The following is a 69,441-nucleotide window of genomic DNA, read 5'->3' on the forward strand; positions in this document are numbered from 1 at the left end:
TATCACAGTATTCAGAAGCAGACAGAATGCAGTAGCCCTGTGTGGGGAATCAGTGTAATCCATCGCACACTTACCTAAGCTTCCTACGTTTTCTCTTCTTCCTCCCTCTCATCTTCGGTGTCTGTTCTGGAGAGAGCTGTGCATCCCAGCCGACTGATACTGTATTATCAGACAATGGGCAGGGAAGGGGGGTGGGGGTGGGGGGGGGGGGGTTTAACCAGCCATAGAGAGGCGGAGGGAAGGAGAGAGGGAGGAAAGGAAAGAGGGAGGAGGAGAGGGAGGGGAAAGAGTGAAAGAATAAGAGAGAAAGAGACCAGGTGAGAGAGAGAGAGAAATTGGTCTAAAAACCTTGATTATGATTCATGAAAATCCCGAGTGGAAAAACTTGAAGCATTCTTTGGGAATAGCATAACGCGAAAATGAGAAGGAGAATAGGCCCTGGCTTAAACCAAGCCTCTTTCTTACTTTTTCAATGAGTCCTTGTACTTGAAGCTTGGCAGCGTGCCCTTGCTTCTTGGATGGAGAAAGTGACAAAGGGGGAGGGGGGGGGTCCAATTATGCCTCTCCCCTTCCTTTCAACCCCTGCTCTTCAGCTGATCTTTTACTGGATGCCATTCTCTCGGTAGTTCACCGTTTCTTTCTTTAAAATTTGTAATATAAAAGCAGAAAAATGGAGCACTTTCACATCAGCTAATTCTTCAGCTTGAAAACTGACAAGACATCATGTCACTCTTCATAAAGATGTTCTTCTTAATAAACAAAGAAAAAAAAGCTTGACCGTCCTCCAGAGTTTACTGAGTTTATTGTTCAAAAAGAGGCTAATTTTCATCAAGATAAAAATGTTTTTGGACATAATACATTCAAAAATCTTATGTAACGAACCCAAGTGCACATCAGGGTGCTGTACTAAGGACACAGCGATTTTCCAAATATTTTTGGGTTCAAAATCTTGATAAGTTCTGAGTCACCAGAATCCCTGAAGTCCTCTTGCTGAGTAATTTTCTTAATATTCTGACTTTTAAAAGGAGCGTCAGTGAGAAAAAGAGAGAAAGGCAGAGAGTAAAAAAAAAAACAAACCTCTGTTATTCTAAGATGCTAAGACATATCAAAAGAAAGTGTGATATCAAAGAACAGAAAGAAACTCTGACTCTGGAAAACGTCAGTATCCTGTAAGGTTTGTCAATTTCTCTGTCCGTTTTTTTTTTTTTTTTACTTTATCTCTCTTAGTTCTCTCCTCAATGATAATCCATCTTTCATGTGGCAAGAGAGAGAGAGAGAGAGAGAGAGCTTTGATACACAGATGCAGTCAGCAGGTGTTCATCCATCCTCTGGGCTACATTCACTTTCAGAGTTTCCCTCTTTCACTCTTTAGTCTTCCTCCATTAAATATCTCCTCTGCAGAGACATTCTGCAGGACGACAGCAAAAGGAATGGGAGGAGGGAAAATTCATAAAAGAAAAATGAAATAAAGAACACTCGATAATAGATGGCAGGATTCCATAGCCATTCCCTTTTTTTTTAAGGACTAACAGCATGCAAAAAAAAAAAAAAAAACGCAAGAAAAAGAAAGGAGTGAAAGAATGTAAAGATGTGTAAAGATGCTGGGGATTGTTGGACTGTCTTCTTTCTCTGCATCCATCTTCTGCTCTGTGCACACTTCTCTCTGAATCAGTAGCTAAAGAAAAGCACCGTCTCTCTCTCTCTCTCTCTCCTTCACACACATACGCACACATACACACACACACACACACACATCCCCCATCCCTGTACCCCACTCTCCTTCTCTTTCTCCCTCTCCCACTGTCAAATAGACACACAAGCTTAGTTCATTACTATTCACTAGGTCTCCCTGAGACATGCATCGCTACCCTGCTGCATGACAGGGTGGGAGGGGGGGGGGGGCTGCGGGGGGAGGAGGGAGGATGGAGGAATAAAGGCTAAATCTTCTACTATTAACATCTGATTTCATCGAAGCAAACAATAAAGAAGAAAAGAAACGATAAGAAACAGTCGTCTTGTAACATGCAAGAAGTTCTACTGTAGCATTAAGGAAAAAACAGAGCTTGTTTTATTGACAACTGCAAAAGGCATGTTCACCACTGAAGACAAATGAATTTTTTTTGCAGAGGCTTGTAGAAAGGTTCTTAAGATTCATCAGGCCATACATTATAACCTATTAAGGCAATAAAACCAATGCACTGAAAAATGAATTCAATGAATCATAAAAATTGCCATTGTCCTTAATCAAATCACATGTTGGCAAGGCACTCTGTGGTACCCAAATATAACTGAAGCTGAATTTTAGCTTTACAACACAAATTATAATCAATCTTGTTATGTACTGTCATTCTTATTTCTCGTTGCTGTTAGTTATACTGCATAATTCAGCGAGTATTATGAGCGTATGTTAGTGTGAGCTGTTATTTGCTCAAATAGAAGATGATGCTTGAGTGCTTGGAGCTCAGGTGAAGCTTTGCATTTGTGTCTACGTTAACCTCTTCCAGAAAGCAATCTGAAAACACTGTCATATCCTATTTAGCAAATCCGTCTCCCACACGGCAACTAATCCCCTGTGTTATCCTGTTATTCGTTTTCTTTTTTTTTTTACTCATTCTCTCCCACAGTTTTTCTTTAGAATGCCCTGTCTTGCATGGCTGGAGCAGTGGCAGCAGGGGAGAAGGGGAAGCTTGGGTTTCTGGGTTCCTGTTCCCCAGTCAAAGCCGAATCTCTCAAATTAAAGTGCACTGGAGTCACCCATGTGAGTCCACCCTCAGTCACTTACAGCCAGTGAACTGTACCGTAGCCTTCCTGTGAAGATCTCACAGTCACTGGTGACTCATGTGAACAAACTTCCTCTGGCAAACTTATTTTTGTTAACCTGAAAGTGTAACATTTTGTGTGTGTGTGTGTGTGTGTGTGTGTGTGTGTGTGTGTGTGTGTGTGTATGAAGTTATATGTTTCCTGTGAGAAGCGGACATAATAAAAAGATTCTGAGGGGGGAAAAAAATTGTTGCGACTGAGCAGTGCCACACATGCCACAATGATTTTAGAAGAATTTGGTGGTCTGGATATTGATATTTTAGGGCTTTCCTTGTTTTTTTTCACCCTTTCATCGTGCAGTTCTCAGCAATTTATACAGAAAGAATAAACAAATACAATTTTTCCTGCATATTCCTGGCAGCATCTCAATTTTGAGACGCTAAACTCTTGATGCACTGTTTTTTGTTCACAGCATATGTACCTGGAAATCCTAACTGCAGCCCCACCCCCTCCCCCCTGCACACACACACACACACACACACAAACACACACGCACACAGCTTCCCAAACTTCAAGATATGGTTCGTTGAGGGCAGAGAGGTGAAACTGGAAATGGTTAAGTACCTCTGCTGGCTTCTTAAATGCACTTGGAGTACAGCCCTTCCTGCTCAAACTCTGTGAAGATCTGGCTGTCATGCAGTATTTGCTTCAGTGCCGTCCAGACAATGTGCAATACTTGACTGGAGGAACACTCCTCTGTCCCAAAATGCCACTGTTGAGTGAGCAGGGTGAGCTTTGCAGAACTTTAATTTAAACCCACAAAATGACACTATTCCAACCTCTTTGGATTGTGGAATTTTTTGTTTTGGTCCAAACCATTCCACATGGAGCATTAGTGCCAATGACAGAGCCCTAATTAATGCTGCAACACAGCACGTTTGGCTAATTAATCAAAATGAAACACTGAGTTTCTTCAGCCCTGGTCGTCTAGAGTGAAATTCAGTCTCTAAAACAAGGCTGAACACTGCTGTATGCAGTAATCACTGTGAGCTGTAACTGAAGTATTCTCATGACATAAACTCACTCACTACTTGTTAGATCATTGAAATGTTGATCTGCTGTAATCAGTGTTCACACAGTTCTTGTGAAACACGGTGTACACATGCATAATGAACCATGGTATTGATTAGGGTTTAATCGAACAACTTCCAGTTTTCTGATGACCTTATTATAGTTAAATATGATGAAGGAAATCCATCATGAGAGCACAGAACAGGACCCCACGTGAAAAAAAAACACAAGCTTTTGATAATTCCAGACCCAGTTCCAATCACAGTCATCTTAATCGGCCCAGTGCACATTTCTGTCTGTTATCTGATTCTGTTTCAGTGCAGAGGTGTCTGCTATCCCAGCAGTGTGATGAGAACCATCAAAGAGTGTCTCTTGGTGCCATCAGTCTGGAATGGTTTAAGAATAGAATATATTTGTGTAATTAACTGATCCCAAAATCCATCTTTTTTTCAAGATGGAACCCATTTATTGGACATTCTGTGAAATATATTAACATTCACCATTACACAACTATCAAAATGATTGCTGGTGACGCGGTAAATGAAGAACATTTTTGGACAGGTTACATCCAGCCTACTGTATAAGAACACATGCCAAGTGTAGGTATGAGTTTGTCTTGTCAAACACACACACACACACACACATACACACACGATGTGCACTGGAGGCAGAGCCTAATGTGCAGTATATTTCTGCAGACGGCAGGCTGAGCTGCCAGACTACCCCATACCAGGCACACTCCAGATCTTTTTTTGGCTGGGGGTCTGAACGGGGTCACAACAAAAGGCTTGTGGGTAATGGGTGTGTCCTACCCAGACACTCTGAGCTGAAAAGAGATTGCGTGAGGGCACTCTGCATAGGCTGAATTACATACCTTGTGTCCTTGTATTTTCAAACAGGTGTGGCTTTCATGTCTATATGTACAGGTTTGATTTATTCTGTGATTCTTTAGTGCATTACAGAATAAATCAGTACCTCTGATTAGTGCCACATACGAATGCAACCAATTCAGTCTCAACTCAGCTTGGGAAATTTCAAAATTGTTCAGACGTTTGTGCCATGCATTCAAAATGAATTACAGCCTGTAGAATTCATAAAAGATGAGGGAATTTTCTCTGTGTGAAACATTAATAGAAATGGAGAGCGCTGGCGTGGACCCTCAGGGACAAGTGATGAGGCAGACATCAGGAAAAATACCCTCGGGAATAATCTCTTCGAGACGCTGATAAAAAAGTATTAAAGTTTATAACAGCTTGGCCGGGCTACTTATTATGTTTATTAGGATTCTCCTTGTTTTGAGTCTTTTCAATGATGGCTGTTTGTTGATGTTCTCCTGGCTTTGAACCTCATCTTCAATCCTTCTTTTCTCATCGTGTACTCAAAAGGAAAGACCAAAAAAAAAAAAAGGAAAAGAAAAAAAAAAAAAAAGAAACTGCTGTCGCACAAGCATTAGAACCATCTTATCTGCTCTCTGCCAGGCAGGCTGCTGTGTGTGGATGTGGTCTGGCTCCATCTCCACACAATCCCCAGCCATTTGAGCGTCCCTCTGCAAGTCAATATGGCCTCCGTTAACGTTTATGCTAGCCTGATCAAGAGACTGCTCTTTTTTGTTATAAAAGCACCGCTGCCCGTGTCCCTCCCATCTCCAAACAGACGGCTTTTCAATACTTTAAACCTCTGCCTGAAAATCTGGCAGTGCCACAAGGAGAATTTCTTCTTCTTCTTTTATTGAATTTTTTCTTTCCTCCATAGTCCCAACATCAAACGTAGATACGTCTCAATGCAGTGATGCAGTGAGTGAGAGAGAGTGACTTCAACTAAGAGTGAATTCATTACAGGGCATCTAAGTTCACAGCTACTTTCGAAAGCAAGTCTTCCAAAAAAAATTGCCATCCTGATTTTGTTTTCGCCTTCAAAAATAGGATATGTTGAAAAAATGATACATTGGTAACCAGTTTAGACTTTTATATGACAATTATCTCAAGCAAAAGAAGTGAATTTCTGTCACATCGCTCCGGTATAACCAAATGAGCTGAACAGTGGCAGTGCACGATAAGTGATTTTGGAGGACACTGATTATGACAGAGAGAGTGGCTCTCTGTACTCAGCCTGGAAAAGCTCCCTTCCTTAAGGTTCACACGGAGTGATTTATCTTGGTTTGTGAGGGGAAATTGGGTTTCAGATTAAGTAGAGGATATACTTTTGCTCTAGCCTTGAGGCTCAGAGATAGTGTACCTTGGCGTGTCGTTTAAATGGATTGATTTGTTATGGTGGTCTGAGCAATGTATCACTCTAGATACTTGGTGATACAGTGCGCTTATTTTCTTTAAGCCCTGTGGGATGTCTCTTGACATCTAGGGGGTGGGTTAGGGGGGGCTAACAGATAAAATTTTCAAAAATATAGTTATATAGTGTTTCATGAGAAATATGATCATTTTCTGTCACATTTCAAATTCATTTTTTTTGTCAGTTACTCAAAAACTCTTAATCAGTCTGGATCACTATGAACTGCTGATCTCGGGGAAAAAAAAAAAACAGGAGAGTGGATACAATTGGAGAATGTAATTTAAATTACAAAAGAATGAATCGACTGACATCTTTGGAAACACATAGTAAATCTTTGCTTTTTATTTCTGACATCAGTCAACTAAATCTTTGCAGACATACAGAATCACCGCCTATCAGCTGTTGACATTAATGATCTTAATGCTGGGCTCTATTTCAGAAAATTATGGTTACTGCTTTGAACATTGTGCAAAATAAAACTATCTGTCCTACTTTGCATACATATGTTGTAAATGGCATTTTAATTTTGCATGAACAGTCCCTTTTAACTGCACGTTAAACTGCAGTCATTGGTTGACAGAGCTCCAGGGTTGTGTGAGCCAATCACCATTAAGAGCACATCTGGCAGTGAGTCCCACACAGTAACAGAATACTGTGGAGCAGGACGACTGATCCCTGTGGATGGCTATGGTGCGGTGTGAAAACTAACCTGCATGATGTAAGGAACAAACTGCCTGCGTCTCTCCCACTGATATCTTTAATTACAAAACGGCGGGTCCTCATCCAGGGCTCCCGCTCCTCACACAAGTGGAGAGGCAGGGGAAAGGACATTGAAGAGAGCATGCCTGAAAGACACAATGGGGAAGAAAGAGACTGGGGGATAAATTGGGACTCTAACAGATTAAAATTCCTTTCACTGGGTGACCTGGCAGTGTCTCCAGCCCCTGATTGAAAGTGTTGGCTAAATGTCAAGCTATTGAGATGAGACAGAGGAGAGGGGGGGGTTTTCTTCCCCCCTCCTTTATGCCCAGCTGCGGTTGCCACGGCATTGACGTGGCTGCCATACCAAATGTCAGCAGGCTTCTACAGATAAACTGAAGACAGGGTGAGCGTGTGTGTGTGTGTGCGTGTGTGTGTGTGCGTGTGTGTGTGTGCATGTGTGTGTGTGCGTGTGTGTCTGTATGACTGTGTGTCTGTGTGTTTGACAAGCAAGATGGGTGGGAGATAGGATAGGAGAAAAGAGAATGTGTCATCTCAGTGTCTCTGGAGGATCAGTCTCTGAGAGAAGAACAATCTCCAGTGTAATTTGTTTTCTACCACAGTAATCATTCACTTAAGTGGATAATATTTACAACAACAATACCAACCTCCTCTCTTGTCAATTTTGTAAGTGCGTGTCTTTTTGTGCTGCATGACACTGTGAACTGATTGAAGTAATTTTCATTGCTTGGCCCAGAATAATTATGAAACCACTAAGTGACTATGTATCTGTGTGACATAAATTACTTTCATCCAGCTGTCTGTGGGGTATGAAGCTGTCTTTTGAAAAATGATCAGAACAAGAATTCCCACTTTTTATGGCAATCAGTTTACAACCCAGGCCTGACATCTACTGTTCACTCTAAAAACAGCTTTGCCTTACCTCTGTCTTGTTAGCTTAGCTCAATTAAATACATTCAAATGAAGATTAATAGCACCTGGTACTATGACACTTGTCTCATTTTGACACACACCTGAAACTGCCAATATGTAGCTGTAACAAGCATCTGACAATGAAAGTCAAAAACACAAAAAAACAAATAAAAGCACTTTTACATTTAAAATACAAATACAACAAATACATTTTCAATTCATTGGCTGTAATTTTAAAAATAACACATGAAATCATATGTTATTTTAAGGCTATGACAAGTGTAAGTACAGTACACACAAATGAGACCTGGGTTCATTCACCCACCGGATGAACCTCTCCTGTGAGCAGAGTGACCCTAACCATACGTGGTACGTACAGAGTTTTCTTAGTAACTTTTTAAACAAGAAGATTCATGTTCGAGTGAGTGTTGGATTGGGTACCGATTATCATTGCAAAAGTCTATTCTCAGTTATGCATTACAAGACAACGCTGGGGCAAATCATGCTGTCCTCGTCACTGTCAGAGAACATTTCAGTTTCCCCAAATGAATAACTGATTGTAGGTCGCAGGCTTTTCTAATTAAAAAAAAAAGGTGGGGGGAGAGATCAGTGGGCGATGACAAAAGATGACTTCTTTACTGCCTGCATTGTCATCTGGTCATCTGTACTGGCTTGATTGATAACAACATCCATTCAGCGGTTTCTGGGAGACGGTACAGTTTCTCAAAGAAAAGTCACTGGAGAAACCATGGAGTTTATTCATTTTTCTCAAGTGAGAAGAAAAAAAATCTTGTAAGTCTAATGATAATTTCAGCATTATGATTCAGAATTTCAAATCTGTGTTCAACTGAAAGGCAAACGTGAGGACGTCTCGCATAATTGCATATTCATGCATAATTCATTTTGGTGTGCAGATACACCCTACATAGTCTGACCAATTGTGGAAAAAAAACTACATCCTGGGACTTACACAGTAAAAGAACCGTTGAAATTTAACGCGTCCACTATGAATCGGTCTGAAATGTTCAAGTTCTCAGTCTACAATTACCTAACAATAAGTCACTTGCATGTCAATGTAAGTCAGGCAGAGGAAGTGTGAACAGACCAATGACTGTTAATCAATGTCCATTATAAAAACACACCTTTGAAGGGGTTTCTCCCTTTACAGAGACCTGAACAGTTTTCTCTCCAGTACATTTCCTCTGCTCACGTACAATGAATAGCCTTGCACTTATTACAGAACCAAAGCCGACCAAGGTTAAATTTGTGAATATCAATATTAGGTGCTGACAAGAAAGGAATTAATTGTAATTAGTGATGTAGCACTACTCATCATCACCTGATAAATGTTCTTTGTAAATATGTCTTAATGAGTTTCAAATTGGCTGTAGGCTGTTTGCTTTAAAAGCACTGTCAATGTGGCAAATTTTTATTCTGTTCAAAGGGATCTTGGATGAAACCAAACTCCACTTGAAAGGGGACATTAGGAGTCATAGACAAAGCCTGTATTTCTGACAAATCCTGCATACACAGCACAGGCCTTTGGCAACATCCTCTTATATACTGTAAAAAAGAAACCTCTGCACAGTTTTTGAGATTTTTCTCATATTTTAGGCTCAGTCACCTCTAAACTCACGAGCTTAATCTGGACCAATGACTTATATCAGTTTAAAACAGAAATCACATTCTACTGCTCTTGTCTCTGTACGGTCCAGCCCTCAGATCCCTCCGATTACTCATTAAAAGTAACTATAGCTCAGGGCAGCTGGCAAAATAAAACAATTCACAGGTCTTGACCTACTTTTACCTAAAACCCACCCTACCATCCAAATCTCACAGTTTTACTCACACATGTGTGACACTGCTTAACTGAGTTTAGGATTTATGTTTCTTATTGTGGATGTGGAAATGGTAAATCATTTTCTCATCTGCACTTGACTTTTCAGTGTCATAATCTCACACAAAGCGTTTTGTCTGATACTAAAACAAAGTGTAGAATAGTGACTTAGGATCATGCATATTCTCACATTAGTGAAACTACTATTAATGTGTTATAAGTGTGAGATATAACTTTTTTTCAGATATTTTCTGAGAATGGTTAATAAAAAAAACTCTCTGAGAAGAAAAGATGCTTTAACAACACAGCTAAAGAAACATGATTAATAAATCACACTCAATCGTGAAGGAAGGTCGAGTAGTGGGGACAGCACGTGATTGTACAAGTGAACGTCCTGTACTTGCTGATGGATGTATGGCACAATTTAAGAGCAAAAAACGGAACTTCAAACATTATTTCAACACAATTTTGACTTGGAAAATCATTGACAGGTTAAAAATGACTTCCCAGTGATGAGTCAATGCTCTGTTTTATTGATTAACCACAACATCCTACTGGGAGGAGACAGGGATGCTCATGGCTTTATAAATTGCTGGTTATATACGCATCTTGATATTTCCGTCTTATGCAGGAGCATACGCATCAGGGTGCACGTTATACAGGTCAAGACCCTCAAGAGGACTTAACAGGCAGATCATTTTTGATTTTGCATTTCCAGAGGACCATAGGCTGCACTGAGGACATCAGAGCGATATGTTTATTGAGGAACGTATATTAACGCTGTTTAAACAGAACTGGCAACACACCTTAACATACTGGAGCGTCTTCTTTAGTTTTGGACTATGCATAGCCTTCTTAGGCCCCACAATTTTGGATCTGAAATGCCAGACACAATCAACACTGCAGGAAATTACATGGGTGTTTTTCTCGCAGCAGTTTTGTCTGCTCATTGGTAGCTCAATTGGAGGAGTTTTCAAAAAAACGTGAGTAGACTAGCCTGGTCCGAACAACTGTATCTAAGCCATAGGGCTCTGGTGGACCCCCATAGTTCTACAGTGGGCATCATGTACAGTACCTGTATAAAATGATCTGAAACATGTAAAATCCACAAGGAACATCAAGTTGTAATTTAATTTAATTTATTCTTGTTTTTTTTTTTTAATGTGTAAACACCTTGAGCAAAATGATTAATGGCACTAGACTGATTTTGATTGCTTGGAATGCCCTTTAAGTTGTCATTAAATAATTTTATATGGCGGAAGATATACAGTTAATTAAATATAATTCTAAAATGTTATGTACATATTATTACATGGTAATTAACTTGTAGTGTTACAGAATGTCAGTCATTCTCTAAATACATGCCAAGAGTATAAATGTATTGTGCATTACTCATTTTACAACTACACAGATTTTACATCTCTCTCTCTCTCTCTCTCTCTCTCTCTCTCTCTGATCTAAAGGCTGTTCAGTGCTCTGGCTGCATTGTTCCTGTCTTCGTTAATCATCTCTGTTGTTTTTGCCATCATTCCTTTTTGCTACAATGTGCTGTTGCTGGCTGTGGCCATGGCAGTGTCTGGCCTGGCTATGGGGATTATTGACACCATAGCAAATATTCAATTGGTATCTATTTACCAAAAAGATTCTGCGGTCTTCCTCCAGGTGTGATTTTACTGTTTGATTTTTCATGCCATCTACCCATTCACACATTCATAACGTCAGTGCAGTGTTGATGGTGAAAGCATGAAAATACATGAAAATTGTATTACCCAGTGACATTTCACAGTTTGATTCTGCACATATCAGTTTATGGTGTTATGCTACATTACACAACTAAAGGCTAACATTTTACATGTCTAGTGTTATCTTCCAAATACATCCCACACCTCTGGTGAGACTAATCTATTTGGATCTCGCCAATGTTCCATGTTAAATTGTGAATTCTTTTTCACAATCAGTTCTTCTTTCCTCTCTTCAGGCCTTGCACTTTTTCATTGGGTTTGGTGCACTTGTCAGCCCTCTGATTGCAGACCCCTTCCTGTCAGAGCACTGCATGGGTAGCAACAGCACTGAGAATATCACTGAGTTCATGCACCATCTGAGAAATAGTCTGGCTGGTAGTCCAATGAACAACATTTCCCAGTATCACATTCCTGCAAAGCCAGATGAAGAGGATGACACCAGTGTGGCCTACGCCTTCTGGATAATGGCTTTCATTAATGTGAGAAAGTGTCAATCGTTTCTTCTCATTTTTGGGGTTATAAAGTACCTCATGGCTTCTTAGGGTCTAGTTAATTGTTTAAAAGCGCTTTGCAGAACTGTAAAACTTTCATTCAGCCATTTCATGAACTTCATTGGTAATTTGGGAATAGATCGTATTCAGGGCAATGATTATGTGTCTAACAAGTGCTCAGCTAAAGCAATTCATGAAAGCAGTAACTGTGGTTTATGACCAGAGAGTGGCTAGACTGTGTTTGTTGACGATGTAATAATTAGTATAACTGAAATGACTTTGTCTTATGTTTCATGTACAGAAAGAACAGCCCATCATTGGATGTTTTTTGACTGAAGAACGAGTTAGTGGAGTATATCTTAAAAGGCACCTCTATCTAAATCTAAATGTTTTCTCCTGTTCTTTCACAGTTGCCAGTGCCCATAGCTGTGTTTCTGCTTATGTACAAGGAGAAACTGATACCTTGTTGCCCAAATAGCACCCCTCGTTTGCTGGACAAGGACGAACTGGCCATGGAAACCCAAGGGGCAGAGGGACAGGAGACTGCAGAGGTAGAAGCAGGAGGTAATGACACATTGTCCTGTAAATTGTCTCAGCATGATCAATTTGAACAGTCTTTTAACATAATACAAACAGTGAAATGTAAATCTGTGTGATCGCGCACACACACACACTGTGAACAGTGAGCGGTGAATTTGTCCTCCGCATTTAACCCATCCAACACACCGGTAAGTGAGCGCACACAACAGACGCAGGAGCAGAGGGCAGCATTCCTTGCGCCCGGGAGGCATTGGGGTTAAGTGCCTTGTCCAAGGGGGCATAGCCATGGATGTCGGTCCTGGGAATCGAATTGGCAACCCTAGACCACGGCTGCACAAGAAAGTATTTGTATCTGCTACCAGATGTGTTTAAGCATTGATACCTCTGCAAAGAAACATGAGATTTCAGAAATCACTGGCCCACTGGATGAAATTGTTTCAATTCCCTAATTGCAAGAATATAAGTGAAGATACTGATAAGAGGGGCAGAATGGATTTGGTCATTACAGATTCTTTTGTGTGTGTGTTTATGTGTGTGTGTGTGTGTGTGTGTGTTTGTTTTTAAAAGGTCATGGAGATCTCTTTAGCTGTTGTCAGAATGATAACCTGCGGGGTCTGCCTCCGTCTTTTTTCCTCATCCACATCCTAGGTGGAATGGTCTTGTTTATGACTGATGGGATCGTGGTGAGTTGGGTGAATTTTAATAGAAAATCTGAATATCCTAAATATTAAATGTCAATCACAGCAAGGTATTCATACATTAAAAGCCTATGTAAGTATAATACAGCATGTTGGTAGATTTACAATGTTATGATATATCTTAATAACGCATATGTTAAGGAGATATGATTGTTTACAGAACCACTTATTTAGAATAAATGTGAGTAGCCACGGTATATTACTGGGGACAGTGCACAGATACACAGTGTTTAGGACCATCTGATGTCAACTGAACAATAATTATGATTATAGAATATAAGTTACTCATCCCAGTCCATCTTGTTTTTTTTTTTGTTGTTTTTTTTTCTCCAGGGTGCTTATGCTGGTTTTGTGTACACTTACGCAGTGTCTTCCCCGATGTCTCTGCCCCATAAGACTGCAGGCTACCTGGCCAGTATTTTCTGGGCAGCCATAACAGCGGGCCGTCTGGTGTCCATTCCGCTAGCGTACCGTTTTAAACCCGTCAGGTTACTCATGATCAATCTGGTAAAGGACACTGTCAACTGCTTAAATTCATAATTATACTTCAGATTAATGACAAACTGGGAAATACTGGCTTGATTCATAAACTATCACTTGCAATAAAAGAATTTAAATCTGCCAGTATTAGCAGTGTTTCCTATTCCCAGTTGGTTTCCCTTCCCTGAATTCCCCTCCTCACTGGGAGTTTATTGCTGACATTTGTAAGCAAGATGTCGTTTTTCTTGTGTTTGATGGTGCTGTCTGGCAGACAGTAGTTTTATCCTTCATGTCCCGACCTGTCTCTCCCTGTTTGCTTTTCTCCAGGCTGGAGTCATTGTCACCGTACTCTTGCTGCTTATCCTCTACACCAGCAATGTTTTCTTGTTTGTCGGGACTTGTTTACTGGGACTATTCCTCAGCAGTATTTTCCCTTGTATGCTGGCTTACACTGAGGACATTTTAGATTATCAAGGTAGGCCATTCTGGAGCGCACTGCAGCACTGACGCTACGGTTTCTCCGGCTGTCAGCAGACCTGAACCCCAGCGTCATTTTTCTCCATTGCTTCCTTTTCAGGATGTGCTACAACAGTGCTCGTCACAAGTGCTGGGATGGGTGAAATGGTGTTGCAAGTACTAGTTGGATCGGTAAGAGACATGAGAGGAAACAGAGAGAGAGAGAGAGAGAGAGAGAGAGACTGATCCACATTAACACTGCGGTACACTTTATTACAGATTATCCAAACTGCTGGCAGCTATAGCTTTCTCCTTTGTGGAATGATAATTGGCTGCATTGGCTTTGGCCTCTTCATTGCTCTTCTGCTTTGCCAACGTGTCCACCGCAACTATCTCACAGGTACAAGCCTCAAAGCACCACGAAAACAGAAAGACCATGGTCATAAATGCCAGGCCACCCTTGCTTTGTTCTTCCTGGTTTGGTAAAATAGAAAACAGAAAATAGAAAACCTTCACGCTGGTTGCTCACTAAAAAAAAAACAAAAAAAAACAAAAAAAAACTTTCTTTATCTCCACAGGGACCTCAAAAAAGTCTCCCATGGAAGAGGAGCCAGCACCAGAGAAAACTGAGGAAAAACAGTGATTCTGGTGGTAGTTTGGATTACCAACATTTCACTGAAAGAGGCTAGTAACATAGCCTTCAGTCTGGGCCATTTTCTAGTTTCTCTGCTAGTGTAACAGCTTGTTGTAGATACACATAGATATTGTATAATATATTTGCAAAATGCAAAACATTGACAAACTTGGTGACATCAGCTATACAATTAATTGTCATGAACTTAAAACAATGGAAAAATTAGTTGTTTTTTTAAATACCATATTTTTTCAATTATTCATTAATTATTTTATTAATTTTACAATACCATATATTTTTTAGAAATTTCAAGTAACCAACTGTCAGTGATATGTGTTGTGTGTTTATCCATAGTTGAAACTTGTGACTGTATTTGTAACTCTGCATATTAAAAACTGATAGATCAGGGAAATGGAAAATACTACAAACACAGGAACACCAGATACATGACTCATAACATTTCATAACAAAATATTAAATGGTGTTTTTCCACAAACTGTATACATGTATAGGTATGTACTTTGTCAACATTACAGTAATGAACATATAACTACTGAAAAAAAACAAAACAAAAACAATTCTTTCAATCTTAACATTTGGGAAAAAAAGCAGTCGTCCAGTCTTGCTGGTTTTTGTCATTCCTATATAACATCCTTATCAATCCTTCACTACATTGCAATAATCACGCCTAATATTTTATAAACCTGTTTATTATACTGATATAAAGAATTAGTGAGCGTGTAAAAAATCCTTCATAAGTTTTATGTCCCTGAACGTAGCATAATTACAGGTGAAGTCAACAATCCAGTTTTCAGAGTGAGATTACATGCCTACTAAGCGTAATGTTACCTTACTCACAAGACCAAAGGCTCATATTAAGTGGAGATCTTCTTAATCTTACTGTGAGGATTCTTAAACTCTTCAACACTGTCAGGCAACTGAATCCTCATTCATAGGACACAACAATTCACAGGTGACAGGCAGGACTCAGGAAGTTCTTTAAAGTCAAGATACATTTTATTTTTTTCCTTGTAAAACAAATATTACAAAATCGGAATAGCGAAATTAAAACAAAAAATAGGATAAATTATGATAGAGAATGAAAGGCTCAAGATTTAGATTAAAGATAAAGCCATAAAAATAGACAAAAGAAGCAGAGGGGGGGGGGGGGGGGCTGTTGCTTGAGCTCTGAATGGTGTGCACTGAATTCAGGTCCATGATACTGCTCTGCCACCTCCACAGATAAACTGGTTTCAAAAAAAGGCATCTACAAGCATCAGAATATTCTGGAATACACAGATGAAGCATTTGCAGAAGTCAATATAGTGTCAGTACTAGCTTGCACCTGACAACACTCATAGCCAGAAAGTTTCATATTCTCATTGTAGACAGTAGTTGCCCCAGGTCAGCATGTACTCCTCACACTCTCTCATATCTCAATGACCAAGACTGACATGCTGAACATTGCTGAACATATATAAAAGCATGCCATCAGTGAAAGAAAAACAAAACAAAACAAAAAAACAAACAAAAAACGATTCAGAACAGCTATATAAAATTGTAATCAAAGTTCAAATGCTCAAGGAGGATGAGAGTTAAACTGATAAAAAGATTTTTAACAGAAAAATGAACACGCGTTGAAAAGGCAAAACAATGCCATGTGGATATCTGACTTTAAACTGCGTCAGCATGGTGGAAAATCTCAGCATGAATTATGACTGGATCAAACAAAACTGATAACATGATTGGATATTAACGTCAGGCTGTTTTGTGGCCACACAGATATTTCTATTAATCTTTCTTTTTTTTCTTTTTTCTTTTTTTTTTAAAGAGCGTAATGAATCTTGACCATAATATTTCTCCCTCATACACAGAGTCTGTTTCTACACTGCACTTCACACTTTAGCCCTGTTCACACTGAAGTAGTGGAATTTGTCCTATCGCGAGATAGATTTCACCATGAAACGCTTGAATTTACACAACATTTATGCGTTCTGAAAAACTGCAGTCTCATCTCATCCAAGTTTGATTTATACTGAACATACTGAAAAAAAAAAGGGACAGCCAATTCAAATTCTGGAAAAAATAAGATCTATCACTGCGATAAAGTAAAAAGTACCTTAAGTCTCGGAACTGAATGTAATTCTTTGTTGTCGTTATAAGCATAAACAACATATAGGTTGATAGTTCAGAAATGCAATGAGCGTAATTAACATTTACACGGTTTCCTATCATACCCGTGGTGAGGCAACCAAGTTATAATCGTTCTTGGAACTGGAACAAACTGTTTCATGATGGTGTGAACAGGACTTTAGGGAGAGTACATTGTGATATGGTATTTACAAGTCAGAGAAATAAAACAAAAACATCCAAAACACTGAATCAGGCAGATGTGAAAACAAAAAACTATTTTCACTGCGCCTCATAAGGAAACAAAACAGGTAAAACACATTTTCACAATCAGGTTGGAAACCATCAGTCTTCCCCCGAAGGCGCCTCCTCCTCCGATTCATCGTCCTTTTCCTCTTTCTCCTTTTCTCTCTCTCTGTCTTCTTTTTCTTCCGCGTCGTCGCCCTCCCGAGCGGCCTCTTCTTTCTTCGGGGAAGGGGAATCTGTCTTGTCTGCTTCATATGCCTTCTCGTCTTCCTTTGGGCTGTCGCCGTCCTCCTCCTCTGCCTCCAGCGAGACCTTCTTAGACACTACCCTTCTCACTTTTGTCTGTCTTCTCCCCTTCCTCTTCTTGGGACCTCGAGTCACTGCAGGCAGAGAGAGAGAGAGAGAGGGAGAGAGACAGACAGAGAGAGAGGGAGAGGGAGAGAGAGGGAGGGGGAGAGGGAGAGAGGAAGAGAGGGAGAGAGCGAGAGAGAGAGAGAGAGAGAGAAACAGCAGTTAATCACATTCCCAAGAGGACGACTAGAGGTATTATGCAATTACATGTAGACTAACCAACAGCTGAATGGATGGTCATAATAAATGTACAGCACTTCTTTCACTGCGATACCTGAGGCCCTTATCCTCGGTTTGGGGGATTTCTTCTCTTGCTTGCTTCTCCTGCTAGACTTTGAACTTCTCCTTCTGGGACGACCATAGTCACTGTCATCATCATCGTCCTCCACCATGAAGTCTTCATCACTGCCCGAGTCTTCTTTAATAAGAGAACAGAATAAGGGCAGAGGAAACATTACACATACATATTATACACATACAGTATGTATAAACATTTTTTTAAATTTGACTCAACTTTGATTTTAATGGATTGCTACAATCTAGTGTCAGGAAATAGTCAATACAAATTTCTTTTTTTAACATATATATAGCTACACACACGCAGGCATGCACACAAACACACACACAAAACTTTTTTTGAGCTCTTTTTCTTTACTTCACTTTCCCTATTGGACTTGGCTGTTTATTTCACTCCACCCCTCACTGGGAACTGAAGTGGAAAGTAGGTGAGGAAATCGGATATGCAATTGGAGGGGCTTGGAAAGTGGTTTTATGAGGAGAGGGCTGGTTACGCATTTTAACAGCAGCCTTCTGCCTCAAACATCCCCCCCTTTCTAACATACATACTAGGTTAGAGCACATACCTCTCTTGAGCCTACAGATTTTTTCCCTATTTTTCATTGCAGGGAGGTAGTATTAGCTTATTCATTAGAGGTGTAAAAGACATTTGCTGTGATCTTAGGCAGTAAAATGATGGCTTTACCCCCAGTGTAGACATCGCTATCATCCTCATCCTCATCTTCTTCGTCCTCTTCATCCTCGCTGCCTCCATCACCAAGAAGCATCTCCCGCTGTTTGGACACAGCTTTGGTGGCAGCCTGGCGCACTTGCCGCCCCTTCTTCCGCACCACTTTATCATCGTCGCTGTCTTCTGGAGAGAGCACGGTAAGATTTAGCTGATTGTCACAACAGCATAGGGATCTGCACTGGGCCAGATTTACTAAGGATGCCAACTACAGCACCTAATTTGCTTGTGCAGAGAAATACAATGCAATTTCCTATCAGCAGGTGATCCACTATGGGTGACTACACAATCAAAATCAGAAGCAAGCACTCTTATTTAAATAACCGATAGCCTGTTTAAATGACACATTTGTGTGCAATATGGTGTCTTTCACCATGTCACAACTGAGTGAAGACAATCCACATGAGCAGAAAACTCAAATTCCTTCCAAAAGAACCTTCAAGGTCCTGTACAGGAAGGTTGGGCAGTAAACTTTCAAATTGCAGCACAAACACATTAGTACTGCACAAACTTTGTGCCATCTGGCAAAAGATATCGCTTCGTAAATTATGACACTCTAGGTCTCTTCAAAAGACTCAAAGCTGCAGGGCTGGAGAAAAGTTACGATTTAACAACATTAGCCTCTTGCATCTGAAAACAACAAAAAAGCGTTGGAAGACTCAGTCGACTGTGCCAAACTCTTTGATTAGAGTAATGTTGCCTTCTTGCTACTGTAATAGGGGCCATTACAATAGACTTGCCTTTCCAACACGTTCAATAGTCCAAGTGACCACACCTCTAATATGTATGACTAAACTTTGTCACATTAAACATGCAAATTCACACATGCATGCGACACCTTCCCTCAATTTTGTACCTTCCACCCCTTATTTTGGGTTTCTCTCTCTTCATAAATAATACTCCAAAAGGAATGTCCAAATGGCATATTAAAGTACTCACCAAAAATCCACAACTGCCAATTAAAGACCAGCAATCCTTTCTGTATCAATATAACAAAGCAGCTCCTGCGACTCTTTCTGTATTCTGTTCACATCTTTACACACACTACAACAACAGCAAACCATGAGCAAATTCAGCATTGTGTTGACAGTCATTCTCATGCAGAGTGACACAGAGAATGGTATGATACATGCTGAGAAGATGTTCTCTACTGGCTTTTTTTTTTTTTATCTCTTCTGCATCAATGCTAAGGATGCAACAGTACAGTTGGCCCATAGTTCGGTATGTATCATGGTTTTCGGGCCACGGTAACGGTACAGTTTCGGTATCTTTATTTTTAAAGAAAAAATAAAAACTCATCACCCTTTAAACTATGGACTCTTTATTTTGCCTATAGACAAATAAAATTTTGCATTCAGAAAAATGGCAGCATGACTGACTAGGCTGACAGTGGCAAAGCAATGCTTGCAGACTGTACTGTGTTTGTTGACAGTCTTCTTGCCCTTGTCATCGTATTGAACACTGAATCCAAAATGTTCCCACACAGTGGATTTGTATGACGGAGTATTAGGGCCACACTTAGGAAAAAACAATTCTGAGATTTCAAGAATAGGGTCGCAATATTACGAGAATAAAGTCTTAATATTACAAGAACAAAGTTGTAATTTTACATTAAAAAAGTCATAATATTTCAAGAACAAAGTCATAAGTTTAAGAGAAAAAGTCATAATATTACAAGAATAAAGATGTAATTTTAGGCTAGGTGTTATTTTAGAGGGGAAATATCAGAAGAGCAGCCTGCCACATGCGTTAAAACGAGGAACGCTGAGCATCTTCTGAAGTTATACTTTAGTATATGTTTCACAAATAACGACGCCTGAGACAAACAGCAGTTGCTAGAAGCATTGGTTGCTGGTAATATATTTTCCTAAAATAGTTTTTTTCCCTCAAAATTTTGCGATTTTATTCTCATAACAGTATGATTTTTTCTCGTAAAATTACAACTTCATTCTCGTAATATTACAACGTTTTTGCTGAAACATTATGACTTTATTCTCATTAAACTACGACTTTATTCTCGTAATATTATTGCCTTACTCTAAAATCTCTGAATTTTTTTCCCCTCAATGTGGCCCTGATACTCTGCAGTAGATCTGAAAGATGCCAGTGCCTCTTCAAATTTACTTCTCTCTGTCTCACTAGTGCTCGCCATTGTCACGTTGGAGCTGAGAGAATCTTTGGTTTTAGTCTCTCCTCTCCTCTCCAGCTCGTATACAGAGCGCTGATAGGCTCCAGGGAAATTCTGATAGGCTCCAGAGATGTTCATTGGATCTAAATGTACAATGTGCATGTCATCTGCAGCACGATAAGCGAGTTTTGGAAATTATGGGAAAATGATAGGCATATTGTAATACCGCAGGCCACGTGTGCACATTGAGCTATAGGGGGCGGACCGAACAGTTCGACAACATACCATGTACCGCTGTATCCTAAATCAATACATGTGTACACATTTTCTTTTTTGACAGATGATGAAAAACACTAAAAAGAGACTCAATAAATTGAGAGCTAAGCAATGATTCACAATGACACATATTCACTGCTGCAACTGAAAATACCTGACGCCCGTTTCCTTTTGGCAGTCACCTGCCTTCCTTTACTGGGTTTCTTTGTATCGTAGTCACTGTCTCCACCATCTTCATCATCCTCTTCACCATAGTCGTTATCTTCATCACTGCCAAAATCATCTGTACATACAAGATTGAAAAATATGTGAACACATGATAAAATTAAGATTTACACATATTGCTGGCAAGGCATGACTGTATACTGACACTAATGACTCAAAACCGTCAAGTTTATGACAAATCGTCTCCTCTGTTAGGATTATTTGGGGGATTATACTGAGAACCAGTCGAGTAAACTGCCTTACAGTCATTCATTCTGCACAGCAAATTTCGTTGTACAACAATGTGCAATGACAACAAAGGCATTCTATTCTATTCTGTCCATGCCTGCATATACTTCAGGAAGAAACAGAGAATGACTTACTCTCATGGTCCTTAAATGTAGAATCCTCACTGTAAAAAAGGCAAGGAATCAATTAGGAATCAAGTTGCTAACAGGTTTCACATAGAGCTGATAAAAGCTATTCCAACCAGAAACAGTCACACAACATGATATAAAATAATAACAGCCATATGCATGAAAAAGTTGACAAGAAAATCAGATGTAAGCAAGGCATTTATCATCTTATATCCTCTTAAAAAAATAGTTAGACTAAATCTAATGGAAACTAAACATTGCACTCATTTGCTGACCTCTGTTTCATCTTCTTGGGTCTGTCTGAGTCTCTTCCATACTCCTCATCTGTAGACAATCAAGAACATGAGTCCCATTCAAGTACTAAAACAGTCACTGCATGTGCTACTGTTGTTAAAAAAAAAAAAGGAGAAATGATAATGACAAAATACTATATGTTGCTACTCGTATTATTTCGACAATAATTTACAATTAAAAATGTGAGTTAAAAGAATTAACACTAATAATATATAATTTAGCAAAGTCTACCTGCATCATCGGACTCTTGGAACTGTGCATAATCAACCACCCTCTTGTTCCTGGAAACAAGAGACATTTTAATATGACTGAAAAAAAATAGCTTCTCGACTTTTCATTATTCTGCCTATTAATAACAAAACAAGTTTAGCGGAAAACTGCAGTAAATTTTGGCTAGTAATTAAAATGTCTTAAATACAATTATTTAAGAGGGATGTAAACGGTGGTCACATTCCTGATTGTTATCATCCGATTTAAATTATGCAAGCCTTTGGAATGTCTCTGAGAAGCCAAAAACGCCTAAATTTGTCTTCCTCATAACCACCTGCTTAATATCAACGAGCAATTTACATTTCTGAACACAAGGCGGGAGCTACATTGGCCTCCTTATAATTTAATGGATGAACAGAGTTCTAAAGAATCTAACTCCAAGTTACGAAAAGGATTCTTCTTACATGCGAGGCTAACTTGTGCTCAAATAAAATTGAGTTAAGTAGACATTTTAAGATCTGTAAATTGATGAAATGGCACGGGTTTTGTAGGTCACATAGACAAAATGCTTCTTGCGACATTGAGCGATACACACTCAGCACATCAAAAGCAAAACATTTCACCGTGACTTGTACATATCAACAACGGTATGCACAACGTCTTCATACCCCTGATCTACTAACCTATCCTTAGAGGGCTATAAAATGCCACTAAGAAGCTAGGTTAAGTAATTACACAATAATTGCGCCTGGGTAGCAACATTTATAGCTAAATGGTAACTTGTTTCTCACCTTAAGACAGCTAAAACGAAGTCAGATCGAAACAAAATACTGCACACTGCATTGGCTACATTAGAAACCTGATAACAACTTCCAACAAGCTATCTAGTATCCACATTAAAACAATTTATGACTTGTGTAACTTTTAATAGAGGTACTCATGCAGGTAGCTATTGCAGAGCACGTGAAAGCTGCCCCTGGCTAGCTACCACATTTCTTTACGAGTACCTAGAACTAACACTAGCTAAAATAACCTAGCAAACTAGCTATCGAAATCTTGCATAAGCTGCGAGCTATGCAACTAAGTGAAGTAAATTAGCAGTGTTGCAAATAAGCTTAATTGTGTTAAATCAGCACAGTTATCGAAACTTGGTCGTATTTATAGCTTGCAACAAGCCAACAGCATATTTTTTGTATCATTCAATCTGACTGTTGTGCAATATAACATTTGGCGGCTCTCTAGCTATGTGACTTCTTCAATGCATAGGTAGCTAACGGCAGCAAATAGGTAGCGTAACCTATTTATCGTTGCACCTCTGCTAAGTGGGAAAGATAGAGTAAGAGGTAGCTTGTAAACTAGCTAACGCGGCAATAGTAGCTGTAGTACAGCACGACACGAAACATACAAGACAACGTACCTCGAAGGTCTTGCCATTCTGTAGATGAAAAATGAATTTAGTGTTTCCAAAATTATCCTGCGATATTTCCAGCAGATTCTTAGTAGCTACTAACTAGTAGCTAGCCCTCGAGCTGAATCCAGGTGTCTCGCTAGCTGCTGCTAGCTAATAGCTTGCTAGTAACAGGCAATTTTAGCGGACAGGCTAGATCGATTACGCATTGACTGAACGTGCATTAAATGCTAAACTGCACAAAGCATACGCTCCCAATTTGTTTGTCAACCCGTTACAAGAAATAATGCCAATCTCTGTGCAACTACGGACCGAGGTGACCTGACTCTAACTACCGATAGGCAGTAGCCAGCTAGCAAGCCACTAAAAGCCTTATGTCTGGCCTGCTAGCCAGCAGGAACTTTATGAGTCAAATAAGATGGGAGTCGGGGTATCGCAAGGCTATCTCAGTACAGGATTGGATGCCCAAACTGTTCATTAAAAACCCTTCCTCCCACTCTCAATTTTCAGAAGTTATTATGAAAATATATTTAATGTGGAACAGTTGTCTGCCTTTATCCAATTAAAAACAAATAGTTTCATAGAGGGAGATATCTGATCTCTAAAACAAAACATGCACTGTAATGTATAATAATTCTTAAAAACAACACACTTCGTGGTGATCAGTATTGTGTTTTACACCTGAAATTCCCTAGTATTAAGTCTCTGCACATCCTTACTCTTCAGCGAACCAGTTCAACAATAACTATTCAGAATTTGACAATCTATTTTCCTTTTGGTGCTTCAGAATGCAATTTCTAGTTTGCCACCCAAAATTACAGAATGCAAGTTTGTTGTCCCATGCATCTTACAACAGATCATGGCAAATTCCACTTGAGCAACTTATCTATTTCTTTAGTCTACAGATCAAACCCTAAGTATAGCAAGTGGATCTACAGATTTGGAAATCTTTCATATATATCTTTATTGTTCAGATGAAGTAATGAAATTTACACAGTGATTGTAAAATATTCAGGAACATCATATTACCATACTGGAGTAAACATTACACATTCTATTATCACAGAATTTGTGAATATGACTGTACTCTTCAGTGAGAAGGGATCTATAGGATCATCATATATCTAAAAACAATGATAATGTCCAGATTTCTACATGTGGACACAAAACCATATTTGAACATGTTGAGTTTCAGAGTCTCAAGTTCTGAAACACCAAATTAATGTATTAATGTGTTCAAATATACTTATGAAATACTTCTAGGGACCCATGTTGAATACATACATATAACTGAACTACGTTCTTTTCTGTCCACTGTTTTCTTTATCATATATCCTCATTTTGATAATAAAGCAGTCTCGCACACATATATGAAATAAGAATAACTGCACAATTGTAGGGAGGCATTACCTATGCTATTGAGATCTTTGACATTCCTTGTTAGTTTCCACACCATCAAACACATTCTTCCGTAGAGACACTGAGCTGAGGAAAGTGTGTTATATATAGGCCACATCACTGTGTCGTAGAATCTCAAGAGACATCCATGCAATGGGGCAGCCTGTGGACTAAGGGTTAGAGAAGCAGGCTTATGACCAAGAGGTCGCCAGTTGGATTCCCAGGGCCGGCAGGAAAACATCCATGGCTGAAGTGCCTTTGGGCAAGGCACTTAACCCCCAACTGCACACGGAATTAAGTGCCTTGTGACCCTGTGCCTAATGGTTTTGTGTGCTCACTGGTATGTAAGGATGGGTTAAATGCAGAGGTCAATTTCACTGCTCACAGTGTGTGTGCAATCATGGAGATTTAATCTCAAATCTAATCTGATTAATATAGTAACCTTTCTACTTCATAAGTGATCAGACATATCAGAATATGGAAATGCCTGCAGCACGATACACTAAGAAGCATCATGTCGGCTGATATGAATGATATGGGGTAAAAAAAAAAAAAAAAAAAAAAAAGAGCAGCTAAGAATGACAATATATCTGAGTGGGTTTGTGGCTGCTTTGTGTGAAATACAATCTTATTGACGATCTTATTCTGTTGTTTTTCAATTCTGTGGGCAGTATGAAAAAACAGTGCAGAAGTAGTAGTAGCAGTACAGCAGTACATAAGAAAATATTCGCACATCTATAAGAGGAAACCAAAAACAGTTTTACCATAACAACAGTTTTATATAATTTGCATCCTAGCAACATGTGGTTATTTTTGTGAGGAAGGCTCACAGTCCTCTGTTAGTTTCTGATATTTAGCTAAACTTGTGAAGCATTACCTGTCTTTCAGTCTCTGTAATGCAACTGTGAGCAGAGTCTTGGGCTGGACTGTTGCAAACACGCATAGAAACATAGATCTGTTTATCTGCACAGGAAAAATGAAAAAAGGTCAGCAAATAGCAGCTTATGATTTGTGAGGTGCACTGATAGATAGATAGATAGATAGATAGATAGATAGATAGATTGATTTAATGCTTGCTTGCTTGATTTATTGGTTACTTGACTGAAGATCAGGCTGCTGCTGATATTAAATTATTTGAAACATTAATACAATCTATGTTTACAGTAGCACCCCTAATTTTTAATGTGCAGTTCATGTAGCAGTACATGATCATCATCGTTTGTTAAAAGAGAGGCGTTTCTATTCGAAAAGCGTTCAGAGGTAGACGTCATGACGTACAGTGGTAAGCCAATCACCTTGGCCGTATGACTCGGTGCCAACGCCCAGTGAAGGAACCAACGTGAGAAGGATACGAAAGAGGTGAGAAATCATTTATAAACTTCTATTACCTCAAACATTGTATTGTTAGAAGCGACACGCGTCTGTATCTGAAAAGCAGCCTGTCTTTGCAATAAATGTAGCCAAGGCATTCTTTTGCTGATATCAGAAATAAGCAGCTGCCAAGCTAGGCAACCGTAATATCGTTACGTTCTTGCCAACTGCCCAGCTGACTTTAGCCGGGGTAGCTAACCTTGCTAACACAGGTAAGCATATCGTTATTGAGGCTACGCCCGTAACCTGTGTTATTAGCCAGTTTGCTAACATACCTACCGCCAGCTAACGCCAGAAAACCATTTGGAAGAATAGTTGCCGTCTTGAGAACAGTTAGGTAGTGGCCAGGCAGTAACTGAAAAGGATTTTAGAATAACTTGTTGACGACAGTGTTCAAGATTAGCTAGTTTGACAGCATGGTCTCTAACTTTAATGGCTAGCTTGGATTTCTGCTTTACTTAACTAACTTTAGCTGGATACCGGCGACCAGTCTTGCTAAAGGAATGTATCATATGTTTGTAATTTCTGTTGTGCCAGTCTCTGTATTAAATCTATATCGTTCCTGAGTTACCATTATTTTCACTTAATATTGTGCCATTCCAAACGTCCATCTGAGTTTGAAGCGAATATGCTAATGTAGCATTGCTAGCTAAAATGTAAGAGGTTCGTATAGTTAAAGGAAACAGAGGAGCTCGCCCGTTTCTACATGAAGTTTAGATCGTAACTATTGCTTTGAGTTAGTTTTTAGTAGCATGTCTCATTTTCACCAATTGTTATTAACTAGTCCACGTCGATTCTTTGTATGTGTTCTTACAGATCCTTAGCTCTATCTGGAGAATACAACAATGCAGACAATTAAATGTGTTGTTGTTGGAGATGGTGCAGTGGGCAAAACCTGCCTGTTGATTTCGTACACTACGAACAAATTCCCCTCTGAATACGTACCGACAGTAAGTCTCAGTATATAATTTTCATGATTTATGTAAGTGGGCTGTTATGTGCTGACTGCCCCGACATGGCGCTACACCATACATTAGAACAGGCCTTTACTGAGAAATTGCGCATTTACGTATTATAACACATCTTCCACACAAATATTAATTAATTAAATCCAGCTTCGTTTTTTATCTATTGATGGAGCCTCTGGAAACATAGCACATGGTGCGTACTGTGTACAGGATCTATTGGAGTGGAATGATTTTACTCTCTTTATCTCCTCCTAGGTGTTTGATAACTATGCTGTAACTGTTATGATTGGCGGTGAACCTTACACCCTTGGATTGTTTGACACTGCAGGTGGGTTGTCCTCTTTTTTTTTTTTTTTTGAGCAAGTGTTTGAACCGCCAAAAGCTTGTGTCTAAATGATTGTCACCTGAACTCGATGATATATGACTTGACATAAGGCTGCTGAACTGGCATGGTTTCATCTGAGGAATGTATGAAATGCACATATTGGCAGTCAGGTGTTTGAATTTGTCTCCTCTATATTGACAGGCCAGGAGGATTATGACCGGCTACGACCCCTGAGCTATCCTCAGACTGATGTCTTCTTAGTGTGTTTCTCTGTGGTTTCACCGTCTTCATTTGAAAACGTGAAAGAGAAGGTGCGATGTTCATTCCAAAATGAGAAAAGCACTTCAGCTGTGATTAACATGTTTTTTTGTTTTTTTTAATAATACATATATTTAAATAAAATGCGAAAGTAGTGAAACATTATCAGTACCTAAATAGTGAAAAGTTGTGGAAAAATCTAAAATCATGAACTGCACTTAATGGTTAATATTGAATCAGTTTCATGTGTTGGTCATTGTATAAATGAAGTCATACATGTCTTGTAGTCCTGGAATCTTAAATTATGACCAGTTAATATATTAAAACAATTTCTACCATACAGTGACTGTTTTGGGTTATTTCTAACAGTTTCTCACTCTAGCAAAAACCCTTTCCCACCTTTTCCCTGCAGTGGGTACCTGAAATCACTCACCACTGTCCAAAGACTCCATTCCTGCTGGTTGGAACACAGATTGACTTAAAAGATGATCCCTCGACTATTGAAAAGCTGGCCAAGAACAAACAGAAACCTATCACTCCAGAGACAGCTGAGAAACTGGCCCGTGACCTGAAGGCAGTGAAATACGTCGAATGCTCTGCTCTAACACAGGTAAACGGCTGTCCATACGCATTTTGGATTGAATACGGGTATTACAGTGCCTTCCAAGGCTTTTTTGGTTTGACATGATAACTCATGAATTTGAATCTTGAATATTCCTATATGAAGAGTGCTGCATATGTCTGTCAGCAACATATGTGCATTGATCTCATCTACAACACCAGTAATGAGTGGACATACCCACAAAACAGATAAGGTTAATGCTGATATTGCAGCTTCTTGTACTTTCCACCTTTTTTTTTTTTTCGTCAGTTTTATTGAGTTTGTCTGATTTCCTTTCGGGGTCTCTGTTTGCAGAAAGGATTGAAGAATGTATTCGATGAGGCAATACTGGCTGCCCTGGAGCCTCCTGAGCCCAAGAAGAAGCGTAAATGTGTGCTCCTATGAGTCTGACGTTGTTCTCCCCTTGGGAGGATTTCAGATTAACTGAACTGGCGCACTACTTTAAAACTTAAAATAAGAAATCAGTGGATCTGTCAAAAAGAATCACTTAGATTTACAAGTCAACATCTCAAAAGAAAATCACTGACCACTACACACGCTTTGCTATTTGCTTTTTAAAGAAGGATCGCGTTGTCCTACCATTGACATAATGTAACCATAGTGTTAAGTTTATGTGGCAGATTTTCGAATAACACTGCGGTGGTGGATTTGTCAGCGTTCTGCCATCAGATAGCTTAATTTCCAGTTTGGTCTGAAGTCTGATGAATGTTCATTTTGTTTTCAGTGAATGAATAGAGGACATAAGGTGCTTTTGACTTTCTAAAATTTCATTCATTGAAAGTTTATTTGATTGCTAATATTTATATTTGATGTTTTATTGTCAAATGCAGGTAGAGCTTAAGTAAGCATATTAAGGTTGGAAAAATGTTGAGGATATTGAAGATACCTGTACCAGAGCCCTTACGTTTCCAGGATTATAAATTCAGCAAGTCTCTGTGTAAATCGAAGAGTCCCATAAAGTCATGGGAATTACCTTGTTTTTTTCATCCAAGGATTTGATATGAAAGTGTGTGTTTTGGATAGAAGTGGGAGTGGTTAATAGTGATCTTATTCTGTGGACTCATTTACTGGAGTGCATTTTCATGGTCACCTGTTTGTTGAATTGTTGCTGTATAATCCCATCAGAAAAGAAGCACATATAAGTGTTTCTTGAGTTTTAGGCACGTCATGTGTGGAGGACTGCTCAAATGACCATAAAGAAGGATTTTTTTTTAAACAGTGTTATAAGTTAAGGTAGCGTGGTGGACCAAAGCATTTCAGAATGGTCAGTTCTCTTTTTCTCCCTCTCTCTTTCTTTTTTTTTTTCTGGAAAGTGGCCTGGTGGGTTTATAGAAGCTTAGAAGGATGCGAGTTATAAATTGGTGACTGTTAGCATCAGACTCCCTGTTTCTGTCTTATGGTTCTACAAGCTGTGTGATTGATCATTGAATGGTTCAGAGCCTGTTCAGGTTCTGGACTTAATTTTGTTGACTTGGAAAAAGGAGCCAACCAAAACGTCCAGATCCCCATGTGAATAGACAGAGCCAACCAACAGAATCATCCCCTCTGGGCTCAGTGTTTGTTTTGTTTTGTTTTGTTTTTTGTTTGTTTGTTTGTTTTTTAAATGTCATATTTTAATAAATGTTTGAGAATCACTCAATATTAAAATCAGTAGTCATGAAATCTGTAATTATGGATATTTGTAAATGCTAATGAATGCAGACACAAACAGACCTGTCTTACAGAGATCAAAAAAGAACATAGCCATGTCTGTCTCTTAAATCTAGATTCTGACTGCTTCACGTGATATTCACCATTTTTTTGTAAATATCTCACTGGAGAGTATATGAAGTAAGCTCCAATACCCTTTGTGTCTTCTTCAACCTTTGTACTCCTAACACACTAGCACTGCGAAGTTGTCTCAACCCACAGAAAGAGTTACATTAGCTTGTAAAATGTGACACTGCCATAACAAAGCACACGACTCATGTGGTCATAGCCAAGCTACCAAAACATCAATTTTGGTGTTTTTATTACAATGTAAAGTTAAACACTGAATAGGATATACATGTATATTAATGGGCGGTTTATCAGACCTTAAATAACACAAGTGCAACACTTATGAGGTTATAACAGGGCATGTCCATCTTAGTGGTTCACTCAGTGCCCTTAAGGTTTTAGTTGTTTTGGACTTCTCTATTACAGTTTCATTAAATGAACTTCATACGTGCAAATTAAAACGATCATCTGAAATTCAAGTAAGGAACTGTTCTATCAAAATGAACTCATTTTATTTTATTGGAGTCCTTAGTCTTCAAAGCTGATGGCTATGGTGTCAAGTAATATTAATAAGTAATAAATCATGTCAGTAATGGATTACAACATGTATGTACACACACAGGACAGCTCCCACAATGTGGAAGTAGTATACAGAAAATAAACATGTTGTGCAATTTTGAATTTGTGCAAAGACAAATGTTATTTAACAAGCTTAATAATCATGACATACAGGACTGCAGTGTTTGCCCTTAAGCAAGGCACTGAATGCTTGTATGCATGAGAGCTGCAGTAAGATGGTCCACCTTTCCCCTTGGCCACCAGCATGTTGCTGTGTCTCAGGACTGCTTCTCATTGATCTGCGCTGTCTAAACAAAGGGAGGACATACAATTAACTTACTTATTCAATTAATATTTAGCTAGAAACACATTTTAACACACAAACTTGGTGCTGAAAAAACAAACAATATTTTCCTAATCCCTTACGAGCGTTTAAAAAAAAAAGACGACTGAACAAGTATTGAAAACATAAGGGATATTATTCTTTCCTTTTTCTTAATGCATAATTACTGGTGAGATGTTACAGAACAGCTTCCTGTGTCAAATCAGTAGTCAGCTATTTTTGTCATATTCTGAGGACAGCACAACACGGTTCACTGTATCATAACTATATAGCCCTACATCCTCATATAGCAACAGCTCCATATCCGTCTTGCAGTCGTTGTCTGATGCCTATCTGCAAGAGGCAGAGCTGTACAGATGCTTCAGTAACAGCGAGTAGAAGACCCTGACGACAGAGAGCCTTCCAGTTTCAGTCACAGTTTGCCAGCGAGTCATAGCTAAGACTCAGCCTGTGACTCTCAGACACACTGAACAGGCCTCTGCATTTAGCCTCATTTAGTGTCTAGTGTCTGATCCATTCATCCATTTCATCAGAGAATTTCATGAGAATCAGCTGTGAGAATTAAATGCCAAACATGTGCAAAAAGGCATCGAGTGCATCTTTCCAAAAAAGAAAGGACTGTCTAGTAGAAAGACACTCCTTTTAACAGAGCATTAATTTATCAAAGAAGAATTACTTTTATGGACTAGCTCGGGAACGTACAAGAAACAGCATCAAACGCTACCTGCTGAAACCCTTGCTGCTGGGTTGATCTCCACGGAGCTGTTTGTAACACGGATTCCGTACCAGCCAGCCCAGAACTGTGTGTCTTTACCACCGTGAATAAATCTGACGTAGCGCACACCAGGTCCATAATCCTGAAAAGCATGTGTCACCTGGAACAACAACAAAAGCAATTCTTTAATCCCCAGTGGTCAAAAGAAATTACTAAAGAAGATATACACAAGTATACAATTGTATATATATTTGTGTGTGTGTAATATATATATATATATATATATATATATATATATATATATATACACACACACACACACACACACACACATATATATACACAGTATATATATGGAGAGGGAGGGGGGCAGGGGGGCAGACAGACAAACAGACAGACAGACAATAAAGTACTGGCTATGAATTAAATCAGTAAGCATTGATGATTGTGCTCTAAATGAAAAAAAAAAAGACCACAAAATCACACCCACGTTGTTCCACTGCGTATCATTCCATTGGGGAAAGTATACTCTCTCAGGTCTAAAGGTTTGGATCACTTGCTTCTTGTGGTTCAGCAGCTCCACACAGATCTCATACTCAGACCCACAGTCCCAGCGTGGTGCATACCTGACACACAAGATCGTAACACAGTATCGAATGTTAGTAGCAACTACCTCCAAAGAGCATGAACATATGTTTCTAAGAGGGTCATATTTTCCAATTATTCGTCCAATTCAAGCACTAAGTAACCAGATTTAATGAACGACCCTTTGTAGTGCGTCAAAGACAAGTCGAGTGGTGTTGAACTCGGTTCAAAATATTTCAGATATGAAAAATACCCTGAGCTGCAAAGTTCCTGGTACAGTGATAAAGTAGTGAGTGCTCACCAGTCAGAGATTATTATTCGAGGTTGTATTTCATCCATGAGAAGTGGACTGTAACCTTCTTTTTCTAAGCAGATCAACTGCTCTTTAAGACAGCGTCTGAGGCATAACAAGAAGAGTTAATGTTTGTTAACATGTGCAACAGGAGTTCATTGCTCATGGTAAGCATGCAGAGACATCCACAATTCATCTCTGGGTTGATAAAAACTCACATCTGAGTTGATAACAAAGACATATTAGTGATAAGACACTTACTGATAGGAGGTAACAAAATATTTTTTGATTCGGCCATGAAGTGGCTCTGGGAGTTCCTCTATTTTCCACATATCCCCTCCATTCTGTATTATTTTCCACCCGTGGACTCCATCTTAATGAAGAGTCAAGAGGAAGTCATTCACATTTATGCGTTTTCGTCTTCATTTTTTCTGATAAATGTATGTACCGACAACATACAAATGTGATCTTACCTTCAGCAATGGGATTTTTCAACAGGTTTCGTCTATTCTTACACAAGAAATAAAATGCCTGCCAGTTTCTTGGGGACTTTGTGGCCTCAGGCTCAAAGCCTTCTCTCCTACACCGCTCCCTCCACAGGGCAGCACTGTCCACCAATTGCTTCCACTCACGGCAAACAAGACGACAGTCGCGCACAACATTATATGCTGGTAGATTCAGAAAAATCTCCTCAACGACAGCAAGAGGAAGTGGAGAGGCTACTACTTGAACCTATTTGGAGGAAAACAAGTGTTAGCGGTGCCAAACGATCTCTTTTTTGATTAAGTTTTTTTCCAGCGCATATACAAAAAAGGGACTGTATTCTTTTGTGCGTTGGCGACAATTAAAAATGTTTGTATTGCATCTAATGTAGACCTGTCTGTCGATCAAACACCAGTCTTACCCAAATGATGCTAAAATGCGTCATACTTGCAAAAGTCTGAGGTAAATAATTTATTTTTTCATAAAACACACTATGTTGGTTATAATTACAAAAACCAATGATATGATAACAATAATTGAAGATATAGTCAAATTACGGTAGACAGGAACCACACGTTGTCAAGGTACTGGTGATGTGTCATTCGCGAACGATTCGTTCATTTTGAACTAATCTTTTGTATGACTCGGGAGTAACGAGTCGTCTCAGTGAGTGATTCGTTCATTTTCCCTGGGCCGCACATGCGCGCCACTCGTTTCGTTCATAATTGTGACTGGTACAGGCTCAGATTAGTTCACGACTCACGAAGTACGGGTTTTCGGGCCTGAGTCTTTCGTTCATTATACAGGTGGTTACAGCAGTAACGTGACCAATGCTATTATAACTGGTTAGGAGAACTTGCTAACGTTAGCTGGTGAACCATAACATTTCCGTTGCTATAGATCGCTGTGTGTATTGTAGGTAGTGAATGGATGTTTAATTTGCCTTTCAGTTGGAACGAGTTTATACACTACGGGTCCTCAGTGACCAGGTATGCTAAAGTGAATAGATGTCATAGAATGAACAGATTGATAGTTTTATTGATAAGCGCGGCGCTCTCGTACGGGCAAGTGAACGTATTGTACATATTGTTATTTGGATATTTTTATTGTTTCCCTTTATCTCTACTTTCATAGACCTCGTCTTTATTTGATAAATGGCGTTCAGAGTAGAAGGCTAAGTGAGAATTTCATTGTATGGGGAAGCTTGTTTTAACTGTGCATATAACAATAAACGCTTTGACTTTGATTTTTGAATTGAGATAATCAGTCATTTTAACTGAATAACGTGTATTATACTTTACCAAGTGAAGGAAACCATGTTCCTCTTAGTGTCTGAGAACCGTGCTTTTTCTGTCATCACTCAGATAACAGCTACATCGCCACACTAGTTCCAGTGAACGAAATGAACGAATGACTTGGAAAAAGATTCTTCATTTTACTGAACGAGATTCAAAGATCCGAGTTAGTAAAACGACCCGAACCTCCCATCACTACAAGGAACAGGCTGCTCAGCCGGAGAGCAGTTTCTTGCCTTCAAAGTACAGAACACTTAGTATTTTCGCGTTGTCCGGGTTAAATGAAAAGCATTTGAGGGTGCTGATTAATTTATAGGACAGACTGCTGATAGAAGTAGTCTGTCCTATAAATTACAGGGTTGGACGTCGGAGGGCTGAGCTAAACAGACGAATTCCGTGTTATTTCAGGGTGCTAATATACTGTGTGTTGCGACTTTATTTCTGAAGTGTTGTTCAGAATTCTGACAGCTGACAAACACACACATAATCTGAAACAGGATACATGGCTATGAGACATCATTAGTACGCTACGTAAGTCTCGCGGGATCTTATCAAAGTCTTACGTTCTCCTCCATTGCAGAATCTCTTAATACACTGGATTGCTGACCCGTTGGTATCTTGATTTCAGAGATCAGTGTTTCTGTTCAGACGAGTGCAGACAACCTTCAGAAAGTAAAACTCGGAATTATTAGTATGATCACAGTCGTGAAAATCCCCTCATTCATGTGTAACATAACTTCCAAAAAGTTTTCGACTAAGTATAACGCACTAATTTAAGAAATTAATCATTTTAGAAAAATAATCTTTTGACTTTTAACAACACCATGCGCTAAAGTCGACAAGCTACATTGTTTCCGCTTTCAATTCTGCCAAGACAACTTCCTCAAGTCGGTAAAAATGTTTTGCAGAGCGCATGCCTCAGTCTTGTCTGACGTAGTCTTGGTAGAGCTAGGACCACAAATAGGGGAGACCGCAGAGATGAAATGAGAAAACAATGTTATACTCAGAAGGTTACTCTCTTTGATATAATTTGCCTTTGAGCAGCACCATAGACGTATTTAAAGATCATAATGAGAAAGGCAAGACTTTAGCACCCCAGGGCTTTACCTGTGGTTACGCACATTTTTTAAATCCTCTGTTTAAACATGAGGCTATTGAGCAACTTAATTTTTTTTCCAATGCTGTGGTGATTTTAAGGGGAAACAGGGATGCAATACCTCTGCACCCCAGCAGCAGTTTGCGGCAACAGCCTGAGGGGAAGACAGATATATCGAGTGGGCGACTTGTAGGGGGATGAAGAGGGATGCCATCCCCCTTGTTAGCACAATGACCAAAATGCATCCCGCTGGTTAACTTGCCATCCCCCTATATACTGTATAGAATAGTGTCAATGACCATTGGACCATCCCCCCGTTAAAAAATAACAAATCACCTACTGTATATATCACAACAAGCAGATTCCTTTATTAAGTCAGCATCCACTGATGCCTCGCACACTGTAAAAGTAACAAGTGGAGGGCAGGTAGACAACAAGAACAAAAATAAAGACAAAAAGTTACCAAATATCAGCCATGTTGTGCAATATAGTCATACAAACAAACAGATGAACATGATTCATTTTAGTCTGATAGACAGATAATCAGTGTAGGGTTCAGAAGTCAGTGCACTAGTGAGAACTGTTTTTACTTCACCACCTGTCAACAACTAATGCAGATTTTTACAGAGTTGATACTTACTATTCAAGGATACATTATTTAGAACTGATTAAAATATTTTTTTTTAGCTCTCTGAGAGATGCTTGTGTGAAAATAAAAACATATCTGTATGTCATGTTCACACACCTTTTGGAAAAAGAAAAAAAATGGTTGTGACACCATATATTTCTTTCAAATGATAACAAGGACATGCTCCAAATACAGTGTGAATAGTGTTGGTCTTTTAACAACTAATATAGGACATTAACTCATTTAACATGATGTTTAAAATGGTCCTGAAAAAGGACAGCGATTGAAAAATATTTTGCAGTTTTTTTAAAAATTAGTGTCAGAGGAGCTTAGTGAGGAAGTTCAAAGCCAAACTGATCACCTGAATACCGAAAAACTATCCTGGCACCAGACTGCAGCTGAATTTAAAGCGTCTAAGAGCACAGTACAATGCATGCTTAAGAAATTTTCACAAACCTTATCATTTTCATCCAGGCAGATAATACTGTCTGAAGGCCAGTATGTCACACGGACATTGTTACAAGACAGAACAGCATCTGCATAGAAGATTCAACGCCAACTGAACAAAGAGTGCCTTACTAGAGTGAAAAACACTCAAAGGGTAAATGACAAACCATGGTCTACATGGGAGACCAGTTTCCAAACCAGTTTCTTGTTGTGTGAAGTGTGAACATTTAGCATGGACCAAACAACACCAAAGTATTTCTGTTGAGGACTAGAAGAAAGTCTTGGCTACAAATGAATCAACAGGTGAAGTTTATGTTTGCAGTCAGAAAGCTCATGTGAGGAGATGACTAAATGAGAGGATAATGCAACAGTACATAAAAGCTACAGTCAAACATGGGATTTGACATATTTAGGTGTGGGGATGTTTACCTTATTCTTGAGTTGTTGACTTGCACAGAAGAAAGAAAAATACAGCTCTATTCTGCAGAGGCGTGCCATCTGTAACGCCCCTGGTTCTCACTCCCCCTCTACTGGCTGTTTGATGTTCTGTTTTCATCTAAGTCACTTCCTTGTTCCAATCAGTTATTTATTGAATTAGTCTGGGCACCCGTTCCTAATAATCTAGTCTTGTTCTCAGTTTGTATAAATAGCCCTGGTTTTATTCTGTTGCTTTGTGTGGAATTTGTCCTTACTTGATGTAATTTTGAGACCGGTATGTTCTTAGAAAGCCAAGCTACCAAAACATCAATTTTGGTGTCTTATTACAATGTAAAGTTAAACACTGAATAGGATATACATGTATGTTAATGGCTGGTTTATCAGACCTTAAATAACACAAGTGCAACACTTATGAAGTTATAACAGGGCATGTCCATCTTAGTGGTTCTCTCAGTGCCCTTAAGGTTTTAGTTGTTTTGGACTTCTCTATTACAGTTTCATTAAATGAACTTCATACGTGCAAATTAAAACGATCATCTGAAATTCAAGTAAGGAACTGTTCTATCAAAGTGAACTCATTTTATTTTATTGGAGTCCTTAGTCTTCAGAGCTGATGGCTATGGTGTCAAGTAATATTAATAATTAATAAATCATGTCAGTAATGGATTACAACATGTATGTACACATACAGGACAGCTCCCACAATGTGGAAGTAGTATACAGAAAATAAACATGTTGTGCAATTTTGAATTTGTGCAAAGACAAATGTTATTTAACAAGCTTAATAATCATGACATACAGGACTGCAGTGTTTGCCCTTAAGCAAGGCACTGAATGCTTGTATGCATGAGAGCTGCAGTAAGATGGTCCACCTTTCCCCTTGGCCACCAGCATGTTGCTGTGTCTCAGGACTGCTTCTCATTGATCTGCGCTGTCTAAACAAAGGGAGGACATACAATTAACTTACTTATTCAATTAATATTTAGCTAGAAACACATTTTAACACACAAACTTGGTGCTGAAAAAACAAACAATATTTTCCTAATCCCTTACGAGCGTTTAAAAAAAAAAGACGACTGAACAAGTATTGAAAACATAAGGGATATTATTCTTTCCTTTTTCTTAATGCATAATTACTGGTGAGATGTTACAGAACAGCTTCCTGTGTCAAATCAGTAGTCAGCTATTTTTGTCATATTCTGAGGACAGCACAACACGGTTCACTGTATCATAACTATATAGCACTACATCCTCATATAGCAACAGCTCCATATCCGTCTTGCAGTCGTTGTCTGATGCCTATCTGCAAGAGGCAGAGCTGTACAGATGCTTCAGTAACAGCAAGTGGAAGACCCTGACGACAGAGAGCCTTCCAGTTTCAGTCACAGTTTGCCAGCGAGTCATAGCTAAGACTCAGCCTGTGACTCTCAGACACACTGAACAGGCCTCTGCATTTAGCCTCATTTAGTGTCTAGTGTCCGATCCATTCATCCATTTCATCAGAGAATTTCACGAGAATCAGCTGTGAGAATTAAATGCCAAACATGTGCAAAAAGGCATCGAGTGCATCTTTCCAGAAAAGAAAGGACTGTCTAGTAGAAAGACACTCCTTTTAACAGAGCATTAATTTATCAAAGAAGAATTACTTTTATGGACTAGCTCGGGAACGTACAAGAAACAGCATCAAACGCTACCTGCTGAAACCCTTGCTGCTGGGTTGATCTCCACGGAGCTGTTTGTAACACGGATTCCGTACCAGCCAGCCCAGAACTGTGTGTCTTTACCACCGTGAATAAATCTGACGTAGCGCACACCAGGTCCATAATCCTGAAAAGCATGTGTCACCTGGAACAACAACAAAAGCAATTCTTTAATCTCCAAGGGTCAAAAAAAATTACTACAGAAGATATACACAAGTATACAATTGTATATATATTTGTGTGTGTGTAATATATATATATATACACACACACACATATATACACAGTATATATATGGAGAGGGAGGGGGGCAGACAGACAAACAGACAGACAGACAATAAAGTACTGTCTATGAATTAAATCAGTAAGCATTGATGATTGTGCTCTAAATGAAAAAAAAAAGACCACAAAATCACACCCACGTTGTTCCACTGCATATCATTCCATTGGGGAAAGTATACTCTCTCAGGTCTAAAGGTTTGGATCACTTGCTTCTTGTGGTTCAGCAGCTCCACACAGATCTCATACTCAGACCCACAGTCCCAGCGCGGTGCATACCTGACACACAAGATCGTAACACAGTATCGAATGTTAGTGGCAACTACCTCCAAAGAGCATGAACATATGTTTCTAAGAGGGTCATATTTTCCAATTATTCGTCCAATTCAAGCACTAAGTAACCAGATTTAATGAACGACCCTTTGTAGTGCGTCAAAGACAAGTCGAGTGGTGTTGAACTCGGTTCAAAATATTTCAGATATGAAAAATACCCTGAGCTGCAAAGTTCCTGGTACAGTGATAAAGTAGTGAGTGCTCACCAGTCAGAGATTATTATTCGAGGTTGTATTTCATCCATGAGAAGTGGACTGTAACCTTCTTTTTCTAAGCAGATCAACTGCTCTTTAAGACAGCGTCTGAGGCATAACAAGAAGAGTTAATGTTTGTTAACATGTGCAACAGGAGTTCATTGCTCATGGTAAGCATGCAGAGACATCCACAATTCATCTCTGGGTTGATAAAAACTCACATCTGAGTTGATAACAAAGACATATTAGTGATAAGACACTTACTGATAGGAGGTAACAAAATATTTTTTGATTCGGCCATGAAGTGGCTCTGGGAGTTCCTCTATCTTCCACATATCCCCTCCATTCTGTATTATTTTCCACCCGTGGACTCCATCTTAATGAAGAGTCAAGAGGAAGTCATTCACATTTATGCGTTTTTGTCTTCATTTTTTCTGATAAATGTATGTACCGACCACATACAAATGTGATCTTACCTTCAGCAATGGGATTTTTCAACAGGTTTCGTCTATTCTTACACAAGAAATAAAATGCCTGCCAGTTTCTTGGGGACTTTGTGGCCTCAGGCTCAAAGCCTTCTCTCCTACACCGCTCCCTCCACAGGGCAGCACTGTCCACCAATTGCTTCCACTCACGGCAAACAAGACGACAGTCGCGCACAACATTATATGCTGGTAGATTCAGAAAAATCTCCTCAACGACAGCAAGAGGAAGTGGAGAGGCTACTACTTGAACCTATTTGGAGGAAAACAAGTGTTAGCGGTGCCAAACGATCTCCATTTTGATTCGGGGTTTTTTCAGCGCATATCTAAAAACTTTATTCTTTTGTGCGTTGGCGACAATTAAAAATGAATGTATTGCCTCTAATGTAGACCTGTCTGTCGATCAAACACCAGTCTTAACCAAATCATGCTAAAAATGCGTCATACTTGAATGTTGCAAAAGGCTGAGGTAAATAATTTATTTTTCATAAAGTACTACGTTGGTTACACTTGTAAAGACCAATGATATAATTACAATGACTGAGGATATATTCAAATCACGACAGGCAGGAAGTACATGTTGCCAAGGACCAGGCTGTTCCCTTCAAAACACAGAAAACTTTAAAACGTTGTCCTGGTTAAATGAAAAGCATTTGAGGGTGCTGATTGACCGACGCGATGCAGCAGAAGCGGTCTGTCCTATAAATTACAGGGTTGGACGTCGGAGGGCTGAGCTAAACAGACGAATTCCGTGTTATTTCAGGGTGCTAATATACTGTGTGTTGCGACTTTATTTCTGAAGTGTTGTTCAGAACTCTGACAGTGGACAAACACACACAAAACCTGAAACAGGATACATGGCTTTGAGACATGGTTAACTAGCAGGCTACGCCACTAAAGTCTCCCTTGATCTTATCAAAATCTTACGTTCTCTTCCATTGCAGAATCTCTTAATACACTGGATTGCTGACCCATTGGTATCTTGATTTCAGAAATCAGTGTTTCTGTTCAGACGAGTGCAGACAGCCTTCAGAAAGCAAAAACTCGAAATTATTAGTATGATCACAGTCGTGAATCCCTCCCTATTTATGTGTAACATAACTTCCAAAGGTTTTCGACTAAGTATAACGCACTAATTTAAGAAATTAATCGTTTTATAAAAATAACAATCTTTTGACTTTTAACAACACCATGGGCTAAACTAGGCAAGCTACACTGTTTTCGCTTTCAATTCTGCCAAGACAACTTCCTCAAGTCGGTAAAAATGTTTTGCAGAGCGCATGCGTGTCTTGTGTGACGTAGTCTTGTTAAAGCCAGGACCACAAATAGGGTGACCGCAGAGATGAAATGATAAAACAATGCTATATTCAGAAGGTTGTCGTCTCTTTGATCTAATTTACCGTTGAGCAGCACAATAGACGTATTTAAAGATCATAATGAGAAAGGCAAGATTTTAGCACCCCACTGCTTTACCTGTGGTTACGCACATTTTTTAAAATCCTCTATCTAAACATGAAGCTATTGAGTAGACTTAGAAACAAGGATACAATGGCACTGCACCTCAGGAGCGATTTACGGGCAAACAGCCTGAGGGAAGACAGATACATCAGAACAAGCAGTTTCCTGTATTAAGTCAGCATCCACTAATGCCTCGCACGGGATTCGAACCACCATGTTCCCAGCACGCGAGGAAGTGATTAAATGGAATTATTTTTAACATTTTCAAGAAAAGGTTTAGGCTTTTCTTGTGTCTGGATGCCCTTTGGGCCCCTGCCCCCTGTAAAAGAAACAAGTGGAGGGCATTTAGACAACAAGAACAAAAATATCAACAAGAACAAAAAAATATATCAGCTTTATGCTGTGCAGTACAGTCAAATAAAGAAACAGATGGTGTTTTTGACCCTAGTGGTGCTACAGTGTGTAGGGCTCCCAGGGCCTCCCTGACACTGTAGAGGGTTTGCAAGACTTTGGGAATAGTGGAAATTTGGAGAATCCCAAGCATTATACTTTTTCTCACCAGTGCACAAGATTTATTCTAGGATAGATTTTTTTGTTAATATCCAAATCACTTATTTCCTCCACTACTGGATGGTTTATAGGGAATATCATAATTTCCAATCATGCCTGGGTGAGCTTAAACCTGTTGCCTCAATGTGAAAGACGACATTATTGCAGATGGCTGTTAGGTCCTTGACTGGTGATGTATTCACTGCAACTGTAGATATCAATAAGACTTTTAAAGAATTTTACATTGATCTTTATAGCTCAGCGTCTACCTCTACTGGAAATTCATACTTTTTTCCGTCGAGTCATTAGTGCTACCTAAATTGACAGAAAAGCAAAAAAAAAAATTCTTGACTCAGACATAACTAGATTCGAGTTCAAGAACTTTATTGTTATTGTGCAAGCACTACGAAATTGCAAACTATGGAGGAACTTAGAGAGGTAATTAATGCCTTGCCTGCAGGTAAGGCACCGGGGCCTGATGGCTTCACTGCAGAGTTTTTCAAGAGCTTTGCACCAGAGCTAGCTCTGTCTCTGTTAGAGGTCTGTACAGAGGTATTAGAGAGCCACTGATTAGTCTTGTCCCTAAAAAAGGTAAAGATCCCTGTGATTGTAAGACTGACAATTTCTTTCATTCAGATGGATGTTGTAATAATTTCAAAAATCCTAGCAAACCAGTTAAACAAGGTAATTACATCTCTAATCCATACTGACCAGGTGGGGTTTATTCATAGTTGTAGCTCCTCTGATAACATAAGATGTTTCATTAATATTATGTGGTCGGTAGCTGAGGTCCAGTCCCCCGTAGCTGCTATTTCTCTGGATGCCGAAAAGACGTTCAGTATGGTTGGAGCTATTTATTCAAAATTCTGAGAGGGTATGGGTTTGGCAGCACCTTTATAAAGTGGATTCAGTTATTATATAAGCACCAAGAGGCTGCAGTGCAAACCAATGGGCTCATTTCTGAGTACTTGCTTGCCTCTCTCTCCTTTGTTGTTTTGTTTAGCTATGGAGCCTGTAGCGGCTGCCATAAGGAGGGAGACTGACTTCCCAGGGGTCTTGGCGGGTGGAGTAGTGCATAAACTTATGCTTTATGCAGATGATATATACTCATTTGTGTCCTACCCTGGTAGAGCAATACCTTGTCCCCTCAGGATCATTCATTCTTTTTCAAAATTCTTAGGTTATACAGTGAGTTGGTCCAAGTCAGAAGCGCTCCTTTTAACAGCTTAATGCCCTTTTATAGCCTTCCAACCAGGTGCATTTCAGTGGCCCAAGCAAAGTATCAGATACCTACCTATCAGGTATCAGGTCCTGCTCCAGATAAGCATCTTTTTAGTAACCTTACCCTAAATTTTGACAACTGCATTGTCTCTCAAAATTCCACAGCTAAAAACCTTGGTGTGATTTTTGACTCTAGTCTCTTGCTAGTCACTCATATCAAGAACACAATCAAAATGGCCTTTTATCACCTTCGCAACATCGGCAAAATTAGACCCATGCTAAGTATGGCTGATGCAGAAACCACTGTTCATGCATTTGTCACGTCTTGCCTCGACTACTGCGAAGTTCTGTACTCTGGGCCGCCTGCCTCTAATACCAGAAGTCTTCAACTAGTCCAGAGTGCTGCTGCCAGAATCCTGACCAGAACGAGAAAGTTTGCCCACATTACTCCTGTCCTAGCTTCCCTTCACTGGCTCCAATCCACAGGCTGATTTTAAGGTCCTATTATTAACATATAAAGTTCTACATGGGCTTGCGCCGGCCTACCTGTCTCACTTAACTACACCCTATACCCCCCTCCTCCACACCTTGTGCTCTCAGGGTGCTAGATTATTGGTTGTTCCAAGAGTTAGAAAGAAGTTTGCTGGATCACTAGTTTAGTTTCCTCCGATTTAGATGCCTCTCACAGTTCTCTCTTCTTCTCCCTCCCCTCTGCTTTTTGGCTTGACCATGTTGCTTTTCTGTAACTAACCCATTCTCCTCTGCTTGTGTGAGTGGTTGATGTCTGTGTCTCGCCGCATGGATGTGCCTCCATATTTAGGTGAGCGGCCTGACTCTGTCTCTGCGCCATGCTGTCCCTGGCCCTGCTCACCCTGTGTAGTCCTGTTCCTCCTGTGCCTTCCACAGCCACTAGCATTGCCGCATTAATGCATCAACTTTATTCTTTATTTATTTTGTTAAGTCCTGGTACCCCGCTAATGCTCTCCTTTTCCTCCCTCATTTTCTACATGTTTGAGTCTCATATGTTTGAGCATGAGTGCCTTGTATTAATCTGGCTGCTTTCCTGTCAGGTGCCCCCCCCCCCGTCTTTTTCATCCCTCCCTGTCATCTTTCTCATCATCATCCTCCTCGGCTGCGGCTGCGGCAGTTGCCTGTGTTGCCTACCTCGGTCAAGCCCCCCTGCTGCTTTTGTTATCTTTATTCTGTCTGCTAGTGTGTTTTCATTTATATTATGTCTGTATTGTTTGCAATTTGCCCACTGTGTTGGCACCTATTGCACACCTGTCTGGCCATGAAGAGGTCTTCCTTCTCTGTGGTCCTTCTGAAGATTTCTCCTGTTTTTCCCTATAAATTCTGGGTTTTTTCGGGAGTTTCTTCTTGCCTGTGCGGATTAAGTCAGGGGATGCCATCCTGCTTTAACTGCTTTGTTTACTGTAAACCTGTGGGCATGAAAGCCCTCTGAGACTAAAAACTGTGATGTTGGCCTTTAAATAAACTAGAACTTTAACTTGAACTCGAACGTAGGTATCCTACTCCCCCCTCAGTTAAAAGACCTGGTTAAAGTTCATTTTGATCCATTATTACATAAAATCTCTTGTGATTTTAATAGATGGGTGGCTCTTAATTTGTCTGTGGCTGGGAAGGTTAATGTCATAAAAATGAATTGCATTCCCAAACTCAATTACCTCATCCATTCTGTTCCACTGGAGGTTCTCCTTTCATATTTCAGACGGTTTGACAGGATAACAAAGACATTTTTTTGGAATAGTACACAACCCCGATTACACCTCAGTAAATTACACAGACCAGTTGATAGAGGGGGTTTAGGACTACCAAAGATCAGTTCCATCTCAGTGAGATTTCTCCATCAGCTGCTTGGCACTGCGGACTGCTCTCTCCACAAGCCCGTTCAACTGGGGAAACTCGGAGCTGCTGGTGGCATGAATGAAATCCCATTGTTTGGCAAAATCTTTGAAATGCTGACTGGTGTATTGTCTAGCATCGTCAGAGAAGAGGATGTGTGGTGTGCCATGGACTGAGAAGTGTCTCTTCATTTTAAAGCTCACAGCCGATGAGGTCATATCACGGAGAAGGTCGATTTCGAACCATCCAGAATATGAATCCACAAGCACTTGGTAGTCTTTTCCATGCCAGCTGAAAACGTCTGTGGCCACTGTGGACCATGGGAGGTCAGGCACTGGGTGAAGTTGAAGAGGTTCTTTTTGGTGGTGAGACTTGGTGCTGTTGCACACTGCGCATGAGATCAACTCCTCAGTGATGTTTTTCGACATTGTCGGCCAAAAGATGATGCCATTAGTAACTCGTCTGAAAATCTCCAGTGACATTACATTGCATTTTGCTCCTGTGTCAACTTCCATTTCAGTGGGCTTGCAATTTATGTGTATTGTGACAAATCCTCCATCCTTCTCGTTGGGGAATTTACATAGTCATTGTCAACTTCGACACCATCCACACAAAATGTTCCATCTTCGCATGTTGTGGTCTGATCCACTGCCACTTCATGCCCAGACTGTCTAGTCTTTCTGTTTGAATAACTTTGGCTTTGTGGTTTAGATTTGCAGCAACTTTTGTAGTGGTTTAGTTTTTTGCAATTTTGGCATTGTTGTCTGAATGTTGGACACTTTTCCCATTTAGCTGCATGACTACTTCCACAATTACTGCAGTTTGTGATGGTCTGAGAGAGTGATTGGGGATTTGACTGGTGCTTTCTGTTTGAAACTGGCCTTACTGCATCAACACTGGTGGCTTGTGTGGCTAGCGTGTTCCTACTTTCCTCCGTCATCTCTTGAATGCGACAGACTGAAATGGACTTGGCAAGCGTTAACTCGCTATCTCTCGATGGAGACTTTCTTAAAGAGTCACTGATAATGCCACACACGATCCGGTCGCAGATAAGCTCGTCAGTCGAATCTCCGAAATGGCAACTTTTCGCTTTGATCCTCAAATCACTGATGAAACACTCAATACTCTCACGTTGTTTCAGATTTCTCGAATGAAACTTGTGTCTTTCCATTGTTCTATTGCTTTGGGGATTGGAGATTTCGCGAGACTTCCTCTTCAGGCATTCCGGATCCTCTCTGGACTCCGCCAAGGTAATTATCGCTCTGACTGCTCCGCGCACTTCAGCTCCATAGACAAACGAACGCTCCAGTTCAATGGCTTCGGGTCCGGCAATGTTGAGGAGAATATAAGCCCTTGCTTTCACAGGCTTGTCGAAGTGTGCTGCGGCAATAAAATATATCATACTCCCGCTCAAAAACTGGCCAATTCTCAGCAACATTTTCATCAAAAATAACAGGGTCGGGTCTGCGAAATCCATCCGCCATTATATCAAATAGCGTGTCCCCAACTAGCTAGAACAGTTCGGAATAAGCTACAGGTTGTCCGACAAGAAAAAAAATCACTCACAGGCGAGAAGTCCGTACCGTATTCTGACACCATGTAGAAATTGGTTCGTTTGTGTGTGAGTCAATGATCACAATAACTTGGAACAAACCGCTAGTTTAATCAGGAGTGTAGAAACCGGGTGACCAAAGCTGTCATTGAATGAGTTTACCTGCATGACAGAACTCGAGCACTGTGATTGGCCTAGCCACAAACAAACATACAGGTACGGCACCTCATAATGAACAAACGGGGCAATCATTTACCCAAATGATCTACAGTCCTGAAAAAGGACATCGATTGAAAAATATTTTGCAGGTTTTTTTATTATTATTATTTTATCAATGTCAGAGGAGCTTAGTGAGGAAGTTCAAAGCTAAATTGATCACCTGAGTACTGAAAAACTATACTGGCACCAGACTGCAGCTGAATTTAAAGCGTCTAAGAGCACAGTACAATGCATGCTTAAGAAATTTTCACAAACCTTATCATTTTCATCCAGGCCGATAATACTGTCTGAAGGCCAGTATGTCACACTGTCATTGTTACAAGACAGAACAGCATCTGCATAGAGGATTCAAAGCCAACTGAACAAAGAGTGCCTTACTAGAGTCAGTGAAAAGCACTCAAAGGGTAAATGACAAACCGTGGCCTTCATGGGAGACCAGTTTCCAAACCACTTCCTGTTGAAAAACAAGTGTGAAAATTTAGCATGGACCAAACAACACCAAAGTATTTCTGTTGAGGACTAGAAGAAAGTCTTGGCTACAAATGAATCAATAGGTGAAGTTTATGTTTGCAGTCAGAAAGCTCATGTGAGGAGATGACTAAATGAGAGGATAATGCAACAGTACATAAAAGCTACAGTCAAACATGGCATTTGACATATTTAGGTGTGGGGATGTTTACCTTATTCTTGAGTTGTTGACTTGCACAGAAGAAAGAAAAATACAGCTCTATTCTGCAGAGGCGTGCCATCTGTAACGCCCCTGGTTCTCACTCCCCCTCTACTGGCTGTTTGATGTTCTGTTTTCATCTAAGTCACTTCCTTGTTCCAATCAGTTATTTACTGAATTAGTCTGGGCACCTTTTCCTAATAATTTAGTCTTGTTCTCAGTTTGTATAAATAGCCCTGGTTTTATTCTGTTGCTTTGTGTGGAATTTGTCCCAGTTCATGATCTTAAACAAGCATCAAATTTATTCCAGGTCTATGTCATGTCCAGGGTTAGTGCAAGAAGTACAGAGTTCCGTGGCTTTTCCACTATAGTTGCCTCTCCTCAACCTCAGTGAACATTGTGGGAACCTGTGAGAAGGAAAGTCAGAACATACATAATATCACAAAACACTTCCAGGAGGCTTCTGTGGTTTCTCAAACTCTGTAAAAACTTGTAGTATTGATAGCAGACTGAATGAAAGCTATTATTAAAGCAAAAAGACAGACCAAACACGGAGACATTTTTACTTCCAGTAAATACTAATAAAGTTGTTTTAGTGAACAATGATGTTCCTGTATATAAAGAATATAAAATAATAATCCTGTTTGAAAAATATCATCTGACTAAAAAGTTGTATTAGTTTCTGATAAATGATTCTTGGACTCAGACTTTTAAACCCTACTCTAGATAGACACTGATGTACAGAAATGATCAGTAGCAATGTAGTGACACAGCTGCTTGATTATAACACAATGTACATTGCTTCTTGATCCTAAGACAAAAAAATATCCTCCAAGTAGTCACACATCTCACCACCTTGAAATTGTCTGCCCATAACTGTGTCAGCATTCATATCTGTCAGATTAGCAGCTACAGATATGGGTTTTTCCTCATAAAATGATTTGGCTTAACATACATTCAGATAAGTAACAGACAGCTGATAGTATGGTGACACTGAAGACCATGCGTTGATGGGTGAGAGGAGACTGACAGGGGGTTGGCGGGTCGAAATACAGAACACAATACAGAATAGATTTTGTAAGAGTATATATCTGTATATGTGGAAACATGTATTTTGGTATACCACTCCATCAGTGAATGAACAGAGTTTTTAACGCAGTTCAGCCTACTGGCTGACACGAAATAGCCTATGCGAGAAAGGGGAGGATGTCCGTGTCGTAATTCGACACTCATGAAAACTTTCGTCCGTGCCATTTTCAGCGACTCTGCGATTCAGTACATTTTAAAACAACCAAAAACACTCATACATTTCTCAGGGAATAGCGGGACGTCGAGAACGTGTAACTGCCACGCCTTAACTCTAGATGCGATTGGTAAAACTGCGTAACCAGTTCCTTAAAAAATCAAGAGATCAGTGCATACGGAGGACGAAGGATGGAGCTTGAGTCTGGAGCCGATCCAAGAGCAAAAGGAGATGAAAAGAGTACTTTTACATCTTCCACTATTGAACATGAGACCAGTCACCAGGTAGATGTTATTATTACTTTCAAAGCAACGTGGTATACTTTTATGCCATGGTGTGTTATATGCTACTGGCTTCCTACTGGTTTCGAGTTTGATGTTAAGGTTAAAATTATTAGCGTTGTTTTAGGCTGTACCTTGTTTCGCCTTGTTTTACCTTTGGGTGTATGCGTGGTCACCTGAACACGTATCCCGCACAGTCCTCTGTGAGGCGTGGGCTGTCAAACGCAAACTCTAATCAAAGCAAATGATTGCATCGCTTTAAGGGGACCCCCTTCTTGTCAGTAACTTCCCCATGACATCAAAATAGCTCAGTCAGAACTGAACTTAGTTTTAAGGTTTTCATATAATCCTATCATACAAACCGGATTTTAATTTCATAGTATTTGGATTCATTAGATAAAATTATTTGGAATTTGAATTTCAGTTTTGAATGTTTGTCTGCGCAGTCCATTTCCACTTGTTGATTGTTTTTGTACTCCTTAATACTTTTACGTTTTATAAGTTTTTGAGTGCTTTTTAAGCGGTAGTGGTGACAAACGCTGAAACCCATGTATCTAAACACGAGTGACACAATCGTGCACGAGATAGAAGACAACATATTTTGATCAGAGAATATTAAAATCAAAGCTTGCCCTGTGGTAGTAGGGCGGCGGGGGGGGGGGGGGGGGGGGGGGGGGGGGGGGGGGGGGGGGGGGGGGTGGGGTGTCGCGCTTCTTTTTTATGGGATTGAATGAGTAATGGGTTTGGATGTGACATTCTCACCATATATATCTGCATTGGCTTGAACATGTCTTTGTCATTGTATTTCAGACACCTACAGGAATTCCTGTGTCTAGGAAAATCTGCTATGCTATTGGGGGCATGCCCTACCAAATGACATCAAATGCCAAGGGCTTCTTTATGCAGATTTTCTTGTTGGATGTTGTGCAGGTTAGTGGGCAAGGAGGTATAAACTGGACTTCTAGTTGGGTTTAGGCTAAATCAAATTTGAATTTACCATCAACAGCTCATCACCCCATTGGAAGTGATAAAAAAAAGTGTGATGTGACTCATACATGTTTAATTATGCTTTACTTCTCGGAATCTGCTACATGTAACCTCACCAAAAAATTTGAATGTTCTGAATATTCAAATCCAATAGACAGAGGGAGAAAATGGTATATTTTAAGTTAGGAACATTAAACAAATGTACATCACAGATGGACAACTTAATGGAAAGCCTCGAGCATGAAAAAATAAATCTTTAAGATATGTGTGACTAACCCGCTATAACAGGGGTGTCAAAATCCAGTCCCAGGGGACCAACTTCCTTCTGCCTTTTGTTTTGACCTCTTAATTACATGATGATTTTTACCTGATGTGTGCAGTCTACAGCCAATCAGAGACCACATATGGTTGGCTGACAAGAAAGGCACCAGGACCTCAGGACTGCACTTTGACACGCCTTCGTTATAAGCAGACTGTCAGTGAATAATTACATTTCAAACACTAAGTTACCAAAAATCTGTGTTTTCAGATGAGCCCCTTCTATGTGTCTTTTATTCTTTTCCTGGGAAGGGCATGGGACGCCATTACAGATCCATTAGTGGGATATGCAGTCAGTAAGAGTGGCCAGACACGCATTGGCAAACTCATCCCCTGGTGAGAAGTGAAACATTTTACTGTTATCATGTAGCATCACTGGATGGCCGAGAGGATGCCATTGCTGCAATTGCTTTATCTTCAAATCTTTCATCTGTTCTAGACGCACCAATCGAAAACATGCACGTACACGTATAGATACACACATACACACAAACTAGGCTCACCACACAAAAACATGCACATACATGTATGCGTACACATAAACCCTGAAAAACATACTGAGGGTACATGTGTATATTGAACGAACTGGAATTAAACATCAATCCAGATGTAAATTACATTAGGGTTTAGAATTTCATGAGTAAATTCACTTGAAAATGAAAATTATTTGTATAAAGAAAGATTTGTACTTGAAACCATACCTGATAACTTTAATTTACCTGTGGTGCTTTCTACTAATTGCCACTGTTTCTCTGATCAGCCCTACTGCATTTCAATCTGCTGCAGAAATCTATTTATCATTGTCTGCAGATGTTTGATTGATTGATTGATTGACTGACTGATTGATTGATTACCCATGACTCTGTGGTTCCCAGGATTGTGTTCACCACGCCATTTGGGGTCCTGTCTTATGTTATGCTGTGGTTCGTGCCACAGGAAACAATGTCTTCCAGCGTTAGCTTTAGCTGGTACTTCATATGGAGCTGCCTCTTTGACACATTCATGAGTGTAAGACGTATCTCTTTATTATCATTAGCACCATCATTGTCATTGTCATTGCCCAGGAGCAGATATGGATGTAGAGCAAAAAAAACCCAAAAACCCCCCAATGAAAAAGAACTGAAGTTGAAGGTTCTGGTGTGCTCAGACATTCTGTCCAGTTACTGTGGTGTGTTTTTATGAATGACGAAATTCTACATTTTAATTAATAATCTGTTTAAAAGGTCCGACAAGAGCTTATTTTAGACAAGGAGCACTCTCTTCTGTGGGTTGACATCAAATAGCCATTTGACAAAAATAATCTGGGTTTTAACTTCTGGAGAGTGCCTGCACTGAAATGGCAGGGACATTTATTCAAAATATGATGGTCACTCATTCAGAGTCTTATTGTATTGACCTAATGAAACTGATATAAAACATAGCTGTACCAATGTATGGGCCTCATGTCCTACTCCACTGCCACAACCAAATGTGTTGCTCTGTGTCCACGTAAGATCGTCTTTGTATTGACACACAGTGTCTTAGTCAACTTAGTGCAATATCTGCAGGGGAGGCAGATGTTCCCCTTTTTCCCCTCTGTTCCTGTGGTTGCAGTGCAATTACAAGTGTTACCACGATGTTAGTTGTTTAATCTCATAATGAGTGGGTGTGAAATTGTGCAATGCTTCAAATGTGCAGTGCTTCAAAACGTTTTAAGTACAAACATTTCAGCACAAACACAAAGTAATATTCCAAGTAAAATTCATTCCATGCACATCATTCTGATGGGACCTATGCCTTAATGTCATTATGCTGACATGGATTCACAGTATAACTGACAGCATTAATAAAAAACCAGAAGTATTACTGACACCACCAATCAAAAATATCAAGAATCTATACTGGGCCCATCCCCCGCCCCCAAAAAACAGCCCAAATATAAAGTGCCATCTTCCTTAAAAATGCTCTGTTCTCTGTTCTCAGTGTTACCATGTTCCCTATTCTTCTCTGAACATGTTCCTTGGAGGAGACCAAAGGGAAAGAGATTCAGCCACAGGCTACAGTAAGAGCTTCTCAATATTACTTCCTAATTAACTGGTTTGACTGGTTTCAGCCTCACTGAATAAAATGATGCACTGAAGTTGATCTCAACACCTCTCAAAATTTAAGAGCCAATAACAGTTGGAGTGGCAGTTTCTCTAACAGAATAACGTTCTTTGCTGTCTTCACTACCCCTACAGTTGAGGGTATTTGAGGTTAAATCTACTTTGTATCACTAGCCTGTCAACACTTGTAGACTCTCTGGGAAAGGGTTTCCTGACAGGTCTATCTCTGTTTTTGTGAAATTCCAGGTACACGTGGGGTCAAAGTTGAATGAATGTTTCCTGTAGATTGTTAGGAAAGCTCTCTCTCTCTCTCTCCCTCTCTCTCTCTCCCTCAGGAATGGGAATGGAGGTCTTTGCTACCTTAGCAGGGGCAGCCATTCAAGGCCAGATTGTTGGAGTCTATCATGCAAAGAGAGCCCAGTTTTGCAGCTTGCAAAACAGCAGTGAAATTCCAGGGAATATGTCACGTCTTACTGATTCATTACAGAATACGGTGAGGTCTTGACCACTCCTCCAGTGCATACCTCCTGTCACACATAGACTCATAAATTTGGTCCCGGCTAGTCACAAACTTAAGCTATTTTAAAGGAAACTGAAACAAACTGTTGTGCTTAGGGTGTTTAAGCATGTGTCTTCTCGCTTGATTATACATTCTGCGGTTGTGATGTTGATGAACTACAAAAACAGTTCTTGGAAGAAGAAAGAATGTAAACAGGAACATTCTGACTTCATCATATCAAAGATTGCCTCACAACTGCACATTGGATAGATTTAACTTCTAACATGATTTTTATTGGAAGGGCTTAGACATTGAATGGCTACTGCATTTAATTATAATTTAGTTATAATTTAATTTTAGCCTCACTTGCTCCTAAAAAGTTGACTCACAGTACATAAGATCAGCTCATTTCTATGTGATAGAAGCTGGATGTTTAGCCTATCAACCTCCCATTTCCTCTTTTATGTTGACTTAGTCCAGATAGAAAAGATCTTTTCCCAAAGTAAAAGAAAAAAAAAACTTGATAGTTAAGGTTTCAGGTGTTAATTACATTTATTATGTTGTCAAGTAATCTAAATCCTTGTCCACTGCCATTACTTTAATATTTTCCTCAGTTACTAATGTTAGTGACTAATGTTATTCTCTGATGTGTTTGTGACCCTAGAGAACTGCCTATGTGATTGCTGCAGTAGTCTTGGGTGTACTGTACTTCCTGTGTTGTGTTGTGCTCTTCCTTGGTGTGAAAGAACAGCTGGGTAAGTCAAAATGGGAAGAATGGCCAGATTCATTTCTATTTGTCAGCCACTGGTATTGAGGAACTGGAAACCCTGGAGTTTTTGATATTGCAATTTTAAATGTAACACATTACTAAGGATGCAAATTTGAAATAATTCTTACATGATTGTTAACATTATTGGTCACCAATAATGTTAACAATCAAATAGGGTAAATTCCTTTACTTAGCTCCCCAATAAAAATACAAGTGACACAAGGGGGAATACTTTTCCTGACTCCAAGCTTTGTGAAGGGAGGTTTCACCCAGATTCAAAATGCATTAGATTAAAGTGCATGTCACAAAGTAAACATAAAACAATATTTGCTTAGATGTTAAATTTAAACAAAAAATCAGAAGGTGAGAACATTCAGAAAATTTCTCAGAATTGTTTGAAGACAATCTCCAGCGTGGCCCATAACATGGGAAAAATATCAGAACAATTGACTATTTTCCCTGCCACAGGGTTTTAATGTCAGGTGACCCAAAGTAAAATTAATTGTCAAACTTGATCAATGTGAATGTGTATGGATTAATAATCAGTCGTTGATTAATCATGTACGTCCCTACACGTGACAGTTACAAAAGTCCTTCAGAACAGACAGGAATTACATCTAACTCTTTATAGTAACATATAATATTTATGAACAGATAACGAATAAAGACAAACATTGCTTTACCCTCCAGTGTAGATGTTCAAAGGCCCAGGAGTTCACAACCTAGCCCTGAATTTTTCCATTCCTTTCAGCCCCTCTCAGCACACTGGGCCGAATCCATTTACCATACGTGACAGGAATGAAGAAAGTGGTGGGTCACATGCCGTATGTCCGACTGGTCTTCGGGTTCTTCTTCTCCTCAGTGGCTTTTCAGGTGAGAGTGGGTGGCAGGTAGAGAGGTGATTGTGTTTCTGAGCACAGCGAGTGGGTTCTTAAGAACGATGCCTGTAATTTCAAAAACATATGCGAGTCTTGGGTTTCATGTCTAAAGCATATAATGACAATGGTTATTGTGAAGTGATGAAGTCATGCTGATTATGGGTGTGTCTGATTATGGATATTCTCATTGTTCTGGGTTTTTCTGTGCTGTTGTAGATGTCTCAGGGGAATTTGGCGCTCTTCTGCACTCACGCGGCTGGTCTGGGATCTTATTTCCAACACCTTGTCCTTATCCTCCTGGTATTGTATCCTTCTGATCACATACAGATCATGTCTCATTCATAAATATTATAATCAATGCACCCTCAAGCCCCTGATAATCACAAACTTGTAATATTCAGTAGATTATACATTAGATTGTGTGATGTTTTATTAACTGAATTATGTGGGAGATTGCATGATGTAATTTAACATATCCAGTATAGTTTATCAACCTAGCAACAGATCTTTGACGGAACACTTCTTATTCAAACACATATACCCAATAATTAGACGGGCAAAAATGTAGAAATTTTCTAGTAGCAAAGTAACCAATAACGCCATTAAAATAATGATAAATTAGCAGTCTTTAACCTCAGTAGTTGTGGTGAGTTTCTAAATCTTCATGCAAACTGAGATGAAGAATGTTTACCAACTTTATATATTTTCAAGATAGACTATCTTCTATTTAAATTAACTAAACAAGTATCCATTGAATTATTTTTAAAATGGAGAATAAATGACTGACTTTTGCTCATTTGTAGACATCAGCCACATTCTCCATCCCACTGTGGCAGATGATGCTGGTAAGACTGGGGAAGAAGACCACCATATTCATTGGTCTGATGGTAAGCTCAGCTCTCCAAAACATCATGCCCACCAAGTTTAGTTATGAGTGTGTTACTGAAGGAGACTCAGTTTGACAGTTGTCCATAAATATATTAGATGAAGCAATAGTCTACCCAAGCCAAGCTATCTATTAAATATTATTAATCATATGATGGTGGGTCAGTAATGAGCTCAGTGGGTTAGGATATCAGGAAGTTTGAGTTCACAGTGGAGAAGCGAGAGTGTTGACATGGCACAGGCTGTGATGTTTCAGCCCAGTCCAGTCTCTTTCTTTTTTTAAGAATCATCATTGGGCACCACAAACCCCACCTTGGACTTTGTCTGAACAATCACCTCCCACTTTTCATCAGGGACAGCTGTTTATGACAGTCTTCTTCATTCATATGATCAATGATAATCAAGTCCCCTGACTAGAAGAACCAGAAGACAAGAGACGGAAGAAATAGTGAACTCTGTCTCTATCTCTCTCTTCTCCCCCTCCCCACTCCAGACTGAAATCCCTGCCTTGGCAATCATTAGTGGTGCAAAGAGCAGCCTACCGCTGTTTATTGTCATGTCCATCATAGCTGGAGCCAGTCTAGCAAGTCTTTTCTTACTTCCATGGTGAGTCCACCAAGCCAAATTCACCTTCTCCAGAACAGTGTGAATGCGCAGTTAGCCATAGCATGTTGACAGTATCTCAAGCATTTTTAGCATGTACTGTCATGTTTGCGTGCATTGCTCCAGACCACACCAGAGACTCTGGATGTGAACATCTTCTCCTCTAGATCTTATAATCTGCTCCCAGTTAGACAGAGACAATATTTAATCTGCTTTGGGTGTTTGAGTACTTGTATGTTCACGGTAGGTCGATGCTCCCGGATGCTGTCGATGATTTTAAGGTAAAGAACCCCAGCTGTATGGATCTGGAACCCATGTTCTACTCCTGCTATGTCTTCTTTAATAAGTTCGGAGGAGGTTTGGCTCTTGGGATCTCCACCCTATCACTGTCGTAAGCCATGTTTCTTCTCTTACCAAGGGTGTTAGTAAAATGTTCCTTTTGTTCATGTAATGTGTGAATCACACGTTGAAAATTACAGCCCGAGTAAAGAGAGTTGATAGCCCCACCTTCAGAACAGGATGCTACAGTATAAATATAGTTTGTGAAGAATAACAGTTTGTATGAATAGATGTAGTATTGTGTCTGACATTGTGATGTGAGTCACAGCAGACATGTGCACTTAGCATTTCCAAACAGCACTGGAAATGTCACAGACTCAGCCTGGTGTTTTCTCCTTCAGTTTTGCAGGATACAAACCCGGGGCATGCCACCATAACCCAGAGGTGATTACCACGCTCAAGGTGCTGTTTGCCCCTGTTCCCATCTGTCTCCTGCTCATAGGCCTGGTGTTCTTTTATTTCTATCCTATCAATGAGAAGCGACGGCAAGAGATAAAGGCAGAATTGCAAAAAGCAATGTAAGCAAATTCAAAATCTCATTGAAGCCCTTTTTAAATGTACACCGGTGCTAGATCAGTTTCGGCTGTGACCAGCGGGATGTGAAGTCATATCAGGCAATGTGTGAGATCTAGTTGTTTTGAATATATGTTTTGACTGTGATCATATTTTCCAGGAAAGAAAACGGTGAGCGAACCGCGGACCCTGTGACTCTGTAGACATGCACTCAACACAGATCTGAAAACAGATAAAGCTATGCATCATTGCATTTTACATCATGCCCCTCACCTGGACTCAACCCCGACATCATGTGCAATTTCCGTCCCATCGCCAATCTCCCCTTTCTCTCAAAAATACTGGAACGTGTTGTCGCCTCCCAAATAAAAGCCCACATCAGCTCAAACGACTTGTTCGAACCATTTCAATCTGGTTTCCGTTCACAGTACAGCACTGAATCGGCTCTGCGCAAAGTCACCAATGACCTACTCCTCTCCTCAGACTCTGGCCACCTCAGCATTCTCATCCTCCTCGACCTCACCGCAGGTTTTGACACCATCAACCACATCATTCTTCTTTCCCATCTGGAATCCCATGTCAACATCACTGGCACTGTCCTCTCCTGGTTAAAGTCATATCTCACAAATAGACAACAGTTCATCAATATTAACAACTGCACCTCCTCCGTAGCCCCTCTGTCCCAAGGCGTCCCCCAGGGTTCAGTGCTTGGTCCTCTTCTATTCATCCTCTACATGCTCCCACTTGGCAACATCATCCATCAGCACAGTCTCCACTTCCACTGCTATTTGCTGATGATGTCCAGCTCTACATTTCCACTAAATTCATCACCACTGCAACTTACTCTACTCTGACCAACTGTATCACTGAGGTTAAATCCTGGATGCAAGCCAATTTCCTCATGCTAAACTGCGAAAAATCAGATATGATCATCATCGGTCCCAAATCCCTCACAAAAAATGCTCACAATGTCTGCCTCACCTTCAATAACTCCACATTGTCTCCCTCCCCACACATCCTGACCTCGGAGTCATTTTTGACAGCAACCTTTCTTTTGAACACGTTAACCACATCACCAGAACGGCTTTCTTCCACCTAAAGAACATAGCACGTATCCGTTCATCACTCTCCTTTTCTGCTGCAGAAACTCTGATCCATGCTTTCATTACATCCAGGATTGACTACTGCAACAGCATTCTTTATGGCTCATCAACCAAAGTCCTAAATAAACTTCAATACATCCAGAACTCTGCTGCTCGCCTGCTCACTTACTCCCGTTCCCGTGAACACATCACCCCGGTCCTTCAGAAACTCTACTGGCTTCCTGTCCCCCAACGGATCCAATTCAAAGTTCTCCTTTTCACCTTCAAAGCCCTCCATAACCAGGCCCCCTCCTATCTCACCGACCTGCTCCATCTCCACGCTCCTTCCCGAAGCCTCCGTTCCTTTGATGCGAAACTCCTGTCTGTACCATCCAGGACCAAGCACCGGACCTGGGGTGATAGAGCCTTCTCCATTGCTGCCCCTTCCCTCTGGAACTCCCTCCCCCAACACATCCGAGACTGCACTGAACTATCATTCTTCAAATCCCTCCTTAAAACCCACCTCTTTCAAACTGCTTTTAATCTATGATTAACACTGCGTCTTATACCCTTTTATTGCATTGATTTTACGACTTTTATCTCCTTGGTCAAGTGCCTCTGACTCTTATGTCTTATTTTATTGTTTCTTATGTTCTCTTATTATTTTTCTTATGATTATGATTCTTTTACTGATTATTTTATGCTTGTTAAGCGTCTGAGTATCATGAAAAGCGCTCTACAAATAAAATGTATTATTATTATTATTATTATTATTATTATTATCATCATCTCACCTCCCAACACTCAGATCCTCCCTCTCAATAATGACTTCATATTACTATATAAATATTATTATTTTTCATTCGTTTTCTACTTATCCTAATTAGGGTTGTGGGTAGTGCTGGAGCGTATCCCAGCGTTCATTGGGCGAAATGCAGGGAAACACCCAGTCCATCACAGGGCAGACACACAGACAAACACGTTCACGCACTCATTCACACCTAGGGGCAATTTAGTGTCTCCAATTCGCCTGACTTGCATGTCTTTGGACTGTGGGAGGAAACTGGAGTTCCTAGAGGACACCCACGCAGACACAAAGAGAACATGCAGAGACCCTTGCTGCCCTAATTAATAATTAGTGGATACATATCTATTAATTATCAATTATAATTATGTAGCAAATTGTGAAAATAAACAGATGTTTATTATTGCTTTATGACAGTGGAGCATTTTTGTTGTGTTTTCCATTTCACACTCTGTTAAATTTTGGCCCAAAGTAGCACGTTTTTCCAGACAGAATACAACCAACAGCTGGACCTGCCACAGTTTTTGTACAAATAAAGGCTTGGCCTGGAGTGAGCAGAATGACTTTTGAAAAAAATCTGAAAAATATGAAATATCTGAGTATTCTTCACAATAAGGTACAATGAAAATCAGAAGAACAATACAATTAGAGGCATCGGGACTATTTATTGAGAAATGTAGTATTATATCTATAGGTTTTTTTTTTGTTTTTTGTTTTTTTAAAAAAAGCAATCCGGGTAACTTTTTCAGTCTTCCAGAAAAGTTAAATAGCTAAAGTCAAAAACAAAAACAAATCCCAACAACCAAGAATCAATTTAAAAAAAAAAAAAAAGAAAAACAAAAACATGACATGTTACCCTCAAAAGTTACTTAATAATGGTTGATAAATAAATCAACAGACAAGATGCACAATGATTTTTTATCAGAGTTATCCTTGATTGAAGGATATGGAAAAATGAGGGAGAGCATTGGCTCGATCTTTGTGTAAGACATTCATCTTAAGCATCAGCTGTTCCTCCCATTTGGAGCGGAGGGGAATGTTAAGTGCAGAGAAATAGAGTTGTGATACCTCTGTGCAATTTTGGCTAAAGTGAAAGACTAGAGCTGTAAGGGAGTAGGGTAACGGCCACCGGCTGGTAAAAGAGGATGAAAATTAGCACAATGAGACCTAATGTTAAAACTGAAACAGAGAGAGAAATGGAGAGAAAGAGAGAGAAACATAATTCATTCACCACTATTGTGTGTTTTGTTCCTGTTCAAAGCATGGAATGAGAGGTGATGTCCATGACAAAGTGGGACTTGACTGTTTATACACGTATATAAAAACAACTCTTCAAAATGGAATTATGGAAAAAGGAGCAGTTCTATGAAATCCTATAGACAGTTGTTTTTTTTTTGTTTTTGTAACAATATATTACAGACTCACCTTCTGACTCTTTCTGGCATTTGTAAACCCTTTATCTGGCATAGACACAAGAGACATCTACTCAAGAGATACTAATAAAAACGAAAGCCATGAAGTCGATAGCTGGTAGCTGATTAACTCTTGATCTCTGCTCTCTATGTGAATGATACAAAAGGCAGCGAAATGCAGAATACTAGAGAAAAGACATTCCACTTTTCAGTAACCTCTAGCATTGAAAGTACTGCCACACTCATACCTTACTGTCAAAAAACAAAAAAAACTATACACACTGCATATCTGTGGCAGTAAAACCCATTTCTGGTTTCTTGTAAGATAAAACATGGGGAAAAAATACAGATGATCAGAGTCAAATCTAACTGTTGTTTGTGAGTAGACATTTTCTGGTCCGTTCTTTGCTCCTTTCTTACTATTTAACAGCTATAAGCGCTATTATCATCTATAACATGGCAGCAGGTTGTACCTTGTACTTCCACTGCTTCAAGTCATCATGTGTTGTCATTTTATTTTCTTCTTAACTTTGACTATGTGCTAGTCCTGCTGTCTCATATTTTTCTTCACAGTTTCTCTCTCTCTGCTCTCTCACTCTCTCTCTCTCTCTTTTCCCTTCATCCTATCCTCTTCTGCCCTTTCCGCTCCTCTCTCAGAGTTTGTGGGGGTTGACCCATTTGTAGGTTCCCTCATAGCGGAAGCCCACCCTCTTCAACAGCTCGTCAGCCTCCGGAGGTCCACGGCTGAGACAACAAAAAAAGAGAGAGAGAGAGAGAGAGAGAGAGAGAGAGAGAGAGAGAGAGAGAGAGCGAGCGAGCGAGCGAAGAAAGAAAGAGATAGAAGGAGGCACAAACACAAATGATCAGAGGGCTGTGAACACATCGTAAATAAACAAGTTTATCAAAGCGTTTATAATGGTTGTACCTTCCATAGGTATAGTTGATGGGAACTGTTTTTTCTTTCTCTATCTGATGAAGGAGAGGAGTAAAGATCCTCCAGGCCTCTCTCAGCTCATCACTGAGAAAAAGAATTTTAAAAAAATTACTATCGAATTTATTATTTAGCACCACCTAGTGGGCAATCCACTACATGAAGACTCAGGTTTTTAGTCAAACATGGTGACAGAAACTACATTTAATTTCATATGAGACATTTCAAAGCATCTCACTTTCTAACTAACACTGATGTAACCGTCTTGAAAACCCAATTAAGTTTACAAAAATGTACATTTCTCTTTCTACATTTCTCTCTCTTTTTATAAGAACTAGCGTACTGTCTCAGCCCCACTAAGACGAGACAGTACCACAGAACAAGCAGGTGGACAGGGAGAGAGAGCAAAGCCCACCTGCGCACAAAGTGCATCTGACTTCCACAGAAGACATCCAGAATGAGACGCTCGTAAGCATCGGGCAACTTCACATCCTGAAAGAGACAAGGACCTGTGATGAGGGACTCCCAGAGCTGTAAACCATCTGACATGTACATAAATATATGTCTGTGAAATTAGTGTTCCTCCAGACTTGAGGCTCTATTGATATGTCTTGGAGAAAAGCAATGTTAGGTAAAGTTGAAGAAAGATGTCTCACCTTGTACCTGCTGTGGTACGTTAAGTCCAGCTCGGTCTCCTCTGGGTTGAAGTGCATTCCTGGCTTCTTGCTCATCATCTTGGCGTAAATAGCTTCATTGGGCTGGACCCGTACTACCAGTTCATTCCTCTGACACTGGCCTCCGAAGATATCGCCGGGAACATCTCTGAACTGCAGCCGGACCTCTGCTTTCCTCTCGTTCAGTGCTTTCCCACACCTCAGGATGAAGGGAACACCTGAAAAAGAATCGAGGAGGGAGGGAAAAAAACGGTGAATATCTCAACTCTGGGAGAAGCGACAGGTAGAGAAAATAAAACAGAAAGGGTGCTTACCATCCCACCGTTCATTTTTGACATAGAGAACTACAGTGGCAAAGGTTGCGGTGGTGGAACCTTTTGGGACAGTAGGGTCATCTAAATATCCCAGTTTAGCATCACCCTGTCCTGCTGGATTTCCGACATACTGTCCCAAAACCACATCTGAGAGGCCTGGGGGACTGATGCACTTCAGTACTTTAACCTGCAGGGGGAGACAAAACACACAGTGAGACAGAGACCTGGGGTGATGCAAAACAAACCGAATCCAATTTGCTTGGCGAGCTCGTTACCTTCTCGTCTCGAACATCGTCGGAGCTGGTGGAGGATGGCTTCTCCATGGCAACCAGACAGAGCATCTGGAGCAAATGATTCTGCATGACATCGCTGATCACAAAACAGAGAACATCAGGGGGGAGGGGAAAACATGAGGACGCACAGAATAAGAAGAGACAGAGCAGCTCTGAAACAGCATTCTGAAAACAACAGCAACATTCTAGAAAAAAAAAGTAACATTCCGAAGAACAGATCTAGAAAAAAGATTCTTCTGAAAGGTCTTGCTGACAGATCTAATTCCCATTACACCTATCTGAGGTATGATTTCATAATGCATTTTAAATCTGATATCCAAGTTTTAATGACTATGTCATTTTCTTCCAAATATCTACATGTTTTCTTCATCATTTAAGGATTAGTGAAAACATGCTGCCATCACAGAGACAAATTCCTCTCACCGGATAATTCCAAAGTCATCAAAATATCCGCCCCGGCCCTGTGTGCCAAACGGTTCCTTAAAAGTTAACACCACAGAGGCCACGCTTTCCCGATTCCAAATGGGCCCGAATATCCGATTCCCGAACCTGAGATTGGAAACAAGCATCAGCATACAGCACTACAGCACAGAGTGACCGTAAATTATCACCCAAATTATGCAAAGACAGCAGCTGTGTTCGACAAGCACAGAAAAGCAGGACAGAGAGTGGGGGAAAATAAAATGAAAGACACTGAGTGAAGAGTGAAAAGGGACAGCAGGAGGCTGGGAATGGAACGGATGGCTAATGTTATTAAACAAGCACACGACAGATAGTGACTGACTGACGCACACGCATACACACACAGACACAGACACACCGCAGAGACACACACACACACACACACACACACACACCACAGACACATAGACACCACAGATGGACCCACACACAGACACAGACACAGACACAGAGGAGCTTGTGTGAACTCACCTAAGAACCATAAGGTTCTGAACCATCTCTTTGCCTAAGTAGTGATCGATACGGTAGATCTGATCCTCAGTGAAGAGCGCCGACAGGTGATTGGACAGTTCCTCTGAGCTCTGTAGGTCTCGACCAAACGGCTTCTCCACAATTATCCTATTCCAGCCGCTATTAAAGCACACACAATGGGAAAGAAGCACTGGGTCAGGATTTTCTTTATCAGCCAGAAATCAGCATTATCACGTAGTGGAAGACCATCCAAAAAACCCCTCTGAGAGGTGGTCAGAGGAAATTTAAGTCTTACTGACTTGGCACTCATGCAGTGGTGTTTGATGTTCTGGGTGACGTCATGGTAGACGCTGGGGGGCAGGGCCAGGTAGAAGAGCCGGTTGGCTTGCGCCCCGCCGGGCAGAGTCGACAGGTGGCTATTGAGTTTGGAGAAAGAGCTCTCCTCTCCATACTTCCCACTGACATAAGAGTTTCTGCTGAAGAACACAGAGAGTCTCTCCACCTCGGAGTCAGACACCTGGAGAAAGAAAAAGAGTTCCATGAACTTAGGAGCATTATCAAATTTCATATCAAATCACAAGCCAGAAGCCTGGCTTTATAACCTAGATTCAGGCTCTAACATTTTTCCTCACATTAAGAACGCAGCTAACACTGTTTCTTCATCATCTTCAAAATCTTTCTGATGCTCATCTGCTTCTTCCACAGGCAGATGTAGGAAGACTGATGTGTGAATTGTATCACTAGTAAAGCTATTCTCACTTGCTGACAGCAAAAACTTTGTCATTTAAATGCAGTTGATTCAGAATGCTGCGACCAAGGCCAGAAGCAAACACTGTTACTGGAGTGAAGTCACTGCACTGGCTCCCTGTCTAGATTAGGCTCTGGCGTTTTTAAAATTTCACACGACTTAACATCCTCTTAACATCTGTCCTTTAAAATCAATGCATCCTTGCCTTCTTAAAAAACCAAGGGTGCATCAAATAAATGTGTGAAGGCTTTATTCTGTCTTTGTTCACTTAAGTGTTAGAACTTATTATTACTATTATTATTATTATTATTAATAATAACAATAATCATAGTAAAAGTTTATTTAGAGCCCAGTATAACTATTTATAGTCTCAAAGGGCTTTACATGACAAGAACAAAGTTAAATCAGAATTATATTATCCATAACTTATTTTCTCTAAGTCTTTAGTTTAGTTTTAAAGGTATGAAGTCCCTAATTTCTGTGGGAAGATCATTCCAGAGGAACAGAGAGCGGTAGGAAAAGGCTTGATAGCCAGCGGACTTCTTTTTAACTCTTGGAACGACTAATAGTCCAGAATCTTGAGAGTGCAAGGGGCGAGGGAGGCTCCAGGATGTAATGGGTTCACACATACATAGACACATACAGCCGTCTTCACAGATTACCTTCAGGTAGGGCATGCAGGCAGTTCGAATGGCATCTACATTCAGGTCAGACCGAGCAAAACCCACAAAGTGAGTCTCCTCAGGGAGCAGACCATCTCTGAATAACCACCTGAGTGAGTGAGAGCAAATATGACTCCATTAAAACAACAGACCGCACAGCCGCAGACAGGGCTGCTCTTTAGTGATGCCATGTTGTTCCACTGTGTTTGTGTCTGCTACAAATGAGACATATAACTCACCATAGTGTTGGGTAGATTTTCTTTTTTGCCAAATCTCCCTGTTGCAAAGGAAACCATTGAAAAATGAATCAATAGATAAACTATGACAAACAACTTGAAATCAGATTATTGATTGTCAAATGAGAATTAAAACTTGACCTTTACTCATGCCAAAAGGACATAGCGCCCCAGAGGTTGTGCAAAGTTTCTGCCACATCCTCATGATATTCTGGCCAAAACTTCCTTGACAACAGTAACCAACAGCCTCAGTGCACAGCCAAACAGCAAAGCTGTGACAACATTCCGATGGCTGTACTACGAAGTGAGGTAGCTGGCTTAGCCAGGTAAGTTCTGGTTAAGTTAACTCAGAGTAAGTAATAAACCTCCTAATAGACAATCCCTGTGGCTTTGTTTTGCTACGAGAATGAAGCCATAGGGATCTTCTATTAGGAGGTTTACTACTTACTCTGAGTGAACTTAACCAGAAGTTACCTTTCCCTTTCTTTTTAGTGCAGGCCCCAGGGTCTAGGAAGCTACTGATACACTGGTATGCAAGATAATTTCCATGGAAATACAATATCAGCAATGTACCAGTAACAAAGGAAAATCTAAAACAGCATTAAAAAACACTAACAAAAAAAAACAAGGACACCTCAGACTTAGAGTTAGTAATAAAAGTTGGGAACCTGGGAAAACCTCATGATAACCAAGAGACCCAGAATGATCACATGAGCATAAAGTGATCATGATGAAGTCATAAGAACGGCTATTGATTCCAGTGTAGTTACTTTATCACACCCCTTCACTGTAAACACCTGAATATTACTCTTGATTAAGGCCACAGTGAGTCAGCAGAGCTATCTTAGATATGTTTATAAACGTACTTAGTAAACCTTGCTGAGTAATACTTGACAAGAATGTCTTAACAGATATTGGTGCTACAACCATAAGACACACCTTCTCTTGGCCAGGAGTGTGTGGGGTGTGGTAATCAGAGCAGTGTGCAGTAAGGATGACTTAACAAATTAAATCTCTTTTGTTTCTGTCCCTAAGATTTTTCGTAATTCTCCTCAAATCATTAAAGAGTGCCTATTAAAGCTGTGTTAAGAAACAAACCCAAATCTCACAATCTTTACTGACGTTTACTGCAGCAATAGTGGCATGCTATTACATGATATTGCTGTAAAAATGAATTTCACTTCTATGCCTCGGTCCTTCCTCATTCTTTAAAATAAGGACTTTCTCCCTCAATTCTTTTCTCAAAAATACTTGAAACAACCAGTGCAAATCGTGTGTTTTTTTAGCAGCATAACTGCCCTCTACATCAGGAAAAGCCAGCTGAAAGTCATTCTTCAGTAATGAGGAAACACTCTTAGAGGAATATGAGGAAACAAAAAAGACAAACACAAAAAGGAAGTGTTTCAACCTCAGGATGGAGACGTAGTGTAACCCTATCTCTGCCATAAACTAGGCCAAGGTTAATGTGCAATAAAAAAAAAAAGAAAAAAAAAAGACAAAAGGTTATGATAATATGCCAGTGTACAGTTTGGCCCAGTGCTTAGCGAGAATTAATAAATTTACAAAACTCATGAGGCCTAAATTGTATAACTGTGTCCTACCCAGTCCTGAAAAAAAACCCCACTATCTTGCACAGCCTAGTTCAGGCCTCTCCTCCCCTGTCCCATACCACGCCTGGCTGAAAGAAAAATGCTGACACGGGGTGATACTGCACAATCCTGCTAATTCACTCCTCTCCCATTTCTAAAAAAAACCAAACACAACTTCACAGGCCACTAGAGGGAGGAGGAATGACAAAAGATAAACCTACTGTGGAATATCAGCTTACCAGGCTACTCTTACAGAAATTAATGATAAAAAAGAAGCAAGCGGTTGGTTCATGTTTCTTGCCCAATAGCATAAAGGCATCTCAAAGTGACCTTTCTGCAGAGTGGTTCAGAGGGGTAAACAACATGAATAAAACTGATTGTGAAGCTAAGATGCTTTGTCATGCTGATCTGTGCATGAACAGCTTGTCTTTCCTTTTGAATCCTTGTGGTGATTCAAAACTGGACTTATTCACAGGCATTAATAGTGGTTACGGCATTTCTCATTTTCTTCTCAAACTTCCCACCCTGTCTGACCGCAGCCTTTTTTACTCTTTCTTCATGATTGGCCAACCAGTGGTGTGTTCTTATAACATCTGACCAACCAACATGCAAGGCCTTGACATGTTCTCAAGCCAGTTTGGGTTGCAGGATTACCTAACTCCTGCCCAGCACTATCAGTTGACACTACATTTCCTCATTCATGTGCAAACTTTCCTCATTATTTTCCTTGATTGCATAACTCCTTCTCAACAATCCAATATGACTGTATCTATTGAAAAAAAAAAGATTTAAGATTTGGTTTCTCATACTAAAAATAGCAAAAATGAACATTTCTACATCATTTTGGCTTTTCAGTTCAATGCATCAAACTGAGGAAAGAAAACCAGAACATAACCATAATAAGGAATTATAGCATTTTTAAAAAGATCTGTCATAAAATACAAAGCACCACTTCTGATCGCACACTTACTGTATAACACATAACATAAAGACATGTGGAATTTCTGTCAACCATGAGAGTAAAGTGACCGTAAACCTCTGCTCTAGCTCCTGCAATGGATAACAAAGATATGCGATCACAAACTCAAAAACTCCCCAAAACCCTGTAGTCCTGCTTACCGATGCACCCATTATGATGAAGATATGGGCATCAGACTGATGGAACTCCTTATCATCATGCAGTTCTTTCCTCAGCTCTCCAAACACCTCCGAACGAGAGAGAGGGAGGGCCGTCATTTTCTCTGGAGGGATAGAGAAAAGGATAGAGAAGCTTAGGGGAGAAAGTTAAACTCCATTAGCTTTTTCAGTCACACAGACAACACAAAATCACTAGGTGAAAAAGGACAAACGCATATGTGCACACATACACAAGCCTAATGCAAAAAAAACAAAAAAACCTAACTTGACAGACAATTCCACAAAGCCACCACACTATGATGCAAGTAATCACAGCACAAGTGTTAGTGCAAAGACACAGCAAAAGATCCACTGGGCAAACAAAGCAGAGACAGGACAACCTAGTCATGACACATTCGAAATGCAAAAGAATAACCAAAGACTGGCAATAGTTACCATATGCCTCAGAAAGAGTGAGAAACTGGTTTTAGCCAATACTGAATACAAGGAAGGAAAACTTTAAAAGTTCAGTATAGGAGGAAGTTGATTTGGCATTTAATGTATTTAGTATTTCCTTACCAAAACTATATTTTTCAGCTCTGTTGTATAAAGTCTGTCAGGATAAAATAAGGTACAGCTGTGGTTGATGTGCCCGCTCATTCAAAGACATACAGAATGCAAGTCATAATTTCCAGACATTTAGACAGACGACCCAGCATGACAATGTAATACGTCAAAAACACTACTTTTTTTCGCCCCTGTGGTCAATAACAACATACCAGGCCGCACGTGAACTACACTGTGTTGTCTCTCTGTAAAGGGGGATAAAAGTGCTTGTAGCAAACATGACCAAAAAAAAAAAAAGAAATACAAATGATCATTTTTATTGATTTTGTATAACATGGAATTAGCACATAATTACATAATAAAACGTGCACGTGCAAGAATGTAAATCAAATATTCTGCCTAAAATAGGCACACACACTCACGGTCCCCTAACTTCCCTTAATGTTATTAGCAAAATCCTTAGCCCAATCCCGTATTTAAAGGGCTCAGCCTGCCTGCGCGGTAACCATTGGAATAACAGCTTGTTAGACACATTCAGACGAGGCTTTTAGCATTGGTTGCTAACCTATTTTCGAGTTGTTGGTTTTGGGTTTTTTTTAACCAAGTTGACAGTCTCTGTCATAGTTGAATGAGTATATTTGCCACTCCGACGTCGACTGTAAAAGCAGCACGATGCTTACCACATTAGTTTCAAAAACCAACGTGCGAATGAATAAGCTGACTCAAAATTTCTTGATTGTCAGCAGACGCATCAACAAACGGTCTGGCTGATTCCGCAATTGCTCTAGCTGTGAATTAGCTCGTGCAGGTTTACTAGCCACAGCCAACAGACTCGCACTAACAGCCTTCACTTTGCGATGTAAGGGAATGAGTTACTAGGATACTTACAGTTACAGTATCCCTGAGCTGGACACACAGAGATAGAACGCGCCAACTGACAATCTAAGCGCAATTTACTGGGAAGCTTCTTCACAGTCCACAACCATCCACCACAACATGCATAGTTCTTTTCAGAGTTCCCTTCTTTCCGTAAAAATGACACGGCAGAATTCTGCGATTTTATTGGTTTAGAGAGAAACTTACCAGCACTGGCTCGACTTCCCATCACTGTTAGTATCACCGACGTCACTTTTACAAGGGCTCTTAAAGAGAAACATACAAGGCGGGGAAATTCAGCAACACGAGTCCAAATACCAATCACACAGCACGAATAGCAATGATTGACAAGTAGTTACAACAATGGTAGACAAGCTGAACATCGGCTGAACCAATTGAAATCAGAAATGTGACGCCCTTCTCTGGAATGGT

At 40.0% G+C, this 69,441-nt stretch overlaps 7 protein-coding genes across 12 annotated transcripts in view; 3 read left to right on the forward strand and 4 right to left on the reverse strand.

The window, feature by feature from the left end:
- The first annotated feature begins 10,339 nt into the window (after positions 1-10,339).
- Positions 10,340-14,636, forward strand: mfsd4ab (major facilitator superfamily domain containing 4Ab). Its single transcript, XM_030767709.1, has 10 exons — positions 10,340-10,569; positions 11,050-11,248; positions 11,565-11,807; positions 12,230-12,383; positions 12,927-13,042; positions 13,391-13,564; positions 13,865-14,012; positions 14,115-14,185; positions 14,273-14,393; positions 14,572-14,636. Exons 1-10 carry the CDS (start codon positions 10,340-10,342, stop codon positions 14,634-14,636), a joined length of 1,521 nt encoding a protein of 506 aa, XP_030623569.1.
- A 1,051-nt stretch (positions 14,637-15,687) lies between these two features.
- On the reverse strand, positions 15,688-23,654 carry nucks1b (nuclear casein kinase and cyclin-dependent kinase substrate 1b). 3 transcript variants are annotated; one of them, XM_030769672.1, is made up of 8 exons: positions 23,285-23,654; positions 21,889-21,938; positions 21,639-21,687; positions 21,370-21,398; positions 20,937-21,065; positions 18,337-18,501; positions 17,629-17,772; positions 15,688-17,383 (listed from the first exon to the last, which is right to left on the reverse strand). In XM_030769672.1, exons 1-8 carry the CDS (start codon positions 23,299-23,301, stop codon positions 17,103-17,105), a joined length of 864 nt encoding a protein of 287 aa, XP_030625532.1. In that variant the 5' UTR covers positions 23,302-23,654; the 3' UTR covers positions 15,688-17,102. The 3 variants fall into 3 exon arrangements, with proteins under 3 accessions (XP_030625532.1, XP_030625531.1, XP_030625529.1); XM_030769671.1 differs by having other exon boundaries at positions 17,629-17,769; positions 18,337-18,504; XM_030769669.1 differs by having other exon boundaries at positions 18,337-18,504.
- A 2,346-nt stretch (positions 23,655-26,000) lies between these two features.
- Positions 26,001-29,787, forward strand: LOC115806550 (cell division control protein 42 homolog). The gene is made up of 6 exons (XM_030767331.1): positions 26,001-26,032; positions 26,861-26,994; positions 27,268-27,340; positions 27,539-27,648; positions 28,008-28,205; positions 28,512-29,787. Exons 2-6 carry the CDS (start codon positions 26,890-26,892, stop codon positions 28,599-28,601), a joined length of 576 nt encoding a protein of 191 aa, XP_030623191.1. The 5' UTR covers positions 26,001-26,032; positions 26,861-26,889; the 3' UTR covers positions 28,602-29,787.
- An 824-nt stretch (positions 29,788-30,611) lies between these two features.
- On the reverse strand, positions 30,612-33,396 carry LOC115806849 (F-box only protein 6-like). The gene is made up of 7 exons (XM_030767710.1): positions 33,373-33,396; positions 32,942-33,200; positions 32,730-32,841; positions 32,478-32,573; positions 32,082-32,217; positions 31,601-31,751; positions 30,612-30,841 (listed from the first exon to the last, which is right to left on the reverse strand). The coding sequence occupies exons 1-7, from the start codon at positions 33,394-33,396 to the stop codon at positions 30,825-30,827; spliced, it is 795 nt and encodes a 264-aa protein (XP_030623570.1). The 3' UTR covers positions 30,612-30,824.
- Positions 33,397-37,489: 4,093 nt separating this feature from the next.
- Positions 37,490-41,008, reverse strand: LOC115808004 (F-box only protein 6-like). Its single transcript, XM_030769239.1, has 7 exons — positions 40,771-41,008; positions 39,838-40,096; positions 39,626-39,737; positions 39,374-39,469; positions 38,978-39,113; positions 38,550-38,700; positions 37,490-37,790 (listed from the first exon to the last, which is right to left on the reverse strand). The coding sequence occupies exons 1-7, from the start codon at positions 40,816-40,818 to the stop codon at positions 37,774-37,776; spliced, it is 819 nt and encodes a 272-aa protein (XP_030625099.1). The 5' UTR covers positions 40,819-41,008; the 3' UTR covers positions 37,490-37,773.
- A 7,798-nt stretch (positions 41,009-48,806) lies between these two features.
- Positions 48,807-56,780, forward strand: LOC115806850 (sodium-dependent lysophosphatidylcholine symporter 1-like). The gene is made up of 13 exons (XM_030767711.1): positions 48,807-48,899; positions 49,707-49,826; positions 50,413-50,537; positions 51,077-51,209; positions 52,164-52,242; positions 52,621-52,778; positions 53,449-53,539; positions 54,305-54,426; positions 54,648-54,731; positions 55,235-55,318; positions 55,810-55,922; positions 56,167-56,310; positions 56,600-56,780. Exons 1-13 carry the CDS (start codon positions 48,807-48,809, stop codon positions 56,778-56,780), a joined length of 1,527 nt encoding a protein of 508 aa, XP_030623571.1.
- Positions 56,781-59,303: 2,523 nt separating this feature from the next.
- Positions 59,304-69,441, reverse strand: part of g6pd (glucose-6-phosphate dehydrogenase) — a 10,502-nt gene continuing 364 nt past the window's right edge. The window contains exons 2-15 of one of the 4 annotated variants that reach the window (XM_030770162.1): positions 69,217-69,275; positions 68,146-68,179; positions 67,570-67,691; positions 64,865-64,902; positions 64,626-64,734; positions 63,515-63,732; positions 63,216-63,374; positions 62,706-62,831; positions 62,265-62,358; positions 61,990-62,176; positions 61,658-61,893; positions 61,417-61,493; positions 60,996-61,088; positions 59,304-60,814 (exon numbers count right to left, since the gene is read on the reverse strand). In XM_030770162.1, coding sequence (XP_030626022.1) covers positions 60,724-60,814; positions 60,996-61,088; positions 61,417-61,493; positions 61,658-61,893; positions 61,990-62,176; positions 62,265-62,358; positions 62,706-62,831; positions 63,216-63,374; positions 63,515-63,732; positions 64,626-64,734; positions 64,865-64,902; positions 67,570-67,686 — 1,545 coding nt within the window. In that variant the 5' untranslated portion in view covers positions 67,687-67,691; positions 68,146-68,179; positions 69,217-69,275 and the 3' untranslated portion in view covers positions 59,304-60,723. Of the gene's footprint in view, positions 60,815-60,995; positions 61,089-61,416; positions 61,494-61,657; positions 61,894-61,989; positions 62,177-62,264; positions 62,359-62,705; positions 62,832-63,215; positions 63,375-63,514; positions 63,733-64,625; positions 64,735-64,864; positions 64,903-67,569; positions 67,692-68,145; positions 68,180-69,021; positions 69,125-69,216; positions 69,276-69,441 lie in introns of those variants that run through there. The other 3 variants (XM_030770163.1, XM_030770161.1, XM_030770164.1) reach the window with 3 other exon arrangements.

Source organism: Chanos chanos, chromosome 3, assembly GCF_902362185.1.
Source record: "Chanos chanos chromosome 3, fChaCha1.1, whole genome shotgun sequence".
Taxonomy (NCBI): Eukaryota; Metazoa; Chordata; class Actinopteri; order Gonorynchiformes; family Chanidae; genus Chanos; species Chanos chanos.

Coding starts and splice junctions, on each gene's coding strand:
- mfsd4ab (XM_030767709.1), top strand. CDS start 10,340: ATGTTTATTGAGGAACGTATATTAACGCTGTTTAAACAGAACTGGCAA. Junction 14,013..14,114: donor GGACATTTTAGATTATCAAG/GTAGGCCATTCT, acceptor CTTCCTTTTCAG/GATGTGCTACAACAGTGCTC. Junction 14,394..14,571: donor CCACCGCAACTATCTCACAG/GTACAAGCCTCA, acceptor TTATCTCCACAG/GGACCTCAAAAAAGTCTCCC.
- nucks1b (XM_030769669.1), bottom strand. Junction 18,505..20,936: donor CAAAAGGAAACGGGCGTCAG/GTATTTTCAGTT, acceptor TGCTCTCTCCAG/AAGACAGCGACGATGATAAA. Junction 17,384..17,628: donor ACCGAGGATAAGGGCCTCAG/GTATCGCAGTGA, acceptor CTCTGCCTGCAG/TGACTCGAGGTCCCAAGAAG.
- LOC115806550 (XM_030767331.1), top strand. CDS start 26,890: ATGCAGACAATTAAATGTGTTGTTGTTGGAGATGGTGCAGTGGGCAAA. Junction 26,995..27,267: donor CCTCTGAATACGTACCGACA/GTAAGTCTCAGT, acceptor ATCTCCTCCTAG/GTGTTTGATAACTATGCTGT. Junction 28,206..28,511: donor AATGCTCTGCTCTAACACAG/GTAAACGGCTGT, acceptor CTCTGTTTGCAG/AAAGGATTGAAGAATGTATT.
- LOC115806849 (XM_030767710.1), bottom strand. CDS start 33,396: ATGACGCATTTTAGCATCATTTGG. Junction 33,201..33,372: donor CGCATTTTAGCATCATTTGG/GTAAGACTGGTG, acceptor TCCTCCAAATAG/GTTCAAGTAGTAGCCTCTCC. Junction 32,574..32,729: donor TATTTTGTTACCTCCTATCA/GTAAGTGTCTTA, acceptor GTTATGCCTCAG/ACGCTGTCTTAAAGAGCAGT.
- LOC115808004 (XM_030769239.1), bottom strand. CDS start 40,818: ATGGGTCAGCAATCCAGTGTATTAAGAGATTCTGCAATGGAAGAGAAC. Junction 39,738..39,837: donor GAAAAATCCCATTGCTGAAG/GTAAGATCACAT, acceptor CTCTTCATTAAG/ATGGAGTCCACGGGTGGAAA. Junction 38,701..38,977: donor ATGATATGCAGTGGAACAAC/GTGGGTGTGATT, acceptor TTGTTGTTCCAG/GTGACACATGCTTTTCAGGA.
- LOC115806850 (XM_030767711.1), top strand. CDS start 48,807: ATGGAGCTTGAGTCTGGAGCCGATCCAAGAGCAAAAGGAGATGAAAAG. Junction 49,827..50,412: donor TCTTGTTGGATGTTGTGCAG/GTTAGTGGGCAA, acceptor CTGTGTTTTCAG/ATGAGCCCCTTCTATGTGTC. Junction 54,427..54,647: donor TCTCCTCAGTGGCTTTTCAG/GTGAGAGTGGGT, acceptor GTGCTGTTGTAG/ATGTCTCAGGGGAATTTGGC.